Source organism: Mus caroli, unplaced genomic scaffold (assembly GCF_978045245.1).
Source record: "Mus caroli unplaced genomic scaffold, Mus_caroli_1 scaffold_1, whole genome shotgun sequence".
Taxonomy (NCBI): Eukaryota; Metazoa; Chordata; class Mammalia; order Rodentia; family Muridae; genus Mus; species Mus caroli.
This window is the reverse complement of record NW_028227256.1, coordinates 91,834,022-91,906,110: the sequence shown is the minus strand read 5'-3', so window position 1 is coordinate 91,906,110 and position 72,089 is coordinate 91,834,022. Positions and strand designations below refer to the sequence as shown.

At 37.1% G+C, this 72,089-nt stretch overlaps 1 protein-coding gene across 2 annotated transcripts; it reads right to left on the bottom strand.

Annotated features, from left to right (window-relative positions):
- Window positions 1-40,619: 40,619 nt before the first annotated feature.
- Fam174a (family with sequence similarity 174 member A) lies at window positions 40,620-63,856 on the bottom strand. Of its 2 annotated transcripts, XM_021165920.3 has the most exons (3): window positions 63,226-63,854; window positions 52,271-52,405; window positions 40,620-43,471 (listed from the first exon to the last, which is right to left on the bottom strand). In XM_021165920.3, exons 1-3 carry the CDS (start codon window positions 63,657-63,659, stop codon window positions 43,468-43,470), a joined length of 573 nt encoding a protein of 190 aa, XP_021021579.1. In that variant the 5' UTR covers window positions 63,660-63,854; the 3' UTR covers window positions 40,620-43,467. The 2 variants fall into 2 exon arrangements, with proteins under 2 accessions (XP_021021579.1, XP_085695873.1); XM_085839747.1 differs by lacking the exon at window positions 40,620-43,471 and having other exon boundaries at window positions 52,267-52,405; window positions 63,226-63,856.
- Window positions 63,857-72,089: the final 8,233 nt, after the last annotated feature.

Below are 72,089 nucleotides of genomic sequence, written 5' to 3'. Positions count from 1 at the left end.
TACAGGTATACTGGAGTGAATGAGAACAGGAGTTGGAAAATCAGGTAGGGGAGAGATGGGGTTGAGGAAGAGAGTGCAGGGATAGTCAGCTAGATTTGGATAAAAGTTTTAGGGGATTGTCTGAAAATATACGGCAATGGAATCTTCTTAGAATATATAAGTATTTCTATTAAAGACTCCTATTAATGGAGCATATAAAGTCTCAACTTGTAGCTAGGCAGGACTTCTGGGGGCTAAACTAGGTTGCATACAATTGAATTGTTGGCCTAGGATATCTGATGAAAATCGCCAAACATCCCAGGTTGGTGCTGAGACAAATGGTTGCTATCCACAAACTGATAGCAGGGCCCTACTGCTGAGAACAACATACACACAACACATTAAATATGGTGAAGTAAAGCTGGTGCCTACATGGGGCCTTCATTTCAAAGTTCTAGTCTCCTTGCTGTGAGAAGGTACTCTGCAAGCTACCAAATGAGAACTGTGGACAGCAACCCAACCATAAAACCTCTGACCAACAATCTGACATGCCTCCAAAATATGCTAGGGCAATGGTGGCACAGAACCTGTGGAAGTAACCAATCGATGTTAGATTTGACTCCACAATAGAGAACCCATACTCTGCACTAATCTGGTAACCTAGAAACAGAAACTAGATAGCCCAACACTTGGAGTAAAACCAAACACTAGTGGTTTAAAAAATTCAATTAAAAGAATACTAATAATAGTCTGCTATACACATAGATCAGTGCCTTGCATCAGAAAGGTTTTTCTCTGACAGCACATGGGGACACACATGGGGACAGCACATGGAGACCCACAACCAGTCATCTGTGGAGATAGTCTTTGTCAATTCCCTCCTCTCTGAACTCATGGATTCTCATGAAAGAGGCAGTAGAGTTACAGTCTTGTAAATCCAGAGAAGACAGAGGACACCAGGATAATAAGGCCCTCTGAATCAACTGAGCAAGGTCCATATGAGTTCAGAGACCAAGCAGCAAACACAGAGCCTGTAGGGACCTGAACTTGGTTCTCTGTGTATATATCACAGCTACTAGCTTAGTATTTTTATGAGACTCTTGAATGTAAATGCAAGCGAGTCTCTGACTCTTGTACATTTTTTGGGTTGCCATATCTAACTATCAACTATAGATTTTGCTTCATCATATTATATTTTATTTTCTCATGTTTGATCATTATTTCTTAAAAGCCTGTTCTTTTCTAATGAGAAACAGAAGGGAATGAATCTGGAGGGGAGAGGACATGGGAAAGAGCTAGAAGGAGGAGAGTAAGGCAACTATAATTAGAATATATTGTATGAGAAAAATATATCTGCAAATAAGATATTGTTATTATATATGCTTTATTATGTTATATAACATTTGAGTGTGCCAATTTTATGCCCATCAACCACCTGTTCCTTATTTCAGGTGATCAATTACTTTTCACTGGAAACATCGTCAAAGAGATGACTGTTGAACCATATTCAAAGATGATTCTACATTGCCTTTGAACATTTCCATGCAGTTTGCTCTTTCTCTTTCAGCTTAAAGTTTAATATTTCAAAAACAAGTGGCTTTATAAAAACTAGCACATCTAGTTTCCTTTCCCATCAGTAACTTTCCAGTCATATTCACTCAGTGGCTAAGTTCCTCTTTTTAAAAATAATGTAGTCAGAAGTTCAAGTTTAACAACTTACTCAAAAAATCAAGCTATGTGCATTCCACTTCATGCATCATCACCAGCAATAAAAACCCTGAGATCAGAGTGTTGCTTGCAGCGTTTTGATGCTGCATTACACAGAATAGCGTTCAACCTGCTTTTGAAACTTTACAGGGATGCTCTGATGGTAATGATGCACTTTTTTTTTCTCCTGTGAAGTAAGAAGATCTGATTTTTAAGATTCACCAAGGTATACAAATGTGCACTGAGAACATTATAGCAGATCCAAAAAGAAACTTTCCTAATCACAGTTGTGGGGGGGAGGATTCAGTGTGGTTTCCACCACAATGATAGTAGAAAGTTCACCAGGCTATTAACCCCATCTGTCCTCCGTCTCCTGGGTGGAAAATGGGTTATCACTTTGGAGACAGAACACAAGGCCCTCTATGTTTCCTACACTTGCCTAAGGAACTGGAGTCTCACTGTAATAGGAAGACTAAAAGAGAAGCCTTACATTTTTATGATCTGGCCTGGGTTCCCTTTATCTCTCTGCTCTCTCATCATCTCAGATGTCAGCAGCAAGCAATCCTCTCCTCCTGCAACTGGAGCTGAGAATTGCTCTTGCCACACATGCCTTCCCACTCTAGGATGGACTGTATCCTCAAACCATGAGCTGAAATAAACCTTTCATTCCTTAAATCAGTGTTTGACTCCAGCCATAAAATTATACCTGTTGCTATAAGTGGAATATTGATACAATTATTAAACATGGTGTAAATATCTGTGTTTTCTGATGATCCTAGGCAACCCTGTGAAAAGACCATTCAACACTAATAGGGTTGTGACCCACAGATTGAGAACCACTGTCTTAAACAAAGCTATACTTATTTTTATGAACCAATAATATTAAATATTATGTCATGGTTATATGATAACATCTTATATGTGTCATATTTATAAGTAAACATACTAATGCTGTGAAGTTAGGAAAAATGATCTCTTTGAAAATATCCTATGAAGTCCTTTAAGATCAGCAACATATGGTTATGTATGTTCTGTACTGAGGAAAAGGTAGTCATTTCAAGACAATGGGGAAGGGTTGAAATGAACCTTTGTTATGTCATAAGCTGAGTTCTTCAAAAGGTGTATTTTTTAGGATAGTCTTCATGTTTCAAAGGTTAATGTAGTAAAATCTAAATGTTTTAATTATAAAGACCTTTTCATCTATGGTGAAATCTCAAATCTAATTTTCTTAGAATGAGTAAGAACAAGGACAATGGACCTCAGAGGACTTGAGAGCTGGTTACCAGTGACTTAGGAAGGTGAGCAAAAGGTTCGTCAGTGAATATGAATCACAGTTAAGAGAAGTGGGTAAATCTGATATGCTAGCATTACAAGGTAAGAGCAATGGATGAATTCTTACATTGCAAGAAGCTGAAAGGATTTTGACTATTTTCACGATGAGAAAATGATAATATCTGGAGAGATACATGTATTTATCCATATTAAACAACACTCAGTGTATACATTTATTAAAGGGACAGTTCACCATTGGTGTGTGCCTATAATCCTAGTATGTGGGATGCTACTGCAGCGAGATTAAGAATTTAAGTATCAGTTAGAAGGCAAGGCTTCTTTAAAAAATATTGAATTTTTCCTAATGTTAAAGTTTTATTTTTCGTTTGTATACTGAATAAATTTTTTAAATTTAATATAAATACTCTTAAATATTTTCTTTTATTTATTTATTAGGTTTTTTTTCCACCGCCCGGCTTCTTTTTATTTATTAATAAAGTAGCATCTTTATGTCTATTGGAAATAACATATAGTGGTATTATAAACAAACAATTGACAAATAAGCTGGTAATTTTAAATAAAATTCCTAAAAATATATTTTTGGACAGATAATAAAAGAAAATATATTTATCCACATTCCTGTTTCTTTTTCACATATCTTGAAATCTGATATGGATTCAAAAGGTTAAAATGAGGAAACACAAACCATAAGGTATGTTTTGGTAACAGATTTCAAGTGGATGATTACTTCTGGGTCTTTTAACACAGAAAATCGTTGATATTTTCTTAGTCTAATATTTTAAGTTTCTTACTTCTCCCACTGAGCAGGAGACTTCTCATTTTCTCTTCCCATCAGTCATTTGAAAAGAAAATTTGTGTTATCAGTGTTGCTAGAGTATTAAATAATTGTCTTTGTTTTATGAAGGCAAAATTGAAAAACATAGCAGACATATTTAAGATGCTGTATGTGGTATTTTTATATACATAGAAGTATGCCCACCCTTCTGACATTGCGACACATTATCATCAGCAAATGCACAAGACTATCACTGGAAAGAGAGGCCCATTCATTGGTCGTGCAAACTTCATATGCCTCAGTACATGGGTGGAGGAGTGGGGGCGGGGGGAATGGGGGACTTTTGGGATAGCATTGGAAATGTAATTGAAATAAATAGTTAAAAAAAAGAAAGAAAGAATTAAACAATCAAATAGCAAGAAGTCACACACACACACATACATGCATGCGCGGGGGCGCAAACACACAACCAGCATCTCATATAACTTTAAATTTATAACCTTATATTAGGCCACATTCATAGCTAGTTTTGACTGTATATATATCTCCGGGCTCCAGAATGTACATGCATGCCAAGCCTCAGTTAAATGATTACTGGTTGCCAAACAACTGATATATCATCTCCCATATTTAACTTTGTGTATTTAAGTAGGTTATGAGAAAATGTTAGACCTAATATTTTATAACATTCTATATTATAATAGAATACTCTTAGCAACAGTGCCCATGGAATACGTCAGGTCTTCAGACCACCTTCATCCTCCCGGGGCTTGTACTTGTTGGTCAAGATCTCATTTTCTCACCAAGGCCCTGATAGGGGTCTCTCAATTTAATCTCTCAATGATTCTGACTTAATATAACAAGTTAGGAACAATAGGTCAATTTTCATATGTGGGCACCACAGTACATGTGTGGAGGTCAGAGGATTATTTTTGATAGTTCATGCTGTGCTTCCTCTATGTGAGTCCCAGGGATTAAACTCAGGTAATCAATCATACTTGGCTGCAAGTCCCTTTACCTCTTCAGCCATAGCGCAGATGTTCTCTGACTTTTAAAAATATCTTAAATGAATAACGGCACATCCTTCCATACCTGGCTTATCACATTTAGTATGCGCTCTTCTAGATCAGTGGTTCTCAACCTGGGGTTTGTGACCACTTTGGAAGTTGAATGACCCTTTCTCAACTAAGACCATTGGAAAACACAGATATTTACATTGTGATTGATAGCAGAAGCAAAATTACACTCACGAAGTAGCAACAAAAATAATTTTATGGTTGGGGTTCACCATGAAGAACTATATTAAACGGTCACAGTATTACAAAGGCTGAGAACCGCTGTTCTAGACTCATCTATAATTTTGTAAATAGTAACATCTCTTTCATTCGCTTAATAAATGACTTCTAGATGCACTTGTATGTGTATATGTATTAAAATTTTTACTAATGTATCACTAAATGGCCATTAAAAATCTTTTCCATACCTTGGCTATTTGGAATAATCCTAGAAGGAATGGGCATATAGGTGGCTTTAGAAAGTGATTGTTTTCCTTCCTTTAGGAAAATTACCCCAAAGAAAAATACCTTTTATTTAAATGGTTTGAGAGTCCTTCCTTTTGTTTTCCAAATGACTGTGTCTTGCCACTGACAATGTCCAGTAACTCTTTCCCCATCCTGGTTGACATTTGTTTGTTTGTTTGTTTTTGATTTTTCAAGACAGGATTCTCTGTGTAACCTTGGCTGTCCTGGAATGAGCTTTGTAGACCAGGCTGGACTCAAACTTACAGAGATCACCTGCCTTTGCTTCTCAAATGCTGGGATACAAAATGTGCGCCTTCATCTCCCAGCCAGCATTTCTTGTTTATTTAGATAAAAGCCTTCCTGAGAGTTAGGAGGTAATAGCTTGTTGCAGTTTTGATTTGCATATTGAATATATTTTTTAAAAAGTACCAGCTGCTCACTGTCATGTTTTCTTTGGAAAATAATCTACTTGCAACTTTTGCTCACTTTAATAATCAGGTTGTTCCTAGCTGTTAAATATTTAGATGCTTTATAGGTTTTGCATATGTTTTGTATATGGTTTGCAAATAATTTTTGCCATTACCCAAGCTATCCCTTTAGTTTCTCTCCTCCCTCTCCCTCTCCCTCTCTCCCTCTCCCTCTCCCTCTCCCTCTCCCTCTCCCTCTCCCTCTCCCTCTCCCTCTCCCTCTCCCTCTCCCTCTCCCTCTCCCTCTCCCTCTCCCTCTCCCTCTCCCTCTCCCTCTCCCTCTCCCTCTCCCTCTCCCTCTCCCTCTCCCTCTCCCTCTCCCTCTCCCTCTCCTTCTCCCTCTCCCTCTCCCTTTCCTTCTCCCTCTCCCTCTCCTCCCTCCCACTCTCCCTCTCTCAACAGAAGCTTTCTAAATGTGCTGTAATCCCATTTTTCTTTCTTTCTTTTTTTTTTTTTTTGATGCCTGTGCCTTGGACAGATATTTTTTAGCTTTGAATCTCGAAGGAATGCTTTCAAAATTCTAGCCTTCTCATAACTTTGCAGAGGTCAACAGCTTCACCTTAGACAGATAGATTCTCACCATGGTGTGATGTCTGTTGGTCTCAGCTTCATGAGCCTTCGAGTTTCTGAAAGGGTCCCATAGTGTCAAGTGTCTGTAGCTTCTCAATTCTTACCAATGAAAGGAAACATGGAATAAATACTGCTCTTGCTACAATTATTTTCATTGTGACAATAAAATCCTTGCAGGAAAAGTGATTTTACAAACCACTTGAAAATAAATGTGCAAGTCTAAAGGGCTCTCTTTTAATGATAGAAACAAGTTTTAGATTTGTTGTTAAAATTGTTCATCACTCTGAGTTGAATAATATTCACCTTTCTGTACCGAGAAGGGGAGAAAAGTGAATTGTGAAATGCTACCAAGTTGGCTTCTCATTATGTAGTACTTGAATGATCACAAAACATGTTGATTTATATCCAATACACTATACCTCAATCAATTTTCCAAAAGCATCTACACATGCTTGTCATTGGGCTAAGCATGATAATAAAGTGTCACATATTTTGTTACAAAATCAGAGACAACTACAAGCATATATTATAATACTGATAGTATAATATAAAGGGCTAAATTGTGGTATTATATACCTATTGTGAAGGGAACACACAATTCAGGTATAATGTCAAATGTTTTGCTTCTGTTCAAATTAGAAGCTGTGGAGAATGCTAATGGAGTCAAAGGCACTCTGTACAAGGGCATACTATCTGAAGAAGTAGTAGAATACAGATCAGAAAAACAAAATATTAACAATGGAAGATATGAATCTGTGTTTTTGCATAGCTTTGATCTGTTTTCATAAAGCCAGAGTAATCTATATTTTTTTAGGAGCTACAGAAAGCAGATGAAATGCCTACAGACACAGGATGAGATGACACAGCCACCAAGAATAAAAGGGAGGAAAATAAAGGCCACTCAGGCCACTCTGAGTAGTTTCTCAACTGTAGTTCTGTTCTTTAGCACTCATTTTCATACTCATCATGAGAAGCACTTCGCCAGGACTACAGTCTTGATTATGCAAGCTATTAGTGATCACATAGAGAGACAGAAGCAGTGTGCTCTAAAGTGTCAGCCAGGCTGGCTTCTCTCCACCACGGCTAGATTGGCTGGTGATTTTCTATTTCGTTTCTTACTGGAAAAAGTGCAGTCTGCCAAATACTTCTTAGGCTCAGATATTGAAGAAGGAAGAAAGAGAGAGAATGCTCACAAACAATTGTCAGACTGCTCAAACTTGTGATAACTTTGAAAACATATTGAAACTGTATTCCATTCCTTTCTATTTTACTAATATTTGTTGCTAGATTCTCTGTTTCACAATCTTAGGTAGCTTTTATGAAGGCCTTTGAAGCTACTGCATATATTTGATATGTAACTGTATAGAATATTTGATGTGTCTAATGGCACAATGAATTAAATCTGGTTGCAATACAATGATAAGAATTATCAGTGAATTATGTTAATGCTTACCTTTTGATATCATTCAACAGTAGTAAACCTTAATGAATAAAATTAGAGAAATAGTTTTAAAGGACATTATAAATGAGCTAAGTTTTGAAACATTCTCTTCTATTAAAATAATAAATTTTATTTTTATAAACATTATAAATATATAGCCATGACATAATCTTAAATTAAATATACATATTATAGGACTTAAAGATTCCTGCAAACGATATGTTGGTAGACAGGCTGAAATAATGATATGTTTAATATTATAAAAATTGACATTTAATTGAAGATACAATAGATGTATTTTTCTGACAATTTTCTGTAATGCGTTGATATTCTTGTAACTTCCATATATGCATTTGTTTTATCTATATCACAGTCACCTATCCAAACATGTTCTAGTCATTTATGATACTCAAGTGTGTGAATTGCAATTATCACCATGAGATTAGATTTTATAAGAGAAAAAATCAAACAATATTTCTGTAGTTTCCTTTATTATCCAAACTACAGGGCATGTCTATTTTGTAAGATTTCCAGTGATTCTGTCAGTTAGATGTGTAAAGAAAGAACAGCTTGATTTTAAAGTGAATATTGAACTCCACACTGTTGGGGGAAAAATCTCTTGTTTTGACTTGTACAAGAAATACATTTACTATGTAAAACACAGCTGAAAAGAAATCACACAACATCATCTTGAGACACCCTCGTTAGACCAAGACTTCACAGCAATCCTGTTAGAGCAACATTTTCAAATTAAAAAGTTGTTGATTCTTGGTAAGAAAAAAATATATATCCTAAAAAATTAATTTCCTTTCTTTAGGTTGGCTTTATTTGATTTCTGTTATAATAAGACCAATGCTACAGAGATCTAGAGCTGAAGTCTCTGTCTTGGGATAGTCAGTTACAGTTAGTGAGCACAGTTGATAGTTCCCGCAAGCACCTAAGCCATGTGTGAGCAGATTTCTCCACTACTAAGATACTGAGTGTTTCCTCTTTTATGTTTTTATCATTATATGAATACAGTAAATCAGCCTTCAATTTAAGTTATGGAATCTTAAGCTGGAACAAAAACTATACTTAAATATCCATGACTACTGTGACAAATTAGTGAACTAAAACAACAGAGTTCTTCAGTTCCACAGGTGAGTAGTTATAAATAGATCATACAGGAACACATCTTAGCTGTAAAGCCCATCTACATTTCTAGATTGATGGCTTCCTTCTCCACTTTAGAAACTAGATGATATAATAATATACTTAACTGACCACAAAAATTCCACCAGAGAATTCATAAAGCTGATAAACAACTTCAGCAAAGTGGCTGGATATAAAATTAACTCAAACAAATCAGTATCCTTCAACTACACAAAGGATAAAAAGGCTGTGAAAGTAATTAGGGAAATGACACCCTTCACAATAGTTACAAATAATATAAAATTCCCTGATGTGACTCTTAACAAGGAAAGTGAAAGATCTGTATTACAAGAACATCAAATTCTCTGAAGAAAGAAATCAAAGAACACCTCAGAAGATGGAAAGATCTCCCATGATCATGGATTGCCAGGATTAATATAGTAAAAATGACCATCTTGCTGAAAGCAATCTACAGATTGAATGCAATCCCCATCAAAATTCCAAATCAATTCTTCATAGAGTTAGAAAGAGCAATTTGCAAATTCATTTGGAACAATAAAAAACTCAGGATAGTAAAAACTATGCTCAACAATAAAAAAACTTCTGGGGGAATTACCATCCCAGACCTCAATGTATTACAGAGCAATAGTGATAAAAACTGCATGGTATTGGTACAGAGACAGGCAGGAAAAATCAATGGAATCGAATTGAAGACCCAGAAATGAAACCACACACACCTGATCTTTGACAAATGAGCTAAAACCATCCAGTGGAAGAAAAGACAGCATTTTTAACCAATGATGTTGGTTCAACTGGTGGTCAGCAAGTAGAAAAATGCAAAGAGACCCATTCTTATCTCCATTTATAAAACTCAAGTTCATATAAAACTATATACACTGAAACTAATAGAATAAAAAGTGGGGAAGAGCCTCGAGCACATGATCACAGGAGAAAATGTCCTGAACAGAACACCAATGGCTTATACTCAAGAATCAATAAATGGGACCTCATAAAATTGCAAAGCTTCTGTAAGGCAAAGGGCAATGTCAATAGGACAAATCAGCAACCAACAGATTGGGAAAATATCTTTACCAATCCTCCATCCGATAGAGGGCTAATATCCAATATATACAAAAGAAATCAAGAAGTTAGAATCCCGAGAATCAAATAACCCTATTAAAAATGGGATAAAAAGTTAAACAAATAATTTTCAGCTGAGGAATATTGAATGGTCAAGAAGCACCTAGAGAAATGTTCAACATCCTTAGTCATCAGGGAAATGCAAATCAAAACAACCTTAAGATTCCACCTCACACCAGTCAGAAAGACTAAAATCAAAAACTCAGGTGTCAGCAGAAACTGGTGAGGATGTGGAGAAAGAGGAAAACTCCTCCATTGCTGGTAGGATTGCATGCTGGTATTACCACTCTGGAAATCAGTTCGGTGGATCCGCAGAAAATTGGACATAGTACTACCTGAGGACCCAGCTATACTACTCCTGGACATATACCCAGAAGACGCTCCTACATGTAATAAGGACACATGCTCCACTATGTTCATAGCATCCTGATGTATAAGAGCCAGAAGCTGGAAAGAGCCCAGATGTCCTTCAACAGAGGAATTGATACAGACAATGTGGTACATTTACACAATGAAGGACTACTCAGCTATTAAAAAATAGTGAATTCATGAAATTCTCAGACAAATGGATGGAACTAGAATTCATCCTGAGTAAGGTAGCCCAATCACAAAAGAATACACATGATATGCACTCACTGATAAGTGGATATTAGCCCAGAAGCTTCTAAACACAAGATACAATTCACAGTCCACATGAAGCTCAAGAAGAAGGAAGACCAAAGTGTGGGTGCTTCAGTCCTTCTTAGAAGAAAAACAAAATACTCACAGGAGCAAATATGGAGATAAAGTGTAGAGCAAAGACTGAAGGAAAGGCCATCTAGAGAGTGTCCCACCTGGGGATTCATCCCATATACAGTTACTAAACCCAGACACTATTGTGGATGCCAATAAGTGCATGCTGACAGGAGCCTGATACAGCTGTCTCCTGAGAGGCCCTGCCAAAGCCTTACAAATACAAAGGTGGATGCTCACAGCCAACTATTGGACTGAGCGTGGGGTCCCCAATAGAGGAGTTAGAGAAAGGAATGAAGGAGTTGAAGGGGTTTGCAACCCCATTGGAAGAACCACAATATCAACAAACCAGACCTCCCAGAACTCCCAGGGACTAAGCCATCCACCAAGGAGTACACATGACTTCAGCTGCATGTGTAGCAGATGATGGCCTTGTCAGACATCAATGGGAAGAGAGGCCCTTGGTCTTATGAAGAGTTGATAGATGCCCCAGTATAGGGGAACTGAAGGCAGGGAGGTAGTAGTGGATGGGTGAGTGGAGGAACACCATCCTGGAAGCAGTGAGAGGGAGGATGGGATAGGGGGTTTCTGGGAGGTCGGGAAAACAAGAAAGGAATAACATTTGAAATGTAAATAAAGAAAATATCCAATATAAAAGAATCTTGTCGTCATATAGTCTCCTCAATGCACATGCACTTTTTTCCCTCTCTTCCTCCCTCCCTCTCATATTTGTAGTATCAACATATCTTCTTTAACTCTATCTCAGTCATAAGGCAATGGAATTAAAAATGCAATCCTGTAATTATAATTAATAGCACGCAATGAACAATAAATTTTACACACATATCTCTTCAGCAATTTAAGATATATTCCCACATACCAACTGGCATCTATAATGTGTCTTTTGACATTGTTGACTCATTTTCCTAAGTATGTCTTTGATAATTCCTTGAGATATTTGGCTACTCATACATATAATTCTATTCATTAATTAAAAGCATAGAATATTTGTCTCAGACTATAAACTGTTCTTTGATATCATCTGTGGAAGTATTCTTGATAAATAGTTCATAGACTTTCGATCTAGTCTCATAAATTAATTTTAAACTCTTCTCAAACGTGGCAAGAAATGGAAGAGTCTGACACATTGCAGTGGTGTGATGGAAGGTCACGAGGTAGGTAGAAAAACATTTTACAACATTTTCATCCAATAATAACCAACAGGCACAGACAAAAGCTTTCCAATTTTGTAGCTTAATAAATGGAGGCTTGGGGTTTAAATAATGTAATTGGGATTTAAAAACAATATCTGAATGGCTTAAATGGCTCTTTCATTACACTATGCTGCCAAATGTGAAGATATTACTGAAAAGATGTTCAGTGTTATCCCTTTAGCCCTTTATCCTACAAAATCCAATTTAGTTGACCTGTCAGGTTTTATGAATAGTGAATGAGTTATCCTAAGAAAAGATATATTACAAAGTAAGCAATCTTTAGTTCAGATGAAGTACACTCCCCAACATACACTTACACATATTTTCTGACCATTTTAGCAAATAAAAAGCAACTAGAAGCCCACAAAATGGTAACAATATATATTGGCGATTTCTGAAAATACCTTAAAATTTATATAAACAAAATCCATTTAATAGACACAAAATTATTGATGGAAATTAATTTTCAATCCAATGTAAAATACTTTGAGAGCAAGTATTTTCCACAAACTGGACAAATCAAGAGGCAATGTCTTATATTGGGTATGTCCCTAAAACATCCTGTCAATTATACCTCCCACAATTATGAGGACACTTCAGTGTGATGTCATTGTTACTCACTGATGATTATGACTGAAAGCTTTTAAGCATATTAATTACTATTGTAACAGGGCTCCACATCAGATCTTTGTAGCAACAGAACATTTTCTTAGGAGTTGCAGGAACAAAGAATTACATAGAGAGTTGTGGATTCCATACAGATAAGTACTGAACAGGGCAGTTACCACTTCCACAGTATTTTTGGATTTCTAGGGGTCTAACTTAGGGGCTGCCTCTCTGACATACAGATTAGAAAGATTTTTAAAGTTATGATCATTCTTTGGGAATTTCAAACACGTGTTTGATGAAGTCTGAGCTTACTTGTTCCTGCCTTTCCTTTTCTTTCCATCACTGACAAACACCTTCCTCTGCCCAAATTCTTCCCTCATTTTTATGTCTTTTGTTTTGAAACCTAGTGATTTTAACCATGCTCATCCATGTAAGTATCTATATCCTGGTTAAAACTTTACAGGGTCATTTGGGAAGGGGGATCAAGTTCAATTAAGAAAATGCCCTCATCAAATTGGCCTATGGGCAAGCCCATAGTGCATTTTTCCTGATTGATGGCTGATAAAGGTGGGCTCAGTTCACTGTGAGTGACTGTTGATTCTAGGCTCTATAAGAAAGCAGGCTCAGTAAACCTTTGAAATTAAACCAGTAAATAGTACTCCCATGTGACTTCTCTATCTGCTCATACCTCCAGGTTCCTGCTCTGATCAAATTCCTGCCCTGACTTCCTTTAGTGGTGAACTATTACCTGGAAGTGTAAGCAAAACAAATCCTTTCCTCCCAAGTTGCTTTTGCTCATGGTGATTATTATTTTTTTAATCATTTCTTTTTGGGGTTTTTTTTTGAGATTATAATTATACCATCTTCCCTTTTCCATTTCTCCCACCAACCTTTTCAACAAACTCCTTCTTGCTGTGCTTTTCAAATCCATTTTGGTTTTTCTTTTTCTTTCTCTTTTTTTTCTCATTAATTGTATAACTACAAAACAAAACAAAACAAAACAAAACAAAACAAAACAAAACAAAAAAATAAAAAAAACAAAAACAAAAAACTGACCAAGACAGGAGGTATGAAGTTAAGGAGTGGATTACAGGGGATTTACCAGAAACTACTCTACTCTGATGATAATCACATTCCCACATCCTAGCAGCTATCAACAGTCAATAATACCTTTCTGCCTCTCCTCCATCGGAGACTGGACTTGACAGACACATTTTTCTAATGTCAGAAGAAGCTAGCCCCTGCTTCTATGATTGCAAAGGTCTCATCATTGTCAGAAGCCAGCATTCCCCAGCCCACCCCCGCCCTCCCATCATCTCGCTCTTACTTTTTTTTTCTGCCCTCACTTTTATAATATTACAGAAGCCGCAGAGGGGCTGACATAGATCACCATTTAGATGTGAGCAGTACTGAGTCACTTATCCACAGCATCGTGAGCAGCCACGAGTTTATACATTCACGAGAGAGAGAGAGAGAGAGAGAGAGAGAGAGAGAGAGAGAGAGAGAGAGAGAGAGAGAGAGAATAAAAACAAAAGGAAGGAAGAAAAGAAAGAAGGAGGAAGAGAGGGAGAGAGGGAGGGAAGAAAAGAGGGAGGGAGGGAGGGAAGGAAGGAAGGAAGGAAGGAAGGAAGGAAGGAAGGAAGGAAGGAAGGAAGGAGGCAGGCAAGTTTGTCTGAAGAAGGATGGGATTGCCCCCTGTCTGTGGGAAGAAACAAAACCTTTGAAGAGCCAGTGTGACAATGTGTTGTCTCAGCCTTGGGCTTTTGACACATTCAAACTCTTAAAATCATGTATTTTTGCTTATATTTTCTTCAGAAGAACTAATTATCTCATAAAGCCTCTATCCTCCAGGACTATGGGTTACAGCTGGTAATGCCTATTTACCCCCCACAGAATTGGGGGCAGTAATGAAGGGTAACTCTGACCCAGAAAGCAGAAGATTGAGACAGACATTCCCTGGAAAAGTTTTAATCCTGTTAGCTTCAGGCTCAAGTGTCATATTCGTCTTCAACATGACTAATACTGCATTCCTTAGCTGTGTGATTACCAAAATTAGTCATAAAAAAAAAAAAAAAAAAAAAACAACAGTTAAAAGCAAGTAAAACTAAGGTATTTGCTTAGGTTTTCCCTTAGTAACAATTTTATTTATCCAGTGACATAAAGAGTATAGAGGATGCTACATCAATTGGTTAGCCAGTTCTCACTATTAAAGAAGGTGTTTCATGACACACAGCAAAACATATAGTACTGTGGCTTTGACTAGGTCAGTAGAGATCATTCAAGATAAAAAAACAAAAAAACAAAAAACAAAAAACAAAAATCAAAAAACAAAAAACAAAAAACAAAAACAAAACCATTGAGAGAATTAATTTGAAGAAAAAATGTACCTAATTTCTAAATATTAAAGTTCTAAATCTTAATCACATCATTATCTTTATCATTAGAACAGGAAAAGATAGAACAGGCCTTGGTGACTCAAGCCTTTGGTTCTAGCACACAGGAAACAGATGCAGGCATATCTCTTGAGTTTGAGAACAGTACAGCCTACAGAGTGAGTTTGAGGACAGCTAAGGCTACACAAAGAAGCCTTGTCTTGAAAAACTAAAAATAAATAAATACAGTTTAAAATTTAAAAATAACCAAAATAAAATAACAATAAAATTAATAAAAGTAAATAGAAAGGTATGATAGACAGGACAGTCAAACATCTTTACAACAAGAGTTGAAAGTTAGATGATTAGAAATAATTATAAAGCTTGAGTAAAGTGTTAGTTCAGAAGAAAAAAATGTATATTCATATTCCTAACCTATCACACCCTCTCACAGAAAAGAAAAGAACACAAACACGTGTTGAGCTTTGCTGGATACTTGCCAAGGAGAGAGGGGTGGCAGGTGTGAAGGGAAGGGATAAAAGGACATAGGAGACGAGGGAAGATTTAACCTAAATGTAACTGAACATAAAATACTGCCACAGAGGCTGAGGAGATGAGCACACTGCTTTTGAGCACAACTCTGAACACCTTTAGTGAAAGACTGTGTGAGGATCAAAAAAGAATGCCTAAGAATCTCCCTCCACAACTTTATTGCTAGTCAAAGGGTTGGTTTATTTAAAAATGTGGTAACAATTCAAAACCATTTTGTCCACATTGTAAAATACGGAAAATAGTAAGCTACTGTTAATAGTGACCAAGAGAATTCATTTTAAGAAATAGGAAGTGAGAATAAAAAAACTAAATAATGAAAGTAAAATCTTTTCTTGTTTTGTTAGAGATGTCAAAATATACTTGTGATACATATTTTTAGAACAATTTGGAGACCTAAAAAATTCAATTCCTCTAGGAACAATGAGAAACTCAGTTATGGCGTCCACCATGTACTTGCCTAAATGAAGCAGGGCTAGAGGACACATTCTAAGATTAAAGCAGAGAAACGCAACACAGGACTTGAACCTTTGCTGTTGGAGAAAATAGGAAGTTTAATAGGAAGTGCTGCACAAATGACAGAAAAGTCAATGGGAGAGAACCCCCACTTCCCAAGGATAGAATAATTAGGGTCTTAAGTGGCAGGACTTAACATATAACAATAGTAAATGAAAATCTGAACCACATTGTGACATTAGAGGAAGAGAAGAGCCAAAGTTATGTTGTTCATAGGCAGAGCACAGAGATAGTTAAACAGCAACATAAATGTTACAAAGCCTAGATGCAGACATTAATCCATTTCTAGAGCATATCCATCAATTATTGAAGATATACAAAGCTCTACTTGTCACGTTTAATACCCCCAAAAAATAAAAGGTTAAAAACTATCTAAGTTATAAAATGGTTACAAAATAATTATACGACATTCAAAATCAGTTATGTTTCCAACTGGAAAAAATACTGAACTCTGAATGTAGATTACTATAAAGAAATATAATTTAAATGCATATGACTTAATGAAATATTTTCAATGAAAATAACAAATTAATACAGCTACAATCACATACTAATAGAACATTTTCATAATGATGATTACAGCCACTGTAACAAATAAGCTATCCAAAAGGTAAAAAGGCATATATTTCCATCATACCATAAAATATGTTTTAAAAGACAACACATATTAGTTAAGAAAGGATTACTAGAGGATATTTCAAAAATTTTGCATCCCCAATTAATTTATTTATTCCTAATAAATAATACAATCAGATATTCCTCAAGGCTAAGGTAAATTAAAAATCCCTTTTCATTCTAGAATGAAGAGATTAGAAGTCCAGGCCACTGGCATGGAGAGAGCTCATGAGTTCAGGGAGTTTATTTAGCTGGAAAAGTCAAGATCATGCTATTTAAATAATCGATGCATCTGTAGCAGTTGTTGAGAAAGCTCCAAATATCCTGTTTACAATTGTTGCTAAGAAACTGCAGTTTCTCTGGGAAAATCTTGATATGCTCTGAGAATTGTCTTTTTATAATAATTTGGTGCTTTATAATTATACTTTAGTAAAATTCTCATCTGTATAATGTCTTATAACTATATATACTTATATCTGTAATTTCATGAAATCTCATTATTCAAAAATCCATGACTGCCTTTCCCAAATTTACATATTCTAGATCAGAAAAAAAAAGGCCAAGGAGATGATAGAAGCGGTCCTGTGTTAGAGTTACATGTCCTCATCCACCTGCATGTACTTGTCCATTTGCATTTGGGTGTATGTGTGTGTGTGTGTTCACATGTGTTCATGGAGAAGCCACCTCTGTCAATGGGGATTCTTTTGAGAGGGAATTCCTTCTCTTGAATAGAAGTTCTTTCTATGCAGATAATATATGCTTTTGTGCAATGTAGATCAATAACATGACTGTCTGTGAACAAACAGAATAAAGACCACACACTTACAAAAGTCAATCTCTTTTTCATGTGTTGAGACAGGGACTTAAAATAACACATCTAAATCCATAAAAATGCTTCTGACACATAGCTGGAAAATGTTTTCAAGCAACATATTTAGTATTCTTTCTAAATATATAAATTAATTTAATAAGGGAGTGAAGTGTCTGGAAAGTTTTTGGTTCAAAGTATTTGTTTGTTTGTTTGTTTCATTTGAGGAATTAACTCTGGATTCATGGTTCTAGCCTGACCTAATTCTAAAATCCAGTTGTCTTATTAGTGTAAAACAGTGAAGAAAATCTGACTAATTGAATCATAAATTTCTAAGCTGGTAAAATAGGAGGAGATAAACTAAATAAACAAAGGCCTAAACTAACCAAAGGCTGAGATTAAGCATGGGAAGTTATAAGAAGTGTTTGTCCTGGATCATTTTTACAAATGCCTAGGAAAAGCTTCGGAGAGATTACATTTAAATAGAACAGAAATGACGCCTGGGTCTGACTGCCTGAAAGAAGCAGGGATGTGTTCCCTTGTCATAAGTTGACTTGTTCAGGACTGCTTGTCTGGGGAGACTAAAGCTTACTGCAATGCTTTTGAGCATAGACTGTTCCTATGGAAACGATCACATCCTGCTAAAGCTTCAGGTTTTGTTCTCCTTCCCCCTGACCCTTCACCCACTGATGTTTCAGTGTTTCAAGATGTTCGACACTCTTCTATGGCATCCTTCTCTACACGGTTGCCTTTGACAATCATCTTGGTCTCATGCCTTAAGTACCAGATGTTGTCTCCTGATACCCCAATTTATCTTTGCAGTCATGGCCTCCTGGTCCTCTTCCCCCTTATATCACTGATTGCTCAAAGTACAGCCTTGTCATTCTCACCATGCTACGAAATGAAATACTGGCAATGCACAGAACCAGTAGTATCTTCACAAAATAAAATATCTGCTAAAAACAACTTGGTTATTTTTGAGTCCAAATCTTTCTCTTATTAATTACCTTAAGTTCATAAGCATGCCCTGTTAGTTGTACTTGCATAACATCTCCAAAACCAAGTAATTTATTACAAGATACAGCTTGCAGTTTTAGTTCTGTGTGTTTTGCAATTTAATATATCATTGGTTTTCTAGTTAAGTAACTGTTGCTGTTTTTGTTTGTTTTTTGTTTTCTTATGAATTCTATGTTTTTAGATTTTGCCTATAGAGCTCTATTAATTGACAAATTTGTGATTGCCCTATCCAACACTGTTGCAGAGGTGGCCTGACTGATAGGGTCAGTGAAGGAATAGATCACAGAGAGCTGGGATCAATCGACTGGGTCTCCGATGGAGAAGACCATGCCCATGTCAGGAAAATACACTTACTTTGGACATCACTGACTCCAGACACTTCTTCATTTTTGTGACTTTTTAACATTTTACGAAGTCTCCTGAGCCACTTAAATAATCTAAGTATGACCTTTGAAGATTAGTGGTTATTATTTGTGTTACACACTCCACTAAGTTTTGTCAGGTTTGATTATGGTCTGATGCTTTCTTTTATCATGTGAGTATGCCTTGGGCTTAAGATGAGATTCCTGAAGAAGCAAGCTATTTTCAGGTGACCCAAAAACATAACTCTGAAGTGGCTGCTCTTTAATCATGGTGTTGGAACAGTCTGATCTAGAGGTCCTGATCTCAATTGTCCTACAATTCAGTGCTCAAATTTCATCATCCAAACCACTGTTGCTATTCTAGCATGGACTCGTGTCTTCTGGCCCTACATTTTTGGATCGACTTGATATTTTACTGTTTGTTTGTTTGTTTGTCTGTTGCTTGTTTTGGAGCATTTCTTCTAGTTGCCCTTGGGTGATGTCATTCTGCCATAGGGAGCAAGCCACATCTAACCTTTGGTCAATTGTACATAAGGGATCTTTCATACTAACAATCTGCTGTAATATGTAACAATATGAGGCATATGATCTTGTATTACTATAAATTAATATAAAATGTAGTTTTATTGGATAGATTTGACCTTTCCCAATACTAAAAATCTTCATTAGAATATAACAAGTTGTGTTTTATTTTTCTGATTTATTATTTGTTCATTTATTACCCTTAGTTTTCACATATTATGATTTTGAATCATCTTTCCTCAATCAAGTACCCACGTTGCTATTAAAAATTCAAAGCCAGGTGTGGTGGTGCACACCTTTAACCCCAGCACTTGGGAGGCAGAGGCAGGCAGATTTCTGAGTTCAAGGCCAGCCTGAACTACAAAGTGAGTTCCAGGACAGCCAGGACAGCCCTGTCTCAAAAAACCTAATTAATTAACTAATTAATTAATTAATTAAAAATAAATAAATAAAATAAAATTATTTTCAATTACTACCCTCTGGTCTGCAACTGCACTTGGTAGCAGATTGGATGCTCCACTCAGAGACAGCTTGACTCCCAGGAGGTTCTTCAAAACCATTCTCACAGGTAAGAATCCCATCCCCGGGCCCATGCCTAGCCTGACTGGGACCCACATAGGACCCTGCAGATACAGGACCAATCTGCCCTAATGGAGACTCATCTCCCTTCCCATCCACAACTGTGTCAGGGGTAGATGAAGTGCCTCTGCCCCCTTCTCCCCTGCCCACATCCAAAGACAGCTTGACTCCTAGGAGAACTATCATAACCAGACTCAAAGGAGGGACAAGCTCCAGACAAGGACAACAAGGTCAGTTAATACCAGAGATAACCAGATTGAGAGAGGCAAGCACAAGAACATAAACAACAGAAACCAGTGCCACTAGGCACCATCAGAACCCAGATCTCCTACCACAGCAAGCCCTGGATACCTTAAAACACTTGAAAGACAAGATTCTGACCTAAAATCCCATCTTGTAAAGATGATAGAGGAAGTTTAAGGAGAACATAAATAACTTCCTTAAAGAAATACAGGAGAACACAGGTTTAGAGGTGAAAGCCCTTAAAGAGGAAGCACATAAATCCCTTAAAGAAAACACAATTAAACAGATGAAGGAACTGAACAAAACCATATAGGATTGAAATATGGAAATAGAAACAATACACATATCACAAAGGGAGGCAACTCTGGAGCTGGAAAACCTAGGAAAGAGATCAGGAGTCATAGATGCAAGCACACACAACAGAAAACAAGAGAAAGAAGAGAGAATATCAGGTGTAGAAGGTACCACAGAAGATATTGACACAAATGTCCAAGAAAATACAAGGTGCAAAAGGTTTCTAATCCAAAGCATTCAAGAAATTCATGACACAATGAAAAGACCAAACCTAAGAATAATAGGAATAGAAGAGAATGAAGATTCCCAATTCAAAGGGCCAGGAAACATCTTCAACAAAATCAGAAGAAAGCTTACCTAACCTAAAGAAAGAGATTGCCATAAAAGTACAAGGAGCTTACAGCACATCAAATATATTGGAGGAGAAAAGAAACTCTTCCTATAACATAATAATCAAAACACTAAGTACACAGAAGGAAGACATAATATTAAAAGTGGTAAGGGAAAAAGACCAAATAACATATAGGCAGACCTATCAGAACCATACCAGATTTCTCAAGAGAGACTCTAGAAGCCAGAAGATCTTTGAAAGATATTATACAGATGCTAAGAGAACACAAATGCCAGCCCAGACTACTATACCCAACAAAACTCTCATTCACCATAGAGAAACCAAGATATTCCATAACAAAATGAAATTTAAACAATATCTTTCCACGAATTCAGCTCTACAGAGGATAATAAAAGAAAAACTCTATCACCAGGAAGGAAACTACACCCAAGAACAAACAAATTAATCATATCACAAAAAATCCAAAAGAAGAGAACTACAAAAACATAGTACCACCTCTCACAACAAAAATAACAGAAACCAGCAATCATTGTTCCTTCATATCTCTCAACATCAATTATGGAGTTCTGGAATAAAAAGACATAGGTTAACAGACTGAATATGCAAACAGGATTCAGAATTTTGATGCATACAAGAAACATACTTCTGGGACAAAAACAGACATTATCTCAGAATAAAAGGCTGGAAAAAATTTCCAAGCTAATGGTCCCAAGAAATAAGCTGGTATAGCCATTCTAATATCCAATAAAATAGACTTTCATCCAAAAGTCATCAGAAGATATGGGGAAGGAAATTTCATTCTCATCAAAGAAAAAATTCACCAAGATGATCTCTCAATTCTGAAAGTCTACATTCCAAATGCAAGGTCACACACATTTGTGTAAAAAACATTTTATACTAAAGTTCAAAACACACATTGACCCTCACACCATAATAGTGGGAGACTTCAACACACCACTCTCACTAATGGATTGATCATGGAAACAGAAACTAAACTGAGACCCAGTGAAACTCCAGATTGAACCAAATGGGTTTAACAGACAACTACAGAATATTTTACCTAAAACAAAATAATATACCTTCTTCTTAGCACCTCATGGTACTTTCTCCAAAATTAGCCATATCATTTGACACAAAACAAGCAGAAGATTGAAATAATCCCATGCATCCTGTCAGATGACAATGGTCTGAGACTTGTCTTCAATAAAAATAAAAACAACAGAAAGCCCACAACTCATGGAAACTGAACAACTCTCTACTCAATGATAACTTGGTCATGGAAGAAATAAAGAAATTAAATACTTCCTGGAATTCAATGAAAATGAGGAAACAGCAAACCCAAACTTATGGGACACAATGAAAGCAGTGGTAAGAGCACTGCTGTTGATGTTGAGAGATAGTAAGGACCAATGATTGCTGGTTTCTGTTATTTTTGTTCTGAGAGGTGGTACTATGTTTTTGTAGTTCTCTTCTTTTGGATTTTTTATGAGATGATTAATTTGTTTTTTCTTGAGTGTAGTTTCCCTCCTGGTGATAGAGTTTTTCTTTTATTATCCTCTGTAGGGCTGAATTCGTGGAAAGATATTGTTTAAATTTCTTTTGTTATGGAATACCTTGGTTTCTCTATGGTGAATGAGAGTTTTGCTGGGTATAGTGATAAACATGATTCCTAGTTGAGGAATGGGGCCACCCACCCATCTTAAAATCTTTAACCCAGAATTGTTCCTATCTAAAAGAAATTCCAGGGGTTAGGGGGAATGGAACAGAGACTGAAGGAAAGGCCATCCAGAGACCGCTCCACCTTGGATCTATCCCTTCTGCTTACATCAAACACTGAACTATTGCTGATGCCAAGAAGTGCTTGCAGGCAGAAGCCTGGTATAGTTGTCCTCTGAGAGCCTCTGCCAGCACATGGCCCACAAACTTCACATCTATATGTTCACATTATGTTTCCATATTCCAGCACCCTTCTAGATAGATTAATACAATTTTTAAATTGAACTATTAAAGGTGGGAGAATCATCAAAGACCTTGGACCTTGTATTTTAGTGTCAAAATATGATTTGCCTACTTTACTGTTAACTGAAAAGAAAAATCATTTCCTTTAATTTAGGGACTCTTAGCTTGAAATTCACCTTGTACTGCAATGTTCTACTTTTTCTCTGCTTCCCTGTGCTATGATGTAATTTTTGCTCAGAAATTCATAGCACAGAAATAGGTCATTGGAAAATGTGTAGAACATGAGATGAGAATGTAAATATCACCAGCATATGGCTTTGACAGAAGTCCAGTTAAGCTGCTTACTCTTTTTTGCTTCTCTCTACTACTATCACTGCATATGAGCGCACACACACACACACACACATGCACATATCATACATGCACACATATGTATATACACACTCATACTCATGTGTCCACACCCACAAACACAGTCACACACTCACTCACACACATATACACTGGCATGTGCATGTATGAACACACATACACCCCTTCACAGAGTTTCTTCTAAAATGGAAAAACAAAGTCTACTAATTATTCATGTAGCTCTCCTAGCTATATTGACACCAGCTGAAGCTACACAAAACTCTGTCCACATGCTGAGCTAGAATTTGGTGTCAAATTTTGCTTTTAATTCCAGAATCAATATTCCCTGTTGAGACAGTCTAGATATTGTTTCTATATGTACTTTTAGCATGATCATATTGCTCTATTATGTCATAAACTAGTTTTCTGTATTCGTAAAAAATGCAGACATCCTTGTAAATATGAAATGATCTCATAAATTCTAACAATTTATCCTGAACAACATCTATGTAGAGTGATATGCAGAACAACATTTGTTTTAGCACCTCTTATAAAAGTGTGAAATAAAAAAAATGAAACAAACCATCAAAACTAAATGTTTGATAAAAAAAAATCAATGCCACTCCACAGAAAAACACTATATGTTGAGTTTAAAAAATAATATACTAAGATTTCTTGATAACCAGAAAAAAATACAATTAGTTTTTAAAGATTTATTCATTGGCTACATCTACAAAGAATTTCTACATCTTGACCTCAGGGAATATTTGGTACGGGGAAGCAGAAAGATTGTGTGATCCAGACAATTAGGGAGCTTACTGTGAGACTGTGTCTCTTAGTGATGTTAGAAAGAGCTCATGACTTCCAGCACCCAGAAGAGAATATTTCTTAAGTATGGAATTGTAAAATCAATAATCAATGAGGGCAGAATTATAGAGAAAAAATAAGTTTTGGATAATTTTAAGGTAGATTCTTGACAATTTGTATGTTTCAAAAGAAGAATACAGAAATTCCTCTTCCATATATGTTCTAAGTTCTAGTTGAAGCAACATGTACAGAGCTTCCATAAATAAATAGAAGAGATTGGGTTCCTTTTAAATCACTCTATATAATCTATGTTTTGAAGTGTCTGTATTAACATGTCTTTTAAAAAATGTCCTTCACAGTTCAATTCATCTGCCTAGAGATTTCCATGTTATAAGGGATCATGAACTCACTATTAAATTCAGTATACTGAAACAAAGTGACAAATATTAATCACATGTGGGAACAATGACACAATTTAGCTCAGAAAATGTAGCTGTGTTTGATACAACACATCTCTCTCTTTAGCACCCTTTGAAATTTCTGGCCAGTTAGACTATGTTTGTTTGTTTGTTTGTTTTCATGCCACTTGCTTATTCATTTCCATGTTCAGGCTAAGATCAATGAGAACAGAAATAGATCTTATTTTCCTAGAGAAGTAGTTTTTTTTTCCAGTACATAAATAGCTAATATACCTTGGCCCACAGGTTAACTGAAGAGCCCATGATCTGACCCACTCTGAGGTTGACTTATCATCCTAAACTTGGAAGAAAAAAATCATAGCTTTCAGTTTGTAGATGAAGTTAGCAAAGGAAAGAGGAAAGTAGCTATTCAAGGAAGGGGCAGGCATGTTTTATAACCCTGATGTTTGGCTAATAGATATTTTTACATAAAATAAGGCCTGCTGTCCATGGGTACATAAACTTAAATCATGGGAATCTGTCAATGTGGATGGTAGGACACAGCTGGATGGCAGAGTCAGACTGCAACAGCGACCTTGGCAGCTCTCCACAAGACTTCAGCTAATATGCATTGATATCAGCTCTGCATGGGAACAGCTAAGGACCCAGGGATGTGGCAAGGCTACAAAGACATGAGGAACAAGCAAAGTAGGAAACTAAAATTCAGAGTCGACTAAGAAACATTCTGTCATAGCTGTGGCATCAAATGTTATCCATAATTATTTCTAATTCTCCTTTAGCTAATCACAATTGCTGGGTGACAATATTTATTTTCCTAAAGGCAGTTTTTAGTAATAACCTTCAGCAAAGGACAGTTACTGACACAGCAAATTTTTATATGCCTTTGTTTACACTCTAATAAATTAAACATTTTGCAAGCAGCTTTCAGAGCTATTGTGTAGTTTGTATGATTTTATATTTTTTCTCCATGATATATCTTTTTTTTTAAATTTTCTACACAATCTGAGGGAACTTCGCTTAAACACTTATTTCAACTGAAACCTGTCATTAAGATGTGCTTTTGAAAGCTACAGAAAAATAAATTCTGATGTCCTGTCCACCATTTTTAAAAGTGTTGATGTTAATATATAGTAAGATAAACACTAGGAAATTAACACAGTTGGTCTAAGGAGGTCTAACATCCTCACAACATCACTGTTTATTCTGCCTTAATTTATTGGATTATGAGCATTTGGAATGAGATCTAGACCTTAATAGGATACATAGAAAATCAAGTATGATCATCTATGTGTAGTGTTGTTCAACAGGTCACTAAAACATCTTCATTTGCATAAATGAAATTTTATATCCATTGAATATTAACTCTCACTTTCGTTCAATTCTTTGCAACCTAGAATCTTAGAAAAATGTCACATGAGAATTGTATAGTGTTTATCTTTCTGTAGTCATATCATTTCACTGTTGTTACAACAGACTCCAAAAATTTTCATGTCTTTAATGTTGCATTTTCCATTCATATTGCTGAATAATATTCCATTTGTATCAATTTGTCCATTGATAGATATTTATCAGTATCTACCTTTGAATCCTGCTAATGCTTAGCATAGAAGGGCTAGTGTCTAGTTGTAGATAAATGCCCAGGAAAATATTATAAAAAGCTGATAACCTAAATGAACATTATGCAAAAGACTAGAGTAGATGTTTGTTTAAAGAAGACCCCTAAATGTAGTAAAAGTCAGTGAAACTATCCTCAGAGTCCTTTAGAGAGAAGCAAAAATAAGCCACAGGCTTTTCTTTACTCACACTACTATGCCCTCACATGCTTGGTTTTCAATATCTCACAACTCCATTTCACCAGAAAGTTTACTTCAGTAACAAATTTATGACTTAAACGGAGTTTTGATTTCTTGGAGGCTCCCGGTTTACTGGTCTCCTCTTTCTAAACATTCACAGTAGCTCTGATATTTGTATTCTCTTATTGCCCATTATTGCATTATTCTAATGGCCATTTGTAATATACAAAGTGAATGTCATTTGTTCCTTCTCTGATATTCTGTAAAACATTTATGTAGTTTCACCCAACAGTAAAATGAATGCTTTTTGTACTTAAACATTTGATTGATTAATTTTATTTTCATATGTATTAGTGCTTGGGTTGGAGAGATGGCTCAGCCATTAAGGCTAGGCTCACAACCAAAAATATGTATTAGTGATTTAATTAATGAAAAAGCAGCCATTGTTTAAAAGAAGACCAATTGGGGTGTATGGGAGGACATAGTGGAAGGAAAGAGGAAGTAATGATATAATTACATCAGAATATGAAAAGATAAGCAATAAAAAAGAACAATATAGCAATCTTCTAAAAATTAAGAAGTATGCCTTAAATAATACTTGAGTGTTTTTTTTTTACCAATCACCTAGCTAGAAAACACAAAAATTTATTTTATATAATTTATTTTTACTATGTTAATTTTATTTAAATAGGATTAATCTCTTTATCCTGTCCCTTTTCGCCCTCCAGCCTATCCTAGGTATCTTCCCTAATAACCCCCTCAAAACCCCATTTCAAGTTAATAGACTATTTTTCATTGTTTATTTTTATTACATGTATGTACATGTGCATGTGTCTTTTATATGTGGCTATCTGTTTTAGTTCACTTGTACACAGTGTCTGATCTAATCAGTCTGTGGTGATCAACCAATAAGAGGACTCATCACCAGAGAGGCTAACTCTTCTCTCAGTGATCATTAGTTGCCTGTAGTTTTGGGTTTGGGGGAGTAGTCTGATAAAAATGTCATCATTCCACATTATAAGGCCATTGGTATTTCCGTTGTTTCTGTGTTGTTCACACATCATTTATAGGAGAGACTGTTTCACTGCAGACTTCCTCTCAATGAATGTCCCCTGAGACAGAGATGCAGGAGATGTAATGAGGATGCCCTTTGGTGTTGAGCTCTCTTTGGTCCATTGATCTTTATTTACATTGTGTCCAGTTGTGGTTTTCTGTGAGCATCTCCATTTGGTGTAAAGAGTAGTAGCTAACCTTATCTGTGCGTATAAGGATAAGAGAGAATGTAGTAAGGAATTATTCTGGTCTAGAAAAAATGGTGATAATAGATTCATTTCTAATGCCCATGCCCACACTGAACCCTGGATAGCTGGCTAGGTTTCCAGTATCAGAAATAATTTACCTTACTCTTTGGTGGTTCTGTAGTTCAATTAGGCAGCTGTTGGTGCCTACTGACCAGCATATGTGACTTATTGAACCTTTATGCATAGCTTTTCATTCTGGTTATTGTCATGTTTCAAAGGGGTTGCTATTGGATAGCACTGTTTAATCACTTCTCTGCCTTGGCAGTTTGCCTAGTTTACTCTGTTACCACAGAGACTACACTGTAGGAAATGTAGGTCACATCTATATCAAATTATTTGAGTCCTGTTTCATATATTTACCATGTTTTCACCAATAGGGGAATATCCTCAATCCCTGAAATACAACTAAGGGTTCCATTGATTGCATATATTGTTTTGGAAGTCATCTGGACTATCTTAAATAACCATTCAAAAGATTTCACATGCCTTATACTGGGGTTTTTGTTAGTCTGTTGTTTTGTTACACTATGTTTTTTATGGAGAACATTGTCAGCCTAATGGCTATACTAGCTTCATATATATTGTATATAATACTCAATTTAATTAATACATATTAGGTAAGTGTAAAATAAGTCCTTGAGTATTTGTCAAACAACCGCGGTGTTAGTTACCCTCATCACCCCCTTTCCTACACTGCCCACTCCCATTTTTCTATTTCCCACTTTGTATCACTTGTACCTTACTATTCCACTATCAAGCCAAATCCTGCTACCTCCTGCTTATGTCCCCTTTACAGTTTCCCAGTTTCTGTGGTAACTCCAAACTGAGTACTCATGTCAGGAGATTTGGATCTAAGAACTGCAAAGAGAACAGAGTTATCTTTCTGGGTCTGGGTTTCCTCAATATATTTTCTAGGTTCATCCATTACCTGAAAAATTAATAATTTTACTTCTCTTGAATAGTATTCCATACAGTACACATTTTAATTATCCATTTGTCAGCTGAAGAACATTTAGGTCATTTCCATTTTCTGGCCATTGTGAATAAAACAGCAATGATCATGACAGGTCAAGCATCTATGGAATAGGACATGGAGTCCTTTGGGCTATGTTAGACGTTTGATTTGTTTTTTTTTTTTTTTAATTTTTAAGAACTTTCCATACTGAATTCCAGAGTGGCTACAGCAGTTTTCATCCCTACCGATAGTGATGAATGTTGCTCTTTTTTTACACCATCACCAGCATTTGTTGTGTGTTGTTTTGTTGATTGTGGCCATCCTGTCTATGGTGTGAGGAAATCTCAAGTTGTTTTAATTTGCATTCCCCAAGTGCTAAAGACTATGAACACCTTTTGAGGTACTTTTTAGCCATTTGGATATATATATATATATATATATATATAGTCTTGAAGTCTGGAATAACAATCCATCCAGTATTTTTTGTTTTTCATTTATCACTTTTTATTTATTTATTTATTTATTTATTTATTTATTTACTGCTCAGGAATGCTTTGGCAATGCCTTCAGGAATTAATCTCTTCGTTCTCCCAATGAAAACGTAGCATTACAGTTCCTATTCTTTGATTGAGTAACTCCATGGGACTTTCTGTAATGGTGAAAGCTATTTTACAATCAAGGGTAATTGTTATAAAGAAGATCAACACCAAAATAAAATGGAGTTAATATAGGTTGCTGTGTCAGGTGTAGATTCTTTCCTATGGCATGGGTCTCTAGTTGGACCAATCATTGGTTGGTCATTCCCACAATTTCTGTGTCACCTTTTTCCCAGAAAAGATTATGGGGAGGACATTGTATAGGCCAAATATTTTGTGGTTGAGTTGGTGACCCCATCCCTCCAACTGGAAGCCTTGCCTGATGACAGAAGATAGCTAGTTTAGGTCCATACTCCTCATTGGTGGGGTCTTAGCTAGGGTCACCCTGGTAGATTCCGGGGAGTTTCCATTGTACCAGGTTGCTAACTTGCCCCTGAAATGACCTCTGTAATTCTAGTCTTCTTTTCCCCTCACCCCCCCCCCCCACACACACACACCTGTTTCCTCCTGTTCCCATCACTACCCATCCCAAGTCTACCAATGAACTATTCTGTTCTGCCTTCCCAGGGTATCCATGCATTCTTCCTTGAGCCTTTTTTATTATATGGCCTTTCCAGGTCTGTGGATTATAACATGATAACCCTTTACTGTACAGCTAATTTCCACTTTTAAGTGAGTACATATCATATTTGTATTTCTGGGTTTGATTTACTTCACTCAGGCTGATTTTTTTTCAAGTTCATTCCATTTGCCTGCAAATTTCATTTTATTCTTTTTAACAGCTGAGTAATTATCCATTGTGTAAATGTGCCACATTTTCTTTATGCATCCTTCAGTTGAAAACATCTGGGGATAGGGAATTTTCCGAGGGGAAAATAGGAAAGGGGATAACATTTGGAATGTAAATAAAGTATCAAGAGAGAGAGAGAGAGAGAGAGAGAGAGAGAGAGAGAGAGAGAGAGAGAGAGAGAGAGAGAGAGAGAGAATAAAATAACCAAATATTGGGGAAAAAGAAAAAAGAAAATTCCATTGAAATTTTTACCTGCAAAACAAATTAAAGCCCACAGTTTTGTAGTAAAAAAAATTCTACATTATTTCAAGTGTCTGGTTATTATCAACTAAGCTACAATGAACATAGATGACCAAGTGTCCTTATGGTAGTGTAGAATATCCTTTAGGTATATGCCCAGGAGTGGCAAAGCTTAGTCTTGAGGTAGTTTTATTCTGAATTTTCTGAGACACGGCCTTTATTGATTTCCAAAGTGGCTATACAAGTTTACACTCCAACTAGCAGTGGAGAAGAGCCATGAACCAAAGCCTGAATATCCAAGACATCTAAGATAGAGCCAAACACAACTGGGCAAAAATAATAGTCTAATAATAATAATGATAATAGTTAATAAAATGATTCCTAATGATACTTTGCTATACTTGTACACTAGCATAATAACCAAGCATAATAGTCACTAGAGAGGCTTCACCCAGACACCACAAGAGAATGACTTATAGAATCAGTTACCCAGGGATCATAGGCTGCAGTAACTACAAAGTTAAGCAGCTAGATAGCAATGCACATGGACTTGGTGTGTTTTTTTTAATTTGAGAAAAATCAATCTGCTTTATTAAGTTGATTTGAGAGTTTGTTTTACCTACCATGAAATGAAAGCTATTGAACACTTTGTGATAGCATACCTTGTTTCTTTTTACAGGGATGATGAGTAACTTGAATTAGACACTGTAGAGATTATACTCTCACACGTCACCATACTTTGCTACTGGACCAATCTGTACACTTAGTGCATCTCCTTTCCTTCTATTCTCCTGTTATATGCATGAAATTACTGATGACCTCACAGGACATCAAGATTTCCCCCTTTCCCACCATAAATCACAAAGGTCTATGCCACTTTTGTGTTGTCGTTGCCTTTTGTGACATTTTAAGCTTCTACACTCCTATAAAATACAAAATGCTTCCCTTGCATTATCCTTTTATGTCCAGAGTAGTTCGTTTATTTTTTTATTATTGGGTATTTATTTCATTTACATTTCCAAAGCTATCCCAAAAGTACCCCACACCCTCCCACACCCACTCCCCCACCCACCCACCTCTTGGCCTTGGTGTTCCCCTGTACTGAGGCATATAAAGTCTGCAAGACCAATGGGCCTCTCTTTCCACTGATGGCCGACTAGGCCATCTTCTGATACATATGCAGCTAGAGACATGAGCTCCGGGGGTACTGGTTAGTTCATATTGTTGTTCCACCTATAGGGTTGCAGATCCTCCCAGCTCCTTGGGTATTTTCTCTAGCTTCTCCATTGGGGGCCCTGTTTTATTTCTATATTGAATCTGTACCATTATGTCACATTGTTAAAGTTCTCAGCACTCTGATAGAGCTGAGCACTGTATTTTTCCTAAGCATTTCTCTTCCTCAAATATGGTTATCAGTATATCTTCATGCATTTCTAAATTTACATGCTTTTCCCTGAGTTACAGGAGACAAGATATTCTTATGACCCTTTTTTGCATTTCATTTGGGGGCACAAATACATATACACTTACCTTTTCATAGTGTTTAACATAATGAGTTAAACATACACCATTAGGATCTACTCACAATTCCTGTACATTGAAAGTTTCCAGAGAGGGATCTTATAATTTCTCTTCTGCAATGTGAGTTATCTCAGTGAATGAATTCTTGCCCTAAAAGTACTATCTTTATGTCACTATTTGATTTGATATGATTAGGATGCATATTTCAAATTTCTTTAGCAAAGTTCTGCTCATCTGATGAATACCTACTGCTAGTTTAATTGCTTCTTCAAGCTGATAGTAATTAAATGAATATTCTGTGTGAAATAAATGTTTCAGTGGTTAAGATCCCTTTTTCTTACAGAGGATCTGGATTTAATTCCCAGCACCCACATGGTGGCTTACAACTGTCTGTAATTCCAGCTCTAGGAGATCCAATGCCTTCTCTTACATCCACAAACACCTGGCACAGATGTGGTACACATGAATACATGCAAGCAAAACACTTGTACACATAATAAATAAAAGATAAATTAGATAGACAGACAGATGATAGACAGATAAATAGATGATAGATAAGATGCATTAATGAATAGATAGATAGATAGATAGATAGATAGATAGATAGATAGATAGATAGATAGATAGATAGATAAGTCGATACATCATCCACCTGACAGACAGACAGACAGACAGACAGACAGACAGACAAGTAGATGAGAGATACATGGATGAATGGGCAGATAGATAAACCAACTGACAGACAGATGTTAGATAGACAGATAGATAGATAGATAGATAGATAGATAGATGGATAGATAGATAGATAGATAGATAGACAGACATTTAAATGAACATTTAATACCTCTGAGTTCTTGACCTATAATGAATGACTCACTCAACCACCACATCAAGACTCTAAATTTCCCTTGAACAAATGAGCAAAAGAAAGGCTTTAAATTCCAAGAATTATATCCCATCTGTTTTGTCATATTCACTATTGCAACTGAGAATAATATGAAGGATTCCGTCCTTGAAACAACATATGTGGCAGCTTTTGCTCCTACCCTTTCAGCTTTCCCGATCCAGTTAATTGGCCCTGTTGGCTACCTGTGTCAACTTGTATCAGGTGTCATTCACTGGTCCCATTTAACTTGCCAGAATTATACTGTGCCTATTTCTTTAGAAAGCCCCGTAACTACTTTCCTCAACCATCTATACTAATATAACAGCAAATAGGCCTTTAAAATGCAAATAGATTGAATCACAGACTACATAAGAATTTCCTATAGGCCCTCATTCATATCAGTTACAATGAGACCAAGATTCTTGCCAGTTCTTAATTGTTCTGTACAGCCCAGCCCATGATGCTATTCTAGCTTAGTACTGGTTTGTTTTTAGTAAGTAGTGTAGTGTAAGACACCATGACACCTTTGAGTTCAAAGTTTCTCTAGCAATTCAAATTGTCTCCCATCTGAGGAACACTGAGATAGCAATTCCCTGAGAAGGCTTCCCCACTGATTTTTCAAATATCTAACTCTTTCCCTACATATCTCATTTTATATACATGGTTTGCGAAGCATGTCTTGAATACAGTATAGAGCAGTTTATTTTGTTCCTACCAGAGATTTGCTAACACAAAAACTTGGTATTTCAAAATATTTGTTATAACTGGCAATCATCTCACTGAACTTGGATGTGTGCTTGTCTGTTCTGTTGCTGTCACACACATTCCATGTGGCTGCATTGCTTTTCAATCTTTTTGCCTTTATGGGCACAGCAGGGTTTCTACAAAATTGCTGTGGCACTGATGTCTAAGTGTTGAGACTAACTGATGTTATTTATCATCCAAGGATACATATGAAGTGGTATTGTTTCTCCAGAAAGTCTTTAGTAGTCTGGCAAATACACTCAACTGCTGCTGAATACCCTAAGGAACTTTTCTTCCAGAATTTAAATTTTTATGCAACTTTTTAATATTCTAGTGTAGAATTACTTACATTTATGCAAAGCATGCCTCATTCTAGAAAGAATTACCAAGATTCTGAATAACTATTTATGATAATATAGAGAATATTTTAAGTTGAGAAGAACTGAACTTAGATTTTTTTTTTACAAGTTAAAAAAAATGATATAGAAAGTCATCATTTGGTGAGATTTTACTTCAAAGAGACACTTTCCAAAAAACTATTTTCTTATCCTGTATTGTCATCACATTCAAGAATATACCATAGTTATTATCATCCAAGTTCTTCCAAGTAATGTTAGTGGAGCTTTAACATATTAACAATGTTCCCATGGTGAGGGAAGGATAGATGTCTACAATATCCCCTGTGTGGAATCTCTTATTTTGTAGTTGTCATGTGTTTTTCAGCACAAGTTGGAGAACAAGAAATCCATGTACAGAAGCCCCTACTTTTATTCTGGTTTAGCATCCAAAGCTTGCACACACCCATGTGCTTGTATGTATGTAAATTAAAGGGTTAAATAATGTTAAAAATTGTAGCCCTTGGATATCTTTCCGATGCCAAGAGCAGTCTCATCGTAGACCAGAACAAAATGAAGCAGCCTCTAGGCAAGGAGATGTGAATTTCCAGCACACATCATTTCAAAGATCTGCATTCTGGGCAGCTTGTTGCAGTTTCTGCTTTTCTGTTTTCAATGACCTAGGAGTGACGTGAGACGTTTGGAAGCAGGATTCCTTTGGAATATTTTTTCCTCTGGTTATTCTGGAGATTTTATGAGTTATTTGCGATTTACGTTAGCTCAAATGTATTGTTATTGGACTTAATTTCCTTGATTGATTTAGTAAGTCCTATAAGAACTTGTTATAAGCAATGGATAACAAATTGCAGATCTGTCTTAATGGAGAATGCAGAGAGATGAAGTTGGACATTCAGATACTAGACAGTAGAAAGATAATTACTTTTGATGTACAATGGAAAACAGAATTAAGATTTTACCTGCTGTACCATGTGAAGCACATGGTATGCTGAGTGAACGCAGCATTGAAAAAGAACTAACAGAATGTTGGGTGGAGTCAGCTTGGCACTGTTGGGAAACTCTGGATGTGTGAAGGGGCCTACAGGCACAGATGGGGGAAATGCCACTTTAGTAAGAGAAGTACTTTCTGCCCACAACTTGACATCTGTTTTTCCAGATAATCCTATAATTCAGATCTCTAGAAGATTAAGAGATAAAAGCTCTGCCAGTATTCGAAATAGAAATCATTGTGAGGATAGCAAACTGCAGCCTTCACAGGAGAGGTAAACTGGGGAAAGGCCAGGCAAAATCAGATAGTATCAAGGAATAAATGAAAGTAAGAGTTTGGTTTCCTCCCCATGATATCTTCTAATGGACTCAGCCAATGGCCAATACTCTGAGGGAGGGAAAGTGGGCAGTGTAAACACCAGTCAATAAAAAGTACACTCAGTGTGAAGATGCCCAGTCTGAACTGTAAAGCAGTGATATGTCAGTGCTTCACCAAACACGTACCAAACAGACTGCGAGGTTTTCTATTACAACTACAGCAGTTGTGAAAATGTACAAGAATCTGCAGCATTAGGTCTGTACCCATCTCGAAGGATAAAGCAAGGAATACCGAAGCTAAAAAGGATGAAAGATTGCCTGAGCTCACTCTCGAGTTAGTGTAGGGATGCCTTGCAATGCTTAGCAGAATGTAAGATGTTATAATATGTATATGTATATGAATATGTATATATACACACATATATAATAGATATTAGACTGTAGACAGAGAATTACTTTTGATGTACTACAGGAAACAGAATTAAAATTAAAATATAGGCCTCAGGGAGTGAGAAGACCTGGTAGGGGGAGGGCACCCTCTTAGAAACAAGGGGTAGGAGGAATGGGATGAAGAACTGTGGGAGGGTGAACCAGGAAGGGGACTGGACTGCAAAAAATAAAAGGAAAAAAATATTCCATATACTTTATACAGGTATGCATGCATCCAGACCTATAAATGATATATTTTTGTAAAGCATATCTTCAAATATTCACAAAACTGAAAATTCTTTTAGGATTAAACTTAAAAACAACAAAAAAATATTTCATTGTATTAATTTTTGGAAAAAATACAAGGTATATATATATATATACACACATATACACACAGATGTATATATGCATATATATATATGTATATATATATACATACACACATATATGTATACATATGTATTATTTATGCTATATGCATTATATATATGAATTTTTATTGTACTCTTTTCTTGAATGGAAGTTTTTTTTTCTATTTCTTTTCTCAATTGAACTTACCTTGGGGACATTATGATCTGTCTTTTGAGTTGTGAATACAGAAAATTGGGAACAGACACCCCTATTGGAAACATGACAGGCATACAACTTAAACTCTATATAAATAGAATAGGACACTATTGTGAGGGGAGAACATGAGATTGTAAGGGTCCAAAAATTGCTGAAGGAAGGCCTTAGTCTAGGGTATTATGTAAAGCACAGGATTTCTTAGAGGGCATTAGGGGAGTTTTCTAGAAGGATTAGGTAATCTAAAATTTCATTGATGGGTGCTAGAGTGTCACAGAGGTTATAGAAACTTAAGAGTACTTTTTTTATTAGATATTTTCTTCATTTACATTTCAAATGCTATCCCCAAAGCCTCCTATACCCCTCCCCCAGCCCCTCTCCCCAGCTCACCCACTCCAGCTTCCTTGGCATTCCCCTGTACTGGGGCATATGATCTTCACAATACCAAAGGCCTTGCCTCCCATTTATGGCCGACTAGGCCATCCTCTGCTACATATGCAACTAGAGACACAGCTCTGGGGGGTAATGGCTAGTTCATATCGTTGGTCCTCCTATAGGGTTGCAGACCCCTTTAGCTCCTCGGGTACTTTCTCTAGCTCCTTCTTTAGGGGCCCTGTGTTCCATCCAATAGATGACTGTGAGCATCCACTTCTGTATTTGCCAGGCATTGGCATAGACTCACAAGAGAGAACTATGTCAGGGTCCTGTCAGCAAAATCTTTCTGGCATATGCAATAGTGTCTGGGTTTGGTGATTGTATATGGGATGGATCCCTGGGTGGGGCAGTCTCTGGATGGTCCTTCCTTCCATCTCAGCTCCGAACTTTGTCTCTGTAACTCCTTCCATGGGTATTTTGTTCCCCATTCTAAGAAGGAGTGAAGTATCCACACTTTGGTCTTCTTCCTTCTAGAGTACTTTAAAAAAAGTCGTTTAGATGGTATTTTGCTGGGGCAAACACATGAAGGACTGTTTAGCTGAAGTGGACCCAGGTGAACTTCTAAGGCAGACTCCTGAGGGACATTAAGCTAAAGCAAACACAGGAGAAAGGATGTTCTGCTAAAACATGAAGAGACACGTGATGAAGGATTGTTTTGCCAATGACACACTGGTATTGGTCTGCTTTACAGTATTTGAGCTGCATTTGTCAGGGCTTCATAGAGAGAAACACACCAAAAAACTTGTAGTAGGGTGCTGTAGTTTCTTGCTGCCTCTCTAGCCTCAGGCTGATTGGCAGAGTGATGTTAGCTGAGACAGAAACACATGCTAAGTAGGGGAAGACCAGTACTGAAGCAAGACAAATGCTGAGGCAAGACCTGTGGAGGACACATGATATTTGGAAGATATAAATAGGACTCACAGGACAGTGATAGAGGCTGAGGTAGGCTTGCTTATAGAGCTAGTTGTGTAGCACTTGTGGGTCTTGTCTCTTCACTGATCTTCACTTCCCTGAGATAGGAACAGCTGAGAACTTCCTCTGGTGTCCCTCTGTGTCCCTCCTGCTGATTTGTGTAAAGGCCAAGGCCTGACTGTCTCTGCTAAGTTATGTTACCACTACGGATTCCTGTTTGTTGTCCTGACTCTAAAGAACTGGACTGCTGCTGTGTCCTGTGAAGTGTTTGCAAGTGGATCAACCTATGAACTAAACAGCAGATTTACAGACACCTCGAGCTGGAAAGAACCTTTCTAAACAGGTCCACTTTCCCCATATCCTTTCTTTTCCACTACCTCTGGTGTGTGGTGGGCTAAATGGGAGGGTAAAGCATTTAAGAACCATCATGAAAAATAGCTTTTGAAAAATTAAACTTATAGGCTTCTAATTGGCTTGTAGCAGGTGGTCAGTGGTCTCTATTCCTATGTCATGAACATTTATCCACAGGATGAGACAGGGTTGCCCAGCGCAGATGGCCCTTCCTGAGATAAGATCTTTTCTCATTCTTGTAGTTATCCCCAGTCTGTTCTTTGAGAGGGGTTTTCATGACTTTTTTCCTGGATTTTATCGTCTGTTCCTGGAGCTATGCCTTATGGCCTTCTTGAAATCAAGCCTGGTCTTTAAATGGAGACAAATGGGTGTTTTTATTCTTTCATTATGTCTCTACTGAAATGTTCCCAAAACTGCACATGGAGAAACCACCAAAGAATGGTCTACAGCCAAATAATTTTGTTGGAATTCTAGTCAGATGCCCATTTCTTTCCTGTTTGTTATTGCTGTTGTTGACAATGAACTCAAACAAAAATCTGTATTTCCCCATTGTAAGCCACTTCTTTTCTGAAGGAGACACTTCTGATCATTGATAAAGTGCAAGAGTGCTAAGAATTCCTGTATAATCTGATATTTTCCAATCCTGTGTACGATTCCCAAGGTCGGACACAATAAAATTTTTATTTATCACGTATAAATCCCTCCATCAAGACTAGGAATTTAATTACTCTGTTCTTAAATGAAGGAATAATTTAATGGGTAATTTAAATAATCAAATACAGCAGACATCATGTCTGAGAACTGAGATGTCATATAAAACTTTTCAATGGCAAAAAATAAAATTACATACCGGTAACATGTTCCCATGAAGCAGAAAACATACAAAGGTAGTGTGGTTAAAGCTCTAATCCTAGTACCTTGAGATTGAGGCAGGAAGACTTACAAAGTCTAAAACTCTTGGGTTTTGTATCGAGTTCCAGGCTAGCTTGGGCTTGTGTGAGACCCTGTCTCAAAAATCAAAGAAAACAGAAACATAGAAAATGGAAAACTTCTAATAATTTATATGCCATGAAAAAAAGATTAAATAGGCCAACTACTTTCTATTGGTTTCATAGTATAATGTAAAGACAGAATTAAAAGGGACAATATTCAGTATTTTTTAAGGAGAATTTGGAGGACAAAGACTATAGGACACAAAACTGGACACTTTATCCGGTCTTTCCCAGTAGCAGGACTTCTCTCAAAATAAGAAATGCATCAGAGAAAAATACAGTCTTACGTTGTTTTCAGTAATGTGCAACATTATAACCTTAAGGCAGGGTTCCGGTCAATAGTGCACTTAGGAAATCTTTTAATGACAACTCTGGGACAGAGACAAATAAACAAATAAAGCAAATTCCTATGCACATCGATTTCTGCTAGACAAAAAGCAGGACAGCATCAAGACTCTAAGCCCCAAAACAGAGATCACCTCCAGAGAAAACAGAAACCATAGTGATATTGTCTAATGGCATACACTCCAAAGAGAATGAAGGAAGAGGCTCAAGTTTCTATCAACATAAATCAGACTCAATTATTCAAACTCAAAAATAGGCCTTACAGCTCAGTGTCAGCAGCTTAGAGGAGAGAAAAAGTGGCAAATACGCATTCCCTAGGGTCCCAACTAGAACCCAACCAAATAGATGGCATGTGCTGAGGAATGAGTGTGACAGAAAGAGATAATAATTAAGGCTGGTTCAACATTACCAGGAAAACAAATATCAACTGTTTCATGACAAAGTACTAAGTATTAGAGGAGAGAGACAGAATAAGGCATCCAATTTAACAATTAAACACTGTATTAAACCAAAATGTCATTTAGTGTTCCATAGAAAGACAGCATAGCTACCTCCAATACTCCCAGTCAAAATCATCCTTTTATAATAATTTGAATTTTTAATGAACTTCAAACCCATGTTTTTCCTTTGGACTATTGACTGTTGAAGAGGAAAGGTCATTTGTTTCTTTTGTTTATATTGGTTTTGTTAAAGAGAAACCATGTTTGGGGGAATTGTTACATTCCGTAAATGCATCCAAACCTATCATCGTCCCTTTAAATGTATAAATCTTAGTGTTCAATCCAAGCCCTAAATGAGATATAACTTGGGGAATACTGGTTTAAAGATTGGCCTGTTTTGCAGATAAGGAAGTTATAAATTCTGGTAGACAGACAGCCTATGTTAGTGGTCTCCAAAAACGGATACCACTGGATTCCTTCTGTGTGTTTGTGTTTTGTTTCTCCCACGATGAGCACGTGTAGGCTTAGATTTTTTTCAAAACTTACTTTACTTAGGTTTCTTAAAGACTTCAACCTCCCTTAGAAACCACTGATCAGAGGAAGGGGAGGAAGGTTCATAGGCAAAAGGTGTTGTGGACTCGTTTCAGAAGTAGTTCCTTGAGATGATTCTACTCCTCCTTGTCAGATACCAGCAGTCCAATTCAACAGCAAACACCAAACACTGATCAATAGCAGTGGCACAGTCCAGCAGAAACAAGCAAGGCTCCACCAAATTAGCAGGAGTTAGCAGAAGCGGCCAGAATCATCCAGAGTCCCTACAGATCTGTAGCTTTAGTGGTTGAATTTTTTGTTGACTGATTTTTATAACCCAAATAACTAAGTGAACCTCCTCTTTATTTATTGTTGTTCTTGTTGTTGTTGTTTGTTTGTTTGTTTCTGGAACAATCTGTAACCCACAGTATGGCAGAATTCTTTGTTTCTTTAAACATGTTCTCTAAAGCATCTTTGTCAAAATTAGCCAACAAAATGTCATCCATGCAATGGTAAATGAAAGACTGGGGAAATTGCTTACAAATTATTTCTAATGATTGCAGGACAAAATACTGACATATAGTTGGATTATTTAATATTCCCTGTGAAAGTACCTTCCAATTGCATCTTTTTATTGGACCACTGTTGTTCAGATTATGTACTGAGAAAGTAAACTTTTCACTATCCTGGACATGGAAGGGTATTGTGAAAACACAATATTTCTAGTCAATTATAGACCATGATATAGGGAGCAGAGAAGATAAAGGAAGTCCAGGCAGTAAAGGACCCATTGGTTTAATTACTTTATTCATTACTCTTAAATCAGATATCATCCTCCATTTTCCTCATTATTTTTTTTTACAACAGGGGGATTTTCCATGGGCTGGTAGACCCTTCTATATGTTGTGAGTCCAGCTGCTCTTGTACCAGTTGTTCAAGTATCTACAATTTTTCTTTTGTTATGGGCTACTGCTCTTGCCACACAAGGTCTGTTTGATAACTACAAGACTGTTGGCATGTCAGCAGTGGTCCCTTTTATACATTTGAAAACTCAATCCCTGTGATGTCCTGTGTTTCAACAATGGGCACAGTTTATGACTGTTCTCAATCACCTGTTATCAATACCTTCCCCAGGAGCATCTACCGTATCATCTCTAGTTTCCTTATTTGCTCTCTCCTAGAAATGTAGGGATATTAATTTGAGTACCACATTGTTTCTCTGTATAGCCCTGGCTAGCATCAAACATTTTGATTCCTGAGACTTCTAGCTATGGCTTCCCCTATCATATTGGCATGAGACTTCTGAAACCAATACAAGTCAACTCTCTTTTTTCATTTATCTATCAGGGTTCCTCATGCTTGCAGTAGTCTGATTGCTCTCTTACTTTCACTATTTGCATTTTCAAATGCCTAAATCTCTATCAATGACTCTCTGGTTTCAGAGTCTGATATGGCTCTCCTGCAGCTCCTCAATCCTATCCCAAGGTATTAAAATTACAACATGGTAATGTTTAATTATGACCTCATCTGAGTGATTTGTTCTCATAGGCTAGTATAACGGCCCTTCACCAAGCAGTTGGTCTCTAGCAACATTTATCCTCCTTGCTATATTACGTTGTTCTAGTTCCATGGTTTCTTGCCTCCATCATGACAACCACTGTCATGAGAAGTTCTTTGGTCTATTTCTAGGAAGTGAAGACCAAGGAAAACCAGCAAAGACCAGCAAAGTGTTGCATGGTGTAGCAATGCAAGAGAATCCTCTCACTGTTTGTGGGGTTCCATTATGTTCTTTCTAAACATCATGTTCTCTCTCAAGTGTTTGCTTTTATCACATGCTCTCACAAGACAGTTTCCAGAAAAACATCACATGATTCAACTGAGCTGTTAAAAGAATACAGAAATTTCCACTTCAATCATGTAGATTGTAGTTTCTTTCCCTTGGTTCTAAATTAATCTTAGTGACAGGCTTAATGAATAGAATGTGTCAGAGCCGATATTCACACACACCTGAAATGAAATCCTAAGATAGGTGGCTGTTTTTCACATTTACCTTAGGATGATTTTCAGAATCCAGTTGCTAAATTCATGTTAAGCACTATAACTGACCTCTCCATCAACTGTCTGCATATGAGTAAGCTGCTTTGGAGTCTCAGTCAAGGTGAAACTAAGATGAGCACAACCCCAGCCAGAGAATGATGGTGCCACATGACCTCGGTGGACAGCCAGCAGAGCTTCTCAATATAAGGAGAGAATGTGGCAACAAGAACGCTGTTTTAGTATGTGAAGCTTTGAGTTTTATTTGAAATAACAGGCCTGAGTTATATTTAAATATACAACCATTTTTCTTTTTATCTTTTTCTCGTTCTTAGAGGAGATTTTATTGTGGCCTTGTTGAATGAGAGTAGCCTCAAGGTTGGCTTTAGTCAGTAACAAATTAATTCATCATCATGAAGCAGAAGTCTATAAAATAGCCGAGTTTAGCTTTTGAGGTAGATTTTTTTAAACCAGCTTAATACAGAGAAAATGTCAAACACAGTAAAAGTAGACATCATAAAGTTGATGTTAATAAATAACAACATCCTTATAAACTACTGTGACTCGGGATCATTCCATTTCGTCACACATTTTAATGACCTCACTGATGTTAACAAGCAATGGAGTTTTATGACTCATGCTTTTTCTCTAAGTTTTCTTCTAAATTTTAAAATGTGTTAAAATCAGACCTGGGTGGGAATGGATTTGTTGCAAGATAATGCTAGTCTCTAGATAAAATCCTGACTTCGAAGTCTACAGATGAAAATTTTCAATCTCTTGATCTCTGACAAGACTCAGACTTATAACCATACATTTTATATTAACTCTCTCTCATTATACTACAAATGTATTTGAAGTTCATAGATTTTCAAAAATATCTAATCTCTAGCAAGATATTCAACCTTTGTCTGATTCATCCTTGACCTCAAACTCACAGAGATCCACCGAGACACTATAGTTAAGGAAACATATGTTTTGGACTCAGAATATAAAGATAATATAAAACACATGTTAATATATAATTATGCAGTGTTTATTTTATAAACACATTCTATCTGTACCACTTAAATAATTTTAAATCATATTTATTCTTTTTCATACTTTAGCACAGACAATTATTACTATTTACAAACTCAAAAATAACAGTAGATTTGGCTTTTTCCCCATAAAAATGGGAAAAAGTTTAGTAGAATTGTATTTACTCATAGCAGTTAGCTGTGGCTTATAGTTCTTTACATTATGACACTGACAAAACGAAAGCAACGACAATGGACTAATAAAGAAAGCCAAGTTACAATAATATGGTAAAAGACAGGGACAAAAGCTCTGCAGAAAACAGTCTTAAAATAATTTTCAAACAGAAAATCCAGCACAGTACAGTTTGTCCCTAATAACACAGAGCGCACTAATAAATACAGCAGTTCCAATTATACAAAGTTGTAACCAAATGATGCACTATGGATTGAGTATCAACAAATTAAAGGTTGACATAATGTATGTAACTTAAATTCCCCTCCCCTTGATAGAGTGGCTTCTTATTCCTTAGACATAGAAACTCTGTTCTTCAGTAGAAATATGGAAATCTTCTCATGAAAGGCACATACTCATCTGTAAAATGAAAAAATAGAAACATGAATAATACTGGTTTATAAACACATTTAAAGATTCAGAAGTTTTGAAGAGAATAACATAAACTAAGAAAAAAATCTTTATTGTAAGCCACTCTGATCATATGACAGTGTCACTATTAATTACTTTGGATATTATCCTTTGAACTGTAATTTTAATTATTCAAAATAATTTTATACATATTATGAGTAATAAAATCTCATTTATATTCACAATAAAATTTTTCACAGAACATTAACAAATTATTTCAGTGGGCATCAGGAAATACAGGGGTGTTTTTTTGGTTTTTTTCTTTTAGAGTTTCTATAAATACAGTTCTCTATTTCTGCCTCTTGGCTTTTGAAATGAAGATCAAAACCCATAGTTCTGAAATCACATTCAATGAAAAAACAATCTTTCAGATATTTGTAGCATGGCAACAACAAAAAATCCTATACAAGACAAAGTTCTGGTGGGTGTGGATGAGAGGGATAAATTCACGACCACTCTGCACTACCCAGTCAGACCCTGGCACAGTCAATGAGCAGCAATGGACGAGTTTTCAATAAACACATGCTGGGGTGTCTCACTTTTCCCTTACTTATAAGAATACGAATCTTCGTTTCTATTCACTCCTCATGGACCACATAAAGTATCTGAAAATACTGCACCTCAGGTTCTTTCGTAAATCTAATCGTGAGCCATTTACAAGTCACTGGGGTCATCTACAACAAGAGTGCCATAGGCTCACTCATCTATTTAAAAGCCTGGGAAGGTCTGGGGGCATTCTTGACTGACAAAATCAGTCTTTAGAGATTTGGTTTTGTTTCTACATGACCTTACCTTGGCTCCAGCTATGATACATTTCTCCATGTTCTACATTCAAAGCCTGAGAACAAGAGCACACTTATACAACACCATACCATGGCTGGAGCTTTCAACTCTCCTTGAAACATCTCCCACAGGACCTTATCTGGCTGTCTTGTGCATTTTTTAAAATAACTGTAACTCAAACATCACTTCATCAATATGCCCTTCTCATCTGCTACCCTTAATTCAGTTGATTTTCTCAGAAAACCAGGATGGCATTAGCATTACATGAGGAAAAACAAAACCAAGTTCTACTTCCTGAAGAAATAACACAGATGTTAGACTAGAGTCAGGGGCCACAGCACACTGAGGGTGCCAAGTGCTGAGCTGTGCCTATTCAGAGGGATAGACATCAAAGCTGGAAAGCCATTAGAACAGACTGTGGCCACTGAAGACAGGACTGCCAGCATACCCTGTCCTCTGAAGAAGATCATATTTTGACATGGCATACTGTCCTAGATAAACACAGGTCAATAACTTCTATATGATGATAAAAGCCTGTCACAAAACAAGATGTTCAACTGCAACCACAAGCTGCCAAATTATTCCAGAGATGAAGCTTGCAAGAGATGGAGAGGAAAATACTTGCATGAAGTATCATTACAATGTCAGAGTTAAACTGGCAGCTTGTTCAGCTATTTTGGTCACCAGCCCAAAAGCAGTAAGGCCCTAGATGAAGTAAGTAATGTTTTAAGTCTCCACAGAACTTGCAACAATTTGAAACAAAGGACACAATATGGGTAGAATCTTTTATTAATCTCAGTGGTCAATGCTCTGATGATGCCCTGTGCACTCAAAGCAGGCAAGTATTCCACCAGCCAGCACGGGCCAGTATGTGGATTGGTGTAGAAAACAGTTGAAAAGCATGCTTTGTTGTTGTTTAATCACCTCAAATACACTGAAAGATTTTAATTTTAATTTTTTCCAGACAGGTTCTCACTTTGAAGTCCCAGAAATCCTCCTGCCTTGGCCTCTCAAGTTTTAGGATTACAGCATGATCTACCATGCTTGGTTCTGGGTTTTTATTAACTCAGAAATACTGCCTTTTTTTTTTTTTTCAATTATAGTCTCACATAGCTAAAGACACTTGTGAATTCCTGATCCCCTTCCTTTATTTTCAGAGTCAAAAATATTGTTCAGTGTTGTGAAGCTGAGAAGACAGTGATCAATTAATAAAGTAAAAGAATAATCTCACTTCTTTATTTTGTAAGACAGCTGTACTTGTAAATGTACACATTCAGCCTGGGCATCACTCACAAGACAGAGCTAATCTTGACCTGAAATGAAGACCTCTATTCTGAAATACCATTTGGTCAGTTGGTTGCCCACCACATTCTACTGCTAAGTGTATGTCACAGCACCGTGCAGTCACCTATCTATATTTCCAGCCCTATAGGGTCCAGCTAACTACTGCATCTGTTAAACACCTAAATGAAACTCTTTTTCTGATTCTGACACTGATATAAACAGCAAGAAAGTATTGTTATGATTAGGGGTCTTTACGTACAAAGTATAATGAACACATACAATATTAAATTAAACATGGCAGCGTGAAAGGAGTGAGGAAGCAAATTTAGGGATTTAAAATGACATAGTTAGCACAAATTACTAGCCTAGCACTGGACAATGTTAGTACTCACTTTTAAGGCTGTTTCCTTAATTTTAGAGTTGTCTTCTACTTCCTATCATTATAATTATTACTTTATTTTGGACAGAAGTTAAACTTCCCTCTACTGATATACTGTTTCTGTTTGTTCTTTGTGCTCTAAAGTTGTTTTACTCTCCCAATAGTGTAGTGGATTATTGACATTTTCTCTGAAGATTTCTTTTTTTCAGAAAAGTGGTAGTTTGTTTTAGTAAAGACATGCTATCTGATCTCCTGAGTTTTTACTGTTCAAAAGAAGAGAAAATGCCACCCATCATGTAAAACCTTGGTATGTTCTTCCCATGTTTACAGTTCCTAAACAAGAGAGTGGACGAGGAAGACAAACTCTCTACAAACAGTACAAAGCTAAATTTATGTAATTGTAAGGAAGAAGATTCCCCTTCCTCCTAGAAACGATTCCGTGCTTTAAAACAAACGAACAAGCAAACAAAATATCAACAACAAAGAATCTGTTTGATAAAGGATAATTTTATAAGTATTAATGCAGGAGAGGTAAGATATGATTGAAAATTAATTACAATTGCTAGTGTAGAATGCTAAGGTTCTTCATGCAGCAGGAAACAAAGAAAACTGCAGGATTCCCAGTCCTGTGGGATTTGGATCCATATCTAGAAAACTAATAGGAGCGGAGACTCTTAGGTGAGGGAAGGGACAGAATGGGGATGTTTATATTTTAGATGGAAATCAAATAAATACTAAACAAATGGAATGAGATTGTACCAGGATAAGGAGTCAGCCCCAATTTTCCTCCCTCGAACTGGAATTGTAAGAATTCTAGGGCAGCGGAGGGTATAGGGGACTTTTGGAGAGGAAACTAGAAAAGGGGATAGCATTTGAAATGTAAATGAAGAAAATATCTAATAATAATAAAAAAGAAAGAATTCCTTTAGAAGACCATTCTGATAGCACTCCTAGTAAAAAGGGCGGCATAGTGTCTACTTAGTCATTCCTGTGACAGTTTTAGTACCTCATGTTCCCAAGACAAAATGAATTGTTCCCGCCTAGTGAAATGTGCATCAATTACTGAGATATTTTCTATGCAGTAATGTTTATTACTGCATATATGTATATTGCATATTATGTAAAGAATATTATTTCTGCTAATAGAATGCAGATTCATTTTTAATTTTTATACAATATAGTAATTAAAGCGAGACATAGTAACTCATACCTACAATCTCATCATTCATGAGGCTCAGGACAATCACTACAAGTTCAAGACCAGATGTTCACATAGCAGTACTATGTATATGTTTTGAATATAAATTATGTATATATGCATATACATAATACTATATTTGTAAAATTATGTGTGCATATACACACATACACATATACTAGCCTATACCATTGGATATGTAATTTAGATATTATATATAATTGGTATAGACTACATATATGCCTATACACACACACACAAACACACACACACACACACACACATATATACACACACATACATATCCAAATACATAATGGTACATTGGAAGAATATTAGGGTTGTACAAAATTCTATTTATTAATCAATGTGCTTCCTTAAATTCTATTTGACATAATATTAAAATAACCCACAGTGTTTCCTCTTCCTCATTATTACTTTGTTTTTTCTTGATGTTTTTTCCACCTTAGCCTTTTCCATGTTCTTTATTGTTCCCTTTGTGTCTGATCCATTCTGCAGAACAAACTGTCCAGTAGCTCCATTCATCTTTCAAAGATACAGATTAATGATGTACAAGAGCTGAGAGATGTAGCGTTTGCCTTCCTGTTTCAGTTGTTAAAATCCCTGTGTTCAGTGGTGAGGACAGCTAGTAACGTACAGCCATAGAAGGAACAGGCTTCACAGCAGCTGCTTCACGGCAACTGGTAGCAAGTGTTCTGTGCTGTCTGCTTATGTTCATCATATACTGTGCCATAAAGGGGAAATTAAAGTCAGCCATCAAGAAGTGACATAAAACTGTTGAAGTTTGGAATTTGTCAGTATAGAAAGGATGCGATTCTGACTGGGATATTCTCTTTTTTTTTTTTCCTTAAAACTATTGAAAATTTGATACAAGTACTATAAAATGCTACCCAAGATTCTCAGTGGTGGTGTGCTTACCAAGTCACTGAGGTGGGGGAGGGGAGAACAAGAGCATAGTCCCTGTTATTAACATATGTGGAGAAACCCAAACTTCAAAATTATTTAATAAGCTACCTTAGTAATATAAATTCTTAAGGATGGTGAGCTAATGAGCGTAAATCTACCAAGCATGACTTTAGTTAGATAATTATATAAAGTGCTTTTTTTTAAATACATCATTAAGAATTCTGTGAAAATATGCTAGGTGCACCGATAAGTCATCTCTGCTATCATTATAAATTTGCTGTGGCTTTATTTTTAATCTTTTTACTTCTTTTACAACTTCATTCAAATTTGATTCTTGTTTGCCTTCTTAATATGCCTTTATTCTTTTTAATTTTATATTTTATTTTTAAGGTTATATCATTTCCTTTTCACTGTCCTACCTCAAAATCTTCCCATATATCTCTGCTTGCTCTGTCAAATTTATAGCTATAACTTCCATGTATGTGCATATGAATACACACATGCACTCCTAAAGGCATATGCACAACCTGCTCCGTCTATGTACAGCACATATACATACAACAGGGCTGACCATTTGCTGCTGGATAACCAATGGGTGTGTTCTTCTCTGAGGAAAACTAGTTCTTCACTCTTAGCATTCCTTAGTTGGTTGTAGTTTTTTGTGTGGTATTGAGTCCCTGTGGTCCTCTCTTCTCTAGTTCCACATGCCTGTTAATGCTGATTTTGTTCAGCTCATCTTAAGCAGTTATGTTGGTGAGAATTTGTGGATGTAGCTTTTGACATTTCTATAAAGCAGTCTGACAGTATATGTCTTAATCCTTTCACTCTTACAACCTTTACATTCAGAGTTGGAAACATAAACCTACATATGTGCCTATCTATGTATGTATGTATGTATGTCTATTACAAAGCTCAATGTATCGCTAACAGTCTTGCCAAAGAAAAAAACTCCACTCTCTAATGTTTCCACTCATGAATTCTACCAACTGAGAAATACAAATCTAGTATAAAAACACCAATGTAGAGCTGAGGAGGGAGCTCAGAGGTGCTTCTATAGCATAAATCTGCTAGACTCTGGATTTAATCTACATTAACACAAACACACAAATGCAGAGAGTAAAGGAAGAACACACAAACAATTTTACTGTATTTTGCTACTTGTGTCTCTAACTATCCATCTTTGTTTCTCATTTTAAAAATAAACATATGCCTTCAAAAGTAAACTACCATTGATTCTTAATAAAAATGTCTAATCCCAAGTTTACTATTTTACATTTCTGTTTTTCTGTCTTGCTAGCCTTATGTCTATCGAACAGACCATTAACCACGCGAAACTGGGCAATCTGTCTACCTCTGGTCACCCTGTGCAGCCAGAGGTTGCTAGAATACCTGGGCACATAGTAAATATCAATCACTAATCCTAATATCAGAATGATCATTCAGTTTTCTCTGATCATTGGGATACCTCATAATCACCCATAATTCCTTACAATAAAACTGGCTTCATACTTGATGACCCATAATAACTCCTATAGCTTCATTTCAGTTTGACTGTGCTCCACAATGACTGCTGTTAAATTTAATACCCACTGAGATATAAACTAAGATTCAAATCTCAATGGCTTCACTACCTTATTGTTAAACACTGAACCACTTTATTATTACTGTCTTTCTCCTCTGCCTACAAAATTTAATTCCTAAATTTGTGTAATGCCCTTAAATATCCTCTGATATCTTAAATAGTACCAATCCCTCTCATAATTGCAGGATCTAACTCATCTTTCTTCTTACTCTGGCTGCCTACAAAATCTACAACGTAGTTTTCAAAATGGGTTGTGGAGCCCAGTCCGATGGATCCATCTACAAAACACTCCTCCACATAAGGTCAGGGAAAGCTGCAGAATGATTGTAAGAGCCTGAAGGGTTTGTATTAGCTACATTTACAGGAGTAAGACTGTAACTTGGCTTACAGTTTGGAGGGTACATTCCATCATGGTGGGGAAGAATGGCAGCAGGCAAGGGAGTGACAATGTGGCTAGTCATATTGGAACCCTAGTCAGTAAACAGGAGCAGGAGGACACTGGAGCTAGGTACTGACCTGGTAAACTGCACTGACGGGTCCTACTTTCTTCAGCAAGGCTCTACTGGCTAATGACTCTACTGGCTAATGGCTCTACTGGCTAATGGCTTTACAAGCTTGAGTAAACAATGTTACCAGCTGAAACTAAGTATTCAAACAGAAACAGAGAGGATGATTCCATTCAAATGACAACATATTTAATAGAGATGAACTGATGCTCCAATTGAGTTGTTCTTTGGAGGTAATCATGAACTGTAAATTTCATTTGTCTTTCCTATGAATGTATAGAGCAGACATCTCATACATATTTAGCATAATTGAATATAATTATGGTCATCGCAAACGATGACATTCAGCTCCATGATATGGAGAAATCAAGCTAGAACTGAGCCATAAGTTTTCTCCCTAATAGCTTTCTTGGGGCTGGAAGATATCATAAAGACTGCTGGCACTCCCAACTATCAACTCTTAAAGAGAAGTCACAAATTTGGCAATGAGAATTTTATTAAATAAATAATGGCTTTTGGGAGCAATGCTATTCAGCTATATAAGATATCTTCATTCTAACAACAGAAAAATCTTGGGATCTAAAAGAAAGGTAACAAAAGTTGAACTATTCAGTTCTATATCAATACAAAAAAAGTAACCCTGCACAAACCTTAACAACTAAAATGACAACCAGCATATGTCCACTGGCTTTTAGACAGGATTTTAGGCCTCTACCAGGGGAATATATGTCTGGCATTATAAACAGAAAAACAAAACAAACAAAAACCACAAAGCTAGGAGCTTGGGAGCATAGGGCCTAGTGGGGTATTCACTACTGTGGTTCAGATAAATAAACATGGAACCAAACTGCATTCTAAATCTCTCTGCAAGGAACAACACTGAAACAGAATCAGAGCTGCCCAAGGTGTTAATAAGTGGTAGTTGAAAGCTTAGCCCTAAGCAGGGCATTTGAGCCACCCCAATGAGGTTCAGAAAACCTCTGAGATGAGTGAGTAGAGAGAATACAACAGCTGGAATTTACACAGGACAACAATGGAACCGTGTCTTCAGGACATGGCACAGCCACTGCAAAGGGCAGCTTGAGTCTTCTGCACTGGGCCTGTATACCACTGAACCTGTCAATAGCCAGTCATGAACTGGGGTCTGACTCCTCCCTGCTGAACTATTGGCTACTAAACAATTCAGGTGAAGGAAGAGCCATGCGCAGCAGTTACTGACCTAACAGTGAGGCCACCATGATCCAGTGGATATGTGCATACCAGTGTTCACAGGTCTAGGTTAAACTCACTGCATCTGAACAAAAAGGCCCAATTGTGGAAGAGAAAAGTGTAAGAGAGAGAGTTAGGGAATACCAGGGGAGAGGGAGACAAGATGGGAGTGAGGTTAGGCAGAATGTACTATATGCATATGTGAAACTGTCAAAGAATAACTTTCATCAAGTAAAAGATTTCTATGCCCTCTGATTTATATGATTCTAGATTCTACCTTGCCTTCACAAGAAACCCCATGCTCTCTTAGCATATCTTTACTATCTGCTGAAACCTTTGTTGCCTCTTCTCATTATATTTGCACTCATACTAATTCATAAACCCTTGTAATTTTGTTCATCCAATCACCTTAGGAAAGATCTCCATGTGTTACGGGACTAGATCTGAATATAGAGATCAGAGCTATGCCATGAAACAGCAAACTTCTAGACTTACAATTCCATCTGGAAGTATTTGCAAACCAAATATGTGAATTAACAAAATCATTTCAGATTGTAAACTAAAAGCATGTTTACTAAATGTTTTTTAAAAACAAACATAAGCAAATATATGCTAAGGTAATGTATACTGCAAGAATGAAACATTTCAAACTTAAACACTACAAAGAAATCTGCAAAGAGAAAGCTCATTTTAGTGAATGTATACTGTAGTTTATATCCATTCCAGCACAGCCTTGTGAATGAAATCCATTGCTTGAGCAGGACAAAGAACTTCATTAAACAGAACCAAATAAAATCTGCTGGAATAAAGCCTGTAAAATGATAGTGTACTTCAATTGTCTGAGCAAAGGTTTGCATCTTGACACACTGTAGCAACTTACCTTCTAGGATGATTGGCATCAAACAATGTGTTGTCATCATCCTCATCGTCTTGTTCTAAAGGTGTCAATTCCATGTTCTCTATGTTAGTATCCAAAACACCGTATCTCCTAGTTTTTCGGTTTCTTCTTCTCATCCTAGTAAACCAACCAAATAAATAAATACAATTATTTTAATATAGCCTTATCTTTATATGTAACTGTAAATTAAAGAAATTAATTTGTTTCTTTAATTAGAATTTAGGTATTTCTTACCAACCACACCTTCAGTACAAAACTGATTAAAATTCAGGCATATTAATACAATCAATTTAGCATGAAGGATTCCTGGAAATTCATTAAATAAACTCATCCCTATATATTTGCATGACTTCAACATTTCTCCTGTCTAGCATACTCTCCTGAACCTCTGTGAACTAAAATTGAGTGATATTTGCTATTATTATTTATGTGTGTATATATATGTATGAATATGTGTAAGTGAATGAAATGTGTGTGGATGCCACACAAGCCAGAAGGATGAGGGTGCCACATTCCTGCAGCTGCAGCTGCAGCTGCAGCTACAGTTGGTTCTGAAATGCGTCCCGTGGGTTCTGGAAACAACTCAATGTCCTCTGAAGAACAACAGTAATCTTAATTGCTGAGCCATCTCTCCAGCCCCTAGAGATAAGTTTGCAAGCCTTCCTTCAGATACTAAATCTTTCTGAAGCACTCTAGTTTCAGCCTTTATCTCTTGTCCTTGATGCCTTCTTATTGACAGACACAACTAAGCACTGTTATTACCACCCAAAAGCTAGGTATAGGAAGCCCTAGGCATACACCGATTTAGATTAGTGGCTCATTACCTAGACTACACATCAGAATAATCTGAGAATTTTAAAATGATCATACTTGAGGCATAAGGCATAAAGAAACCAAATATTTCAGGAATAAACTCGGCATCACTAAGCTGGTGATTTCTGACTCAGTGATCCAAACTATGACGATACATTCAATACCTAAGAATAAAACACGATAGTATCAACACACTATACAGGACATTCAGTGTGTGTTTTACAGGGACTTGTTGGATATTAGAAACAAAAGAAAAAGTATTCCAACAAATGATCACAAATGAAATTCATTTTACTTAACGTATAATTTATTCAGCTTGACATAATGTTAACTGATATTTAAATATTAACCAGCTCCAATGGCAGAGTATTAAAAGTCCCCTCAAAAGTAACTGAGAACCCTGAAAGACAAAGTGCCTGTACATTTATGCAAGCATGCATACATTAAAATCAGTGTTTGTGCCATATTAACCAATAGACACTACATTACTTTTTGAGTATAAAATATCTACTCTCAGGTATCAAAATTTGTAAGCTATTACTACATCTGGAGAAAAATATAATTTCCACAAGTCATTTCTTACAGACCTATCTTTATATCTACTGAAAGGTGATGAAGTAACTAGTTTCAGAACAGTATTCAACATCCCATATTTAACCAATGTAAAGCCTAATACGTGTTTTAACTAGAAAGAACAAGACAGTGTAAGGTATAAAATAGCATTATATAATGAGAAATTACATACTTAAACTAGCAAATTACAATGCAAAATGTGTTGATGTATAAATCAACACACAGACATTTGCACACATTCTCACAAATTATATAAAACATAATCCTAAGTTTTTGCTTCTATTTGGGTTTTATAGGCCTATATGATTTCTGTCACATATCTATCTTAATATTTTGTTTTGCTTACAGTCCTTAAAAATTCTTCTGTCTAGGACTTTATAAGAACTTTATAAGAATTTAGCTTGTTTACCAAGTTAAATTTAGACTTCTTAAAAGTACTTAACAGGAAAGCTACTAACATTACTTTGGAAAAAGGAAAAAAACTAAGGGAAGTAAGCAGTCACTCTGGTCCCTTTTCACTTAATGATTGGTAATTAAGGTGCTACTTAGATATCTGTGATGACTCGCTTGCTCTCACACAGTGAGCAAAGACTTAGGACAGCACAGGTTGTAGATACTGGCAGTTCCAATAGAGCTTCTTTCTCTTTGGCAATTCTTTCAGTGCATTTTCTAAATCACATGACTTCCCAGTCCACAGTTTCAGTCAATGAGGAACTTGAGATCATGAGAATATATCTCTAGTAACAAACTTACTATTCCCAGCTCGTGTACAACAATCGAACAACATGCTAGTATCCTGGACTAACTTAGCTAATGCTTTACCTATAATCCAAGTCATCACAAGTTGAATGATGATTAATCTTCAGCAAACAAATAAATGCATCTATCTGAGATTACATCACATTCCTAGGTGTGATACAAACATCAGGAGGCACTGACCTAGGAATTCCAGCTTATATATAATCTGGGCATTTTCTCTCTATAGTTTACATTGTACATTTATTCAGTAATATATGTAAATACTATTTCCAAAAATCTCTTAAAAGCAGGAACCTATTTTTACATAGAGACAGAATAGTTTAATACTAAATATTAATTAGTGGGAGATGCATCTTGATTAAAATAAATTTACCAATTAATATATGTATTAACTCATAAAAATTAAACAAAACTTAAAAGTCTTATATTAATAGAATAACTTAAAATGTCATTTCTCGAAAACTGTCTTTCCTCATTCTAGCAGTACATTCAATGATGCTTACACGGTCATGACAGCTACTGTTAACAACCAGAAATCTTCACTGGCCTGCCCTAGAGACACAGTGACAACAGGATATATCATCGATAGTTGCCAAGATGTGACATATTTTCACTACACTTATCCATTGTCATTCTGAGCCATATATCCTCCCTATGCACATGTGTTACATCCCTTATAAAAAGCCAGTGCCTCCCCCTCAGGTAGGGTCAGTATACTACCCTCCCCCAATAAACCTGTCAATTGAGATCTGCTGTATGGTCTGACCTTGTGACATCCGGACCTTACATCATAAGAGTTATACATAAAATATCAACTGCCATATAAACGGTGCTATATGTAGTGGTATTTCTCAAGGAAAATCAAAAACACAAAACTTTAAAATCATTGTGATGACCCAATGAGCTATTTAAAATGTTAAGCATAAAACAAACTATACATTTTAATAAAAAAAATATTAAGGTAAAAACGCTATTTTTTTCTTTTACTACCCAGTTTACACTATTTTTCAATTGAAATCTAAATGAGGCTTTAAAACCACTCCTTACATTCTTTACTCTCATACATATAAATGTGCTAATAATTATATATATATATATATATATTCAGTCGCTAATATGCACATTTTTAATTAGCCATAATAAACACATACTGCAACTTAAAGGTATAGTTTGTTGGTGACTAACGAATATTAGGAATATTATCTAAAATAGGCAGAAAAGTATGGACTCCTGAACTGGCAGAAGAGACAGTGAAAGAGTACTGTATAATGAGGTACATTTAATCACATCATAAGTCATTCAAATGGCTGTCTTAACCTAGATGCAGGTTCCTTAATGTTTCACTAAATATCTTCAGTTCAGTCAGAACTGTGTCTGTTTCAGTAATATGCATCAGCCATTTATAGAATCAAAAGTACTAAAGTAAGCTTTATAAAATTTTATGTGAAAACATTTGATGCCACATAAAATAAACACAACAGAATAAAACTGCATTTCACTTTACTACGTTATGGACATGAGAATACCTGACCTGGTTCACAAATTTGTTTCTTTTCATTTTCTTTTAATGGAATATGTGTCAGGACAATATTAAGTAATATTAACTAATATTAATAGCAGAAACTTTGTTTCATAATATATTCAAGCTAGAACGAGGACTATGTCAATCATTCACATACACAGACATATTCACATGCACGCTCTTTATGAGCTAAGGCATAAAACAAAGCAAAGTGGACCTCAGCTTCTAAATATATAAGCATATATGCTTGTATTTTTACATAAATAAAACTTTTTATCATTTATCATAACAAAGAATTAATGTAGCAATTTGTAAACAAGAGTTCATCTGAAGCAATTTGTGTACTAATAAATAATAAAGGAAGTAACATTAGTGACCTAGGGTGCTAGTTCTCTACAATTTTCCTCCCAGAATCAAACCTGGATATGCGGCATAATCAAAACTCTAACTCGACATCTCTCTCTCTTCACCTCCTTCCATTTCTATAACCAAACACACCAGGTGTCACTTGAAATAGTAACGGGTCATAGTAGTATATAGACTGAACAAAGGGCTAAGGGAAAGGCCCACATGCCACTGAAATACATTAACAGTGGTTAGAACATTCCCTTTGCAAATATTCATATTCCATTGTCTGGAAAGAGACCTCAGGAATCAAAGACCTGCTCTCCATGGCAGACAAGTGGTTATCAACACAGGAAGAGTTGAGTGGTCCACGGCTGCCAAAGGTGGAGTCAGGAGGAATAAGAGGTCCAGCCTGGCTCAGTTATACATTGAACCTCAGAAGAACATAAACTAACCAACCAAAAGCAGAAAAAAAGAATTCATCAAGCAGGGAACTGATAAAAAAGCAAGATACTCAAAATAAAGAGAAAAGGAACAAGGAGGAGTGATGCTGTCAAAGCAAAGTACACACTGTTCTATGCACAGCTAACAAAGATGTGAAGACGCATACAAGGAGTCCTCTGTATGTATGCTCCATTAACTCAGTGTGCTGCAACCAGAAGCCAGGCTATGAGTATAAAAGATAAGGAGACAGGGATCTACGGATTTGTGTTAAGTTACTCCTCCCTGTCTTCTCAACTTCTGTGCTTCCCACAGTCCTTCAAATGTTCCCTCTCTATTGCTCTTTTCCCAGTATTGGCATTTAAACAGAAACAGAGAGTTTAATCTTGAATGCACATCTCTTTATATAGTAATCCAAAACTTCTCTCTTCCTATAGGAATCACAGCTTAGAGCACTGTAGAAAGGAGACTGTTGATCAGATCACATGGGCCTATCTTCTTCAACAGAAGGAACTGAATGAAGCCTGGACTTCTGGAATGCAAAGTGGAAACGGTCAAAGAATCAGGCTATTGTTTCTACTAGGAGTCAGCCTCCACCTGAATCCCCCCATATCCTAAGCATAGTTTAGGCTTTGTCTAAGTGACTGGAACCCATCCTTAGGAAAGATGTCCCATGTACTTTGCATCCTCCACCAATAAAATCTATCCTTAGGCTTTATTACAAATCCTTTCTCTCTAGGCCCTAGCCCTGAGCTCTATCAGCCAAACACCTCATTCTTACAGTAAAGGTCGCAGGAGCTTTGCTACTGTGCTAGGGAGTTTCTGTGCAGCTAGGCCTAAAACTTTGTTATAACTGTCACATTTGGAAACCTTTCCAAAGTTTCATTGTATTTAACTATCTATATATGAAGAAACCAGAGGATCACTCTGGAAGTTGACTGAAAGGCAGAGTTGGCACAGGAATTTCATTTTTTGCCTTGTCTGTATCATCTCCCTGACACCTGACTAGATAGTTATTTTTTTACAGTAGCACACACTAATAGTAACAATGGTAGTAATGTTTAGTAACAACTAAAAAATGAAATGCTCAAAAGGACAGCATGATAGTACACAACTGTAATCCCAGTACTTAGGAGATGAAAAAAGGAAGATCAGGTGGTCAAGTCTAGCCTCTACTATATATGGAATTTGAGACCAGCCTCGGCTACATGAGGTAAAACATTGTCTTAAAAAAGAAAAAGAAACTCTCAAAAGTATTATGTCTAAATTATTGGATAAAAGAGGTAGATTTTCAGATCACATTGAAAAATAAGGAAAACAATAACCATTATCTCCCTGAAAATTTAGTAAATGGTTGTCAACTGGCAGGACCTGCACTGCCTGTTATAGGTAGATCCTGAGATACCTTCACTTTCCCTGATTCACAAACCACCAGAACTGTCAGTCCAGCCTGGACCTTGCATGTCAAGGTGGGAACACACAGCACACAGGGCTGTGTGGGGACCTTCTATTCTCCTAGCCGGGTGCATTTCAGTGCAGCCTCCGTGCTGCTCAAACCCTCAACTTGTTCTGTTCTCTTCTGTTTCTTTCTTTTGACTGCTTGATAGCTCAAAATTCTGGAAAATCCCATCACTTAGCCAATCTTCTCTTCCTTCCTTCCTTCCTTTCTTTTCTTCCTGTTTTGTAGGGAGAGAAGGGTGAGAGAGGCTATTTCTGCTGAAAAGCTCAATGAAATAACTATTTTTCTTAGTAGAGTCTTTACAGTCTCAGGCTGCTCAGGCCTTCTTACTTGCTAACAATTTGGGTGGAAGCACTGTCCTTCTTCCTGGATGAAATGTAGTAAGTAAAATAGCCACTCTTCTCTGGTCTTCCTTAATCTCCAGTAATTCCTTCCACACTGATGACTGACAAGCTACACTGTCTCATCACTGAGATCACCACGCCTGGTCATATTTTGACATCTTGAGAGAAGACCACACAGCATATTTCACACTGTATTATTATATCACAATATACATAAACATTTGGGAAAGTTTCATCCCACAAAAAAAAATATTTTTTGAGGCATCATATTTGTTAAATATATACTAATGTACTTTCATCTCTCTTGATACAAAACGAGAGCACAAATGACACTTTCAAGGGATAATAATTAGATAGATTCTTAAACATGTAGCACTTCTCCTCTTACCTACTGCTAGTTCCTATTACAAGGCCTAGTACTGGCAGGCACTCAGCAGTACTTACTAAATTAATGGCAATGACTAATGGATATAAATAGCAATGCAGGCTTCCTATCTTTATCACTGTCTAAATTGAATTTCCCTCAATGACTTAATTTTATAATTGGTGGTGAAACTCACTCAGTACTCATATTCTCAAGAAAGCAGGTAAGAAGCTGGGCATGGTAGTACACAGCTTTAGTGCCACTACAGACAGCGGTGGGCACAGCTCTGAATCTAACACTGCCTTGTTCTTTCATACCAAATACTAGGCCATCGAGGGTGGCATAGTGAAATTCCAAATAAGTAGATAGATAGATAGATAGATAGATAGATAGATAGATAGATAGATAGATAGATGGCAGACAAATAGAAATAAAGAAGAATCAGACAAATGACAATGTATAGCAGCAGTAGTTGCTTTAAAATACAGCTATTCTCTGACTATATCTAGCAAATGAAGAACATCTGTGAAGGAGAGGATGTTGGGTTAACATAGCATACAAAATTATTTTCAAAACAACAACAATTATTTTCAGTTTAGCACAGTAATGAATATCAATAAATCCTAAAGTTGTCTTACTTTGTCAATCTGTAAAGTTTTAAAAAGTGAACATTCACCCAAACTCTTATTTTACACAGAAACATTGCCAAGTTCATTTTTTTTTATAAACCAGCTGGCCATTTTCATATACACTATCACCCTAAATAAAGTATATTTGTTAAAAGAGACCACAGTTAGGTTCAGGCAGATCTGGATTTGGGCAGGTCCTATGTATGTGCTCCAGATAAACCCCTTAACCTCGTTCAGACTCAACTGTCTTCAGAAGAATATCACCTACTTTGAGGATTTTTGCAAGAATTATCATATTATGTGACATGGTATATTGACACACATCAATCAGCAATTAATACTGACTAGCTTATGCAGATGACAGATAAAAATCTCAAAAGTAGTGTTTTATGTACAAAGTCAGATTCTTTGAAGGAAGCCTCGTACAAGCTTTAAAGTTTTCAGTCAGTATATGGTTAAAACTATATTAATACTGTGCAGTTTCATATGCTAAATATTAATAGAACCCAGACATAATTTTCATAATTCTATTCTTAATTGCTGTACAATAATTGTACATACATATAGTCCCTATCATCCAAAGAAGCCAAGGTGGAAAGGTAAACGATCCACTATCAATGAGGAAGAGAGTGAGTGGGGGTGGGGACTGCACTGTTTAATTATCTGTGAACTGTTTGATGAATGTCCCTGTGCTATTCCAGGCTGTGAGTGCCATGGGGGCAGTAATGCTGATTTATTTCAAAATGATACTGTGATTGCCCAGTGTGGGCAGCTGAATAAATATTGACTGGCTGAATGGCTGAATCAATGCTAAATTTGGTGCCTACTGCCACCACTTCAAAGGATTCTTTCTCTCTATTTCATAGAGTGCTGTGACTGGAGAAGTCAAGGGACTTCCCAAAGGAGGAAAAGTAGAATAAACACAATGAATAAACAGGACACAACATGGCAGGAAAAAAAAAATGTTTGCTTTAAGACAAGAACAATTATCCTAAGCTTATAATAGAAACTTTTTATATAATCAACATATACCCTTGAAATTGTAATAACTGTCTATAGTTGTTTTCTGGCCTTACACAGTTTACTATAGGAAGAAAGTCCTACAAAGAAAGAAATTAAATAGTAATTGAGTATTTCTTTTTCTATCAGCAAGTAGCAGTCACGCTTTATGTCTATCCTCACCACTTACCTATTCAGCACCATAAAGCATGAACGAAGGCCCATCCATTAAGCAACATTATGCGCTCTATACTCCGTGCACAGAGCTACAAAGTTTAGCAATGGGCATACAGTATAGAACAGAACAGACAAGTACCATATTCAGAGAGAAGCTGTATTCATTGTACTAAGTTTACTTTGTTCCTATAGCACTCTAGTGATGTACTCAAGTTCCTCTACAGAAAGAATGCTGTTGCTTGGAATAATTCTATACTACCAGAATAAATTATTTCTATCCAAATATTTGTGATACCAAGTTTGATTAAGACAAAGCATTTTTAAAGTCTCATAGAGTTTGATATAATAACATTTTACAATGAAAACAATCAGTTTTAGCCCATATCATCGGTTACAGAAGTGACCTGGGAATGGACTCCCTTGGCACAAGTAAGCAGCCCTGGTTCTCTGTCACGCATACTTTGGGAAAGGCGCCAGAATGAGCAACCACCATAATGAGGATAAAGAACACAATATGGAAGTAAAGGGAGCAAGTTCTGGATATGCCGAGATTTAGTCAGCCCCAATCACGTTTTGGATGTTAGACAGCCAACTAAATGTAGAACTTGGACTGCGCCCACGTGTGAGATGCTGCCTGGAGTGCGCAGTTTTTATCAGCCCCAGTTCTAAATCTGGTGCTCTCATACAACAGGATACGGAATTATCCAGGCGAATCAGAAAAGGCTGAGTTCTTTCAAGTTGTAAGGAAATGAACACAGAAAAGCAACAGCAGCAACTGTTTATATAAAAGATTCCAAATAAGGAGGAATAAAAATAAAATAGGAAAAAAGAAGCATATGGAGAAAATGATCAGTGTAACTGTGCTTTCTACATACCATGAATAATATGGTCCTTATAGGCATTATGTACAGTATTACATAAAAACTGCATAGTAAAAATGATTTAAGTTTCCTTTAAGATTTCTAAACATCAAGAAGTCCCACTTTGGTGGTCATGAGCTTTTAATAACTTCTGAGCATTATCTAACTCGCCAGTGACAAAGTGGGTGTGGATTTTCTGAACTTTGTAAATCAACAGCTTCCAGCTCAGTGATATTGCTCATGTGAGGGGCTTTCAAATGCCTTGCATTCCTTTATATGCTTAGAACTTATTAAGGGCTCCAGGAAGCTATATATGTGGATTCTAACCTAGTATCAATGAACTCTGGACAAATTAAATACTTGATTTTAAAAAGTAATCTTAAGTTAACGAACGATTCATAAAACCAAAAATAGTAAAAAGTGACTTTTTTCCCCTTCAAAATCTATTTAACATTTGGCCTAAACCGAGTACAAAAAATAAAAAAGGGGAGGAGGGACCCTAGATTTTCAAATTTGTGTCTGCATCCAATCATTTGTAAAATTTGGCTAATGGATACAAAGAAAATCCACCCTCAAAAACATATCAACTTGGAAAAGGGTGCACTTTAATACCCTTTTCTGATTCTTTTTAAGAATATATACAACACTAAAATGTGACATATTTTCTTGATATCAGTTCCAATTAGAATTTCCAGCCTTACCAGTAAATATTTTGTATTTCATATACTTGTAGGAGAATGTGTTATTTGGAAAACAGATGTAAAACAGTAGCTAAGGAAGATGTGTAAAAGAAACAGATTCCATAAGATTCTTTGGACGACATAGAAACACTGTACCATTTTAATCAACCACTTAAAACACGCCATGTTGGCTTTCCATTCACAAGTACTTTTTTTAAAAAATCTACATTTCGTTTTGAGGATTTAAGGACATTAAGTAATGGTAAGGTGTAGTTATGGGAAAGTGTGAAGTAATTTGGAAAACAGGAAATAAACAAACCAGTACAGATCTCACAAAATACCATCTGCTCTCATTTTAGGGAAAGGGAAACCACAGTTGTTCTCTTGGCTAGCTAGCCCCTTCTGCTGGGGGTCTTCCTCTATGTGACACCTCTCCAGGGATGTGGTGCCCAATTAATTGAGGACAATTTAACATTGGGATAGATTAAGGGCACCATCTAAGAAACATAATTGGCAAGTTTTGCAAAAGTGAAACACCCAATCAGGACTTTGTGCGCTACTTTTATGGTACCCTGCCTCAGAAATAGGAGTGCATTCTAACAGGCAAAAGGCTGTTACACCAACTGCAGAGTAGTGAGAGAAGTACTGCACAGCACTGTAATCAAACTTCCAGGGGATGGAAGAGCACTTCCACTTCAGGGTCTGTGAAGGCAGAGGCAAGCCTCAGAGAGCAAGATGTTGGGGGTAGGTTACTGGTTTCTAAAGGAAAGGCAACAGCTTGTGTCACCAGCTAAGGCAGCACAGGCATTAAGACAGCCAACCAGATGGTCTTAGATTCCAGTCCCTGACGCTGGGGGCCGGGGAAGGGGATAAGTCAGGCCCAGGTCACAGACATTCTCCCCGCTTCATGGAGCAGGTCACCTGTCAGCCAGCTCTAGGCTGCAAGGGGTGCCCATCGAGGCTGTGCCTCACCTGACGGTCCTGACCACGAAGTACACCAGCACCGCGGCGCTCACCACCACCAACACTGTCAGGGCCCGCTGGGTCATGGGTTTGTCGCCAGGACTGGGACTCACGGCCAGGCTGCCACCCTGGGAACCTTCTCCGGCCTTCCCTTCAAGGCCGTCCGCCTCAGACCCCGCCCCGGGGATGCTGCCATTGCGGCTCTCCGAGCCTGGCAGCTCGGCGGCATCAGCCTGAGCTTGGCCCCGAGGCTGGGCCGCGGTGGGGCCCGGAGGAAGCGGCGACAGCGTGTGCGGCCCGGGCTTGGGAGGCTTGGACTTCTGCACCTCCCTGACCGCCATCGACGGTACCGCCCCGGACCCGCTTAGCGCGGGCAGCAACAGCAACACGAAGGCCAGAGCCAGGAAGTGGCAAGGCCCGGAGCAGCCGCGCGGGGTCGGCATGGTCTCCACGCCGGCCTCTCAGCACGCCGCAGCCGCCGGGCCGGCCTCCCGGTCCGCAGCGCCGACCATGGGCGCGCCAGAACCGCAGAGCCGACTCTCTGGCGGAGAGCCGGTGGCTGAGACTGCGCCTGGCGGCTTAGGCGGCGGCTTAGGCGGCAGCCTGCCGGGACAACCGGAAGTTCGTACATCCCCGCAGCCACTGCTGCTACGGACGCCTCCGGTTGCTAATATGTAGGGGCGGGCTGCGCTCAGTGACGTCAGAGATTCGAGCCTATTGCGCACGCGTAGCTGTGGGACCCTCTGAGAGGTCCAATCTAGGTTTTCCATGTCTCAGGAGTGTGCCTAATAGAGAAAAGGCTTGGGCCAGAATGGGTAACCTGAACAAGATGAACAGTTATGCCTACAATTCTTTCCAAGTGGGGAAACGGTAGCAATGGGAAACTCGATTTAATTTCCTTGATGTCAAACCTCATAACTACATCTAATCAGTAAACACTTCCTCTCAGTTCCCTCTGGAGGATCACAAACTTTAAAGAGAGCTTTTTTCTGGCTGTAAGGGTATCGACTATTGTTGGAATCCCTTTCTTTGGAAAATGTAGAGTTGTTTATTCAGGTTTTCCCCCTTTAAAGTGTAAATATTTGTAAAAACCCCTCTTGTCAATTTCCAGAGATCTACAGTCATCCTTTTGAAATAAAACCAACAAGAAAATTGTGCCCCTGTTAACTAGTTTTTGCTATGGGCTACCTCAAGCTGCAAAACTATCCCTGAACTTATAGAAGAGAGAAAGTTTGTATGTTACCTTAGCAAATATCTGGGACTGTGATCTGCCTACTCTATTTTACTTTGTAGAACTTGAACTCCAAGTTTAGTTCTCTTACATTTGAATAATGTTGCCTTTATCTAAGATTTCCATCAAGTAACACTGAGAAAAAACAGACACCTGCCTGGGGCATTGGAGCCTGGGTTGTGTATAAATATGATTAGTTCTTTCTTGAGCTTTCTTTCAGTCTATTATAAACAGATTTTTTTTTAGGCTTTCTCAGACATCTGTCAAGAGTCAGCTATTTAAGGGTCTGGAACTGCAATTTAGTCCATGTCCTGGAAACTATTAGGATTACCCTGAAGACACTGCAGTAGCTATAGAGGACCTCTAAAATCACAGCTGAAGACATGTTCTAGACAGCCTGTTCCAGTCTTAAAATGCAGAATGTCACAAGACAAGTATCTGTGAATTCTACTTAATTTTGCAGGCATTTTCAAACAAGAGCTGAAGTATTTCCCTTGTGAGGGCTAACAAAACTTCATTTTATGCTAAGATCCAACTTGGTAGCCATTAGCCATTTGTCTCTGACTCCAGTCCCTTGAAGATAAGCTCCCAGTAACCTTGACTCAGTGACCACATGCAGAAATGCACAGCCATGACATTATGATATGACTAGGTGCTTTTTTAATTGTGTAATTTACTTACGCAGATACCCAAAGATTGTTTTGCCTTGCCCACGTAAGCTTGGCAGAACTGACCAGTATTTGGTTGTTTGCATAAATATTGAAGATCTTGTGGTTTTGCCTTTAAAAAGCCTTTCCCCTTACCACTTACACTTACAACATGCATGAGCTTGGGCTTTAAGACTATTGCCCTACTAGCAAATAATCAGTACATCTTTTAATTATAATGTAATTGACTCTGTAGTATTTTCCAAGGAGTCAAAAAAGCCTCTATAACAACCTCTTGGCCAACAAGATATCTCTGGTTGATACAAACATAGTTCTTCATTCTCAATAGGTGTTGTGCTATAATTTCTGCAGATACACTGTCATTTGCCCACAGGTCTGCTGTAGTCAGTATAGACATTCTTATAACACCTGTTTTATGTTTTGTTTTGTTTTGTTTTGTTTTGTTTTGTTTTGTTTTGTTTTGTTTTGTTTTAATAGATGGTCGAGCTCACTTTTTGAGCCACCAGGAGATAGTCTTCTGTGTTGTCCCCAGTTTTTGCAATATTGGGTACTGTAGATTCCTCTATATTTACCTTTCCTTGTTGAATTCTTTGTATTTGTCACTATCGGTGCTGGATGAACTATAAAACGATCAAAGATAGAGTCAGAATAACTGTGATGGTTTGAATAGGTTTGGACCCCATAGACTCATGTGTTTGAATGCTTGACCACAGGGATTAGCATTATTAGGAAGTGTAGCCTTATTGGAATAGGTGTGGCCTTATTGGAGAAAGTATTATGTTACTGTGAGGGCAGGCTTTAAGGTATATTATCTTGTTTTACCAAAAATACACCATTATTATTCTTAATTTACAACTAAGAAAACTGAGATAGAAAATAATTTTGCTAAAACATGTGTGACTACTAATATTGCTAAATACAGACCCCTTGTGGTTCCAGCAAACAGATTATTTACTGCTTTGTTATTATATTTTCCCAATTAAATATGCATATGGCTTGATTCTAGCTTATTGTCTCAATCTGCTATTCCTAGGATAATAGGCAATAACCAGCCACCATAAAATCATTGTGGCATAAACCAAGTAAACATTTCTCTTTCATACATGTGTGATTAAAGTCTTGTCAGTTATCTCAGCCTAAACCTTTCTGTAGTTGGTTCTAGGCTACCTGTTTAACTCATTTATACCTGGTAACTTCTTATATTCTTCCAGGATCAGAGTACTGAAGTTGTCATATTCTTTTCAAGGGTAGTATCAAGTAGAAGGGTAGTAGAGAACAGACATAGAGAGGAACAATATGTTTGTTTGTTTTTTCTAATGAGGAAAATAAATATTAGCCTAAAAGATAAATCTTAACTGATGCTGTTGATTGTCCTTGTTCAGTGATAACTGTTACAGGTGATGTGAATGTACCTAGCTTTTGAGGAACCTCTAAAGTTCCGCATTGAAAAGGACATGCTTGGGTCTCCAACACAGCTATGTTTATGTCAGTAGAGAAAAAATAAACTTGGTACTGACAGACATTCCATTGCCAGTTAAATCATCCATAGGGAAAAAAATTACTAATTATTCTCCAATGTCAAAATCTCCATGCTTGTCCATTAATGGTTAGGTTTAACTTTACTGATCATGTGTTACTACTGTACCTGATGGAAATAATGTCACAATTTCATACTGTCTTTTTTTTTAAACATTTTAAATTTTTAATTTTTTGACAATGGTGTGTGTGTGTGTGTGTTTGCTATATGAGAGAAGGGGGGCATTAATTATCTCTGTGTCTGACACTTTGACCAAAGTCCAGGCAGATGCTGCTGTTCTGGACTGGTGCCTGGGGCCATGCTGATGTCAGAGTTGTGCAGAGCTGCCCCCCCCCCTCCTTTGCCTGAACCTCACTGGAGAGTTAGCCTCATAGGAAAGATGGCCCTCCTCACTAGCTGCAGTACTAGAGGTGGCCCTGGTTGCAGGCAAAGGGATTTGCATTTGAGCCAGCCCTGAGGGTCTGAGTGATGGAGAACTGGTCCAGTCCCTCATCTGCTGCAGCACTTGGGAGAACAGGCCTTGGCATCACAATAGAGCTGCCTCTGATGACAGGTTCAGGTGAGCCAGCTCCAAGGGCATGAGATCTGGGGAACTTGCCTTGTCTCTTGCTGGCTATGGCATTGGATGAGCTATCCTGGGCAGTGCTAGAGAGCTGCCTCTGGTGTTGTGTGCTGGTGAAGTAAACAACTCAGGTACAAAGTAGGCTCAGATCTTGGACTTTGAGTTGGCCCACCTCAACATCTACCAGATCTATAAAAGTTTGGAGTATATGAAGGTGTAGGTCCTACAGATACAATGTGGCAGGACCTGCATGATACAGGAAAACAACAGTATCCCCGTGAGGGTCCAGTATTGGTAGTGTAGCAGAAGCCAGAGACCTTGAAACAGAACAAGGAGTCTTTGCAATGAACATTTGCTAGTAAAGAAGTCCACAAAAGTTATACTGTAGATAGTGATATAGCTACCTCACTGAGATTTTTCTTGTGGGGGATGAGGTGGGATGGTGCATGCTACAAAGGAAGAGGGTGGGTAAAAAGAGGTAGGATTGGGGTGTATGATGTGAAATTCACAAAGAATCAATAAAAAGTTTAATTAAAAGAATACTTCAGTGTTACTTGGCCTAATAGATTTTTAACAACTTTAGGCTTTGTAAAACAGAATTTAGGTACATATATCACTACTCACTATGGATTTACAGGTGTCATTTTTGTGCCTAACAGAATGTCTTATACATGGTCAGCATTCATGAAGTATTTACTGAATTTAATGGAAATAAAGTTAATTTATGACAAGAGACAGGGCTGTAAATATAAGCTTCAGAAGAGCCAGAGATTAACGTGCTGAAAAATGAACAAAAGGATCCTTATCTCCTCACATCAGAGTTATATATTGTGGGAACTAAAAAGGGGGCCCAGGGAAGAGAGAGGAAGGATCCACACCCCACCAGAGTTCCACTCACGCTCTGGTAAGGCGAACGTGGTCAGATGCTTTCCACTCAGCCCCGGGGTGGGGAGCCAAGCCTCTGACCCACTCTTTGGGGGGTGGACAAGGGGCAGCCCAACCTGGGAGCCACGGGGCTACTCTCTAAAGCCCAGGGGTTATGGGAGAGAGGGAAGAAGGAAGAGAGGTTCCCATACCGGCAAGTGAGTGCAGTGGATCTTGATGAGCAGAAACTGTCTATGGTTTTAGAGCTTTATTATAGAGATGCAGGGGGAAAGAGAGAAGGTAGAAGAGAGAGAGGGGGAAGGCTAGAGAGAAAGAGAGAATAAGAGGGAAAGAGGGAGAGGAGAGGAGAGGAGAGGAGAGGAGAGGAGAGGAGAGGAGAGGAGAGGAGAGGAGAGGAGAGGAGAGAGGAGAGGAGAGGAGAAGACAAAGAGAGGAGAAAGGAGTGAGAGAAGTGAGAGGTAAGTGAACAAAGGAATGAGAGAGGAGTGAGAGAGGAAAGAAGACAAAGAGAGAAGAGTGAGAAGGTGAGAGTGAGAAGTAAGAGAGAGGTGAGTAGGGGCCTAACAGCCCCCCCCCTTTTTTTGGTCTTTACTGTTGCTAGGTAACTGGGGAGGAGTTTAGCCTGAAGGTCAGAAGCTTGGGACATTACCTATGTGACTTCTAGCCATGATTCTCTTGTGGGAGCTGTGGGGCGGGGTAACTTAGGCAGGAGCCAGAGAGTTCCAGGAGCAGGAGGGAATGCCTATAGTGTCATGTAGGTGAATTATCACCCTTGTGGGGTTCAGACCCCAGCTCAACTGGAGACCAGCCTGTCTGTGCATAGCCCAATGCCCCACAGTGTATGACACTGAAAACCAGAAAAACCTGCAAGCACAAATGAATCAGCATAAATGAGTCAGCATGTTCTCTCAGAAGAACAGGCAGCCAAAGAGACTTCAGCAGCATGGAGGAAATGACAAGAGAACCCAAACCATACAGTGTTGAAACCCATATCCCAATCGCATCAGACTATTCTTGAAAATGGTAATAAAAATAAGGATATTTCTAACAGAATTTAGTATGAGAAACTTCCATTTCAGGGGGATAATGTGGCAACAAAGGCTAAATACCGTTTTTTCAGACTGAGTGCAAAGATGGAAACTTTAAGTTAACTGAAGGTAAAGGCAGCAACTGAAAATGGAGACAATGTGTGGATAGAAAGACCTGCTTTTAAATCTCTTCCAATTAAAATAACTAAAACATTATACAAAATAATATTGCCCAGCTACATTTATTATACATCAAAGTACACTATGGTCACAGCACACACAGTTGGCTTCAGCCCATCTGTGAAATAAATGAAAAAGTAAATGTGTAATGAAAAACGTTCACTGAGGAACATGGAATTTGCCTGTGCAATTACTCAACCCCTTGTAAGGTTTTTGTGTCATCACATGTAAAGCCTTAAGTGGTGCATAAGAAAAATGAAATCCCAAACACTGAAGTAGAATGATATCCATGCCATATAGTGTTAAAGTAACAAAGGATACTGTATGTCCAGAAGGCAGTCAAAATAAAGGAAAACAGGCATGTCCAAGAAAAGGCAATCTGTATAACTACAAACAACAACATCTTTGTGAAACATTACTAACAGTAGATCAGAAAAATGGAATCTTACCAAAACACACACACAAAAATATTAAAGAAAATTTATTATGTAAAATATAAGGTATTTCCACTCTTGTGAGAATTTCTAAAATCCAAATACTCTATATGCCAAACATTATACAAGTAGTCTTACTATATATATATAGCAATGTGGTTTATATAGCATTTTATATGTTATATATATTTATGTGTATATATGTGTGTGTGTTTATATGTATGTATATATATGTGTGTGTATATAATATATACTTATATTTATATATTATACACACACATATATACATACACTATATATTATATACAAATATCTTGTCTAAAATACATCTAGGTTTAACAAACCAAAACACCTCACTTTATTTGTGACACCATATTAAATATACTCCTTAATTTTTGTTTCATTTTTATTGGGTTTTGCTTTGTTGAGGCCAAATCACACTTTGAAGTCTGCCAAGGAACTGAACTTAGTACATCTCAAAAGGAACTCATCCTTCTGCTTCTCTCTCTGGGTACTGGGGTGGCAATCATGAAATCATGAACTATCACACACATCTTTCATAATATCATTTTCTTCAAATGCCTTTCAATACTTGCGCTACCTAATAATTCCTAAAGTAATTGCATATTGTACTTCTCATTAAGGGTATTGCTAAGTCTGCCTCTCTCTTTTTTTTAATTGGATATTTTATTTATTTACAATCCAAATGTTATCCCCTTCCCCTGTTTCCCCTCTGTAAACCCCCTATCCCATTCCCCTTACACTGCTTCTGTAAGGGTGCTATCCCACCCACCACCCACTCCCGCCTCGAGCATTCCTCCACACTGGGGTATCAAGTCTTCACCAAACCAAGGGCATCTCCTCCCACTGATGCCAGATAAGGCTCCTTCAGCTCCTTCAGTCCTTCCCTAACTCCTCCATTGGAGTTCCTGGGCTCAGTCAATGTTTGGCTGCGAGCATTCATATCTGTTTTGGTCAGTATCTGGTCTGCCTCTCTTACAAACTAAAATATCTAAAGTCTCCATTGGTTTAAACTCAAGTACCTAGAACAGGGATAGCTATTAAATAGCAAATAGGTTTATTTATTTACTTACTGATTGATTGATTGATTGATTGATTCATTCATTCATTCATTTATTCATATTTTGATGCATTCTATAATCTATTCTGGCCTGGAACTCGTTGTGTAAGTCTGACATGTTTTAACTTTACAATTGTCCCGACTCAGCCTCCCAATTGCTGAGGTTAGAAGAATGACCTATCACTCTCAGTTCAAAGAGTAAATTGTCCTCAGTAGCTTACCACCAACCTACAGATGATAACTGTAGAAGTCTATAGAAGACCATTGCTAAAACATGAGCAGGAACACAAGATATTGTTCTGTGAGCAGACAGGCTTAGAGTAATATAGCTCCCATTATTGATCCTATTACTCCAGGAGATCAAGTCTTTTAAGGGAAGATAGTGATAATGAATATGCAATTCGTTGGAGAGGTTTAGTGTACTGAAATTAAGGAACAGTAGGCTGGCAATGAATCTAAATGTGATCACTATTAGCTTTCGGAAGAAAGACACTGAGACTTCACTACACAAGTGTGCTGTGACTAACTGCAGGTCTTTACTGCACATCCGTCTTCCTTAGCATCTGTACCATTTGCAGTATTTAAAGAAGAAACAAGCATCCGGCTCTAGTATCACAAGCTTGTAATTCTGGCCACTAGACTGAGGCAAGATGGCCAAAAAAAGTTCCAAGAAATCTGTAAACTACAGAAGATTTCAGTGAGAGGGGACGGATATATATATATATATATATATATATATATATATATATATATATAGAGAGAGAGAGAGAGAGAGAGAGAGAGAGAGAGAGGGAGAGAGGAGAGATTAATTCACTCATTGATAACTGAATCCTAGACCATGGGTCCTATAATCTGTTAACAGACATGTCTGCAGCTACATTCTGTAGGACATAACAGTAAGTTAGGGTTTAGAGTTTCATGTTTACAGGGTAAAGATATGCTATAAAATTTATGCTTTAGATAAACTCACCAAGGCAATTGGATATGAAAATATTTGAAAACATATTTTACTATTCTGTAATGGATATTGAACACATATATTCTGCTTTACAAAGTTTGAGAAAGAAATTAATACTAAAATGAACCAACTTTGCAGATTAGATTCAAACAAAAACAAAACAAAAAGTACAAAAAAACCAACGGGCCACACTTAATGCATAGGTAGTCATTTAGCATGTTGTCACCTGTTGAGCTAAATGGCTACTGGTTTTCTTTCATTTTCTGTGCCTGCACAAACTGCGTGAGCACCAAGGATCCCCAGGAATTC

Coding starts and splice junctions, on each gene's coding strand:
- Fam174a (XM_085839747.1), bottom strand. CDS start 63,659: ATGCCGACCCCGCGCGGCTGCTCCGGGCCTTGCCACTTCCTGGCTCTG. Junction 52,406..63,225: donor TTCGTGGTCAGGACCGTCAG/GTGAGGCACAGC, acceptor TTGGTTTACTAG/GATGAGAAGAAGAAACCGAA.